General features: G+C 47.4%; 3 protein-coding genes across 4 annotated transcripts; 2 read left to right on the plus strand and 1 right to left on the minus strand.

The window, feature by feature from the left end:
* Window positions 1-3962: 3962 nt before the first annotated feature.
* Window positions 3963-4439, minus strand: LOC136463347 (uncharacterized). Its single transcript, XM_066462351.1, has one exon. The coding sequence runs from the start codon at window positions 4437-4439 to the stop codon at window positions 3963-3965; it is 477 nt and encodes a 158-aa protein (XP_066318448.1).
* Window positions 4440-17189: 12750 nt separating this feature from the next.
* Window positions 17190-24463, plus strand: LOC136541671 (probable trehalase). Its single transcript, XM_066533683.1, has 11 exons — window positions 17190-17813; window positions 18575-18694; window positions 18922-19037; window positions 19129-19229; window positions 19328-19437; window positions 19620-19692; window positions 20011-20178; window positions 20270-20357; window positions 23314-23431; window positions 23539-23749; window positions 23953-24463. The coding sequence occupies exons 1-11, from the start codon at window positions 17224-17226 to the stop codon at window positions 24058-24060; spliced, it is 1803 nt and encodes a 600-aa protein (XP_066389780.1). The 5' UTR covers window positions 17190-17223; the 3' UTR covers window positions 24061-24463.
* A 3317-nt stretch (window positions 24464-27780) lies between these two features.
* On the plus strand, window positions 27781-34800 carry LOC136541682 (rsm22-cox11 tandem protein 2, mitochondrial-like). Of its 2 annotated transcripts, XR_010780433.1 has the most exons (14): window positions 27781-28004; window positions 28085-28362; window positions 28457-28530; window positions 28602-28696; window positions 29072-29169; window positions 29295-29378; window positions 29474-29554; window positions 29647-29751; window positions 30119-30214; window positions 30627-30706; window positions 31053-31141; window positions 31226-31632; window positions 33587-33664; window positions 34255-34800. XR_010780433.1 is itself a non-coding variant. In XM_066533694.1 (12 exons), the coding sequence occupies exons 1-12, from the start codon at window positions 27869-27871 to the stop codon at window positions 31564-31566; spliced, it is 1557 nt and encodes a 518-aa protein (XP_066389791.1). In that variant the 5' UTR covers window positions 27781-27868; the 3' UTR covers window positions 31567-31763. The 2 variants fall into 2 exon arrangements, 1 of the variants encoding a protein (XP_066389791.1); XM_066533694.1 differs by lacking the exons at window positions 33587-33664; window positions 34255-34800 and having other exon boundaries at window positions 31226-31763.
* Window positions 34801-61623: the final 26823 nt, after the last annotated feature.

The following is a 61623-nucleotide window of genomic DNA, read 5'->3' on the forward strand; positions in this document are numbered from 1 at the left end:
AGTCTGCCTCGGCCTCCAGGACCAGTCTGTCTTAAACTGGTCACCCAGGACGCATCTGGACTCCGTTTTGAATGATCTATATATGGATGGAAAGCTAATTTGATAAGGAAGCCAATACAAATGGTTTCACATCAAAAGATATTCGGAATCAATAGGAATCGTGGTCACAAATTAGCATCCAGAATCTACCAGGGTGCTACGACACCGTCTTTTGGTCCGTTGGACCATGCATCATGTTTGGGCCCATTAGGGGCGCATCCAGGGGTCTTGCATGACCCTAGAGTCTTCATAAACAATTGCCGCCCCTCCATTAGGGTTTGGGTTTTGCTTAGATTATTCTGTCAAGAGCTGTTTTATCGTTCATCGGTTTATGAGACCCCAACTTCGTGAGATTAATTATTCATCTGCAATTTGGTTGTGTTCTTTCTTGTTCTTGCTTGTGTTCTTCATTGCATAGGCAGGGATTAGCCTTCTTGGTGAGGTCAACCTGGTCCATGACTTGATTGATAACTAGAGGAGCTGTGGTGCTAAGATTGCAGGGTTCGATCTTTCGATCTCTGAAGCCGGATCGGTGTGTCATTCTCCGCCACAACGATAGTTACCTCTACCTGATGGAAGATTAGGATCCTCGTCCCCATTAGGATAGATATGCTCATATCAGCCCTGAGTGAGGCCTGACCCCCTGCCATTGCTAGGGTCGGGTGTTACTCAAGATCGAGGAGTTGATAGCGAAATTGATAAGAGAAAGCGTGCGTAAATTAAGGGTAAAAGCGACGTAGCTATTCGATGTTCTAGGCATTGATGAAGACTTTGCTGTCGATGGTCCTGAGCTTGTAGGTGCCTGGTCAGAGCACCTCCACAATGATATACGGTCCCTCCCATGGTGGAGAGAGCTTGTGGCGGTTCTTGTTGCTTTGGATGAGGTAGAGCACTAGGTCCTCGAAGTTGAAGGCCCAACCCCACACTCGACGGTTGTGGTATCGGTGCAACGCTTGCTGGTACTTGGCCGAGCAGAGGAGGGCAATGTCGCGTGCTTCATCTAGCTAGTCCATGGCATCCTTGAGGGACACCTCAGCTCCCTATTCGTCATACGCCCTGATCCTTGGTGCTCCATAGTCGAGGTCGGTCGAGAGGACAGCTTCGGAACCGTAGACCATGAAGAATGTCATGTAGCCGATGGCCCGATTGGGGTCATCCTTAGGCTCAAGAGCACCATAGGAAGCTCCACGACCCATTGTCTGCCAAACTTGTTCAACCGATTGAAGATCCTAGGTTTGAGGCCTTGTAGGACCATGCCATTCGCGTGCTTGACCTGCCCATTTGTGCAGGGGTGCGCTACGGCGGCCCAATCGACATGGATGTGGTATTCATCATAGAATAAAGAGGAACTTCTTCCTGGTGAACTATGTGCCGTTGTTCATGATAATGGAGTTTGGGACTCTAAAGCAATGGACGATGTCAAGGAAGAACAGCACGGCTTGCTCAGATTTTATCGCAGAGATCGGTTGAGCCTCTATCCACTTTGTGAACTTATCTATGGCAACAAGCAAGTGCGTGTAGCCCTCGGGCGCCCTCTTTAGAGGACTAACTAGGTCACGCCCCTAGACTATGTATGGCCACATGATGGGGATCGTTTGGAGTGCTTGGGCCGGTAGGTGGGTCTGCTGAGCATAGTATTGACACCCTTCGTAGGTGCGTACAATCTGTTCAGCATCGGCGATTGCGGTCAGCCTGTAGAAGCCTTATCGAAATGTGTTTCTGACTAGGGTCCTATGCGCGGCATGGTGCCTGTAGACCCCACCATGGATATCACTCAGCAATTGTTTCCCTTGTTCGATGGGGATGTAGCGCTATAGGATCCTGGTGTGGCTTCGCCTATAGAGCTCGCCCTTAATAAGGACAAAGGACTTGAAGCGACACGTGAGCCACCAAGCCTATATTTTGTTAGTTGACAGCACATCACAGAGGAGGTAGTCGAGGTAAGGCATCCTCTAGTCGGTCAGAGGGTTAGGCTCTGTCACTGGATCCTCCTCAAGCTCCATGACTTCAGGGTCAGATGGGGCTGGAGGATAGTTAGCCCCCGAGCCCAGGGTGGGTGGCGCATCACCGGTCTATTCTGGCTCCTCATAGCAGACCGAGGGCTTGTACTGATCGCTGGTGAAGGCACCCATTGGCACTGGCTCTCGTTCGGCCGCCGTTTTCACCAGCGCATCGGCCGCCTCATTGAGATGCCTTGGGATGTGATTGAGCCCGAGACCATTGAACTTGTCCTCCAACTGGCAGACTTCTCAGCAATATGTAGCCATCTTGGTGTTATGGCAGCTTGATTCCTTCATGACTTGGTAAATGACTAGCTAGGAGTCACCCCGGACGTCGAGCCATCAGATACCCAACTCGATGGCGATGCGTAGGCCATTGATGAGCGCCTCATACTCGGCCACATTGTTGGAGGAGGGGAAATGGATGCAAACCATGTATCTCATGTGTACCCCAAGGGGTGAAACAAAGACCAGCCCTGTGTCGGTGCCATTCTTCATCAGCAATCCATCGAAGTACATCGTCTAGTACTCTTGGTCGATGACTACTAGCGATATTTGGACCTCGGTCCATTCTACAACAAAATCAGCCAGCACCTAGGACTTGATGGCCGTCCGAGGGGCATATGAAATGCCTTGACCCATCAGCTCAAGTACCCACTTCGTGATTCTTCCTATGGCATCCTGGTTTTGGACGACCTCACTGAGAGGGAAGGACATCATGACTATTACTAGATGTGACTCGAAGTAGTGATGCAACTTCCTCTTGGCGATAAGGACGGCGTATAGGAGTTTCTAGATTTGGGGGTAGCGAGTCTTAGAATCAAACAAGACCTCGCTAATGAAGTACATGGGACGCGGTACTTTGAGGGTGTGTCCCTCTTCTTTTTGCTCTACTACCAGGGTAGCGCTGACCACTTGCATGGTGGCAGCGATGTAGAGCAGAAGTGGTTCCCCAATGGTTGGAGGGACCAAGATTAGGGCCTTCGTTAGGAGCTGCTTGATCGTGTCAAGTGTCTCCTAGGCCTTGAGCGTCCATTTGAAATGGTTGGCCTTCTTTAGAAGCCAATAGAGGGGGGACCTCATTCACCAAGACGCGAGATAAAGCGGCTGAGCACGGCGAGACACCCTGTAACTCGTTGTACCACCTTTATGATCTTCTCCGGGTTGGCTTCGATGCCACGCTCGGAGATGATAAAACCCAGCAGCATACCCCTTGGGACCCCAAAAACACACTTCTTGGGGTTGAGTTTAATGCCGTTTGCTTGGAGTTTCACGAAGGTCTACTCTAGGTCGGCTACGACCTGGTTAGCCCATTTGGACTTGACCACGATGTCATCTATGTAGGCCTCAACGGTCCGCCCGATGAGATCCCTAAAACACTTGAGCATGCAGCGTTGGTAGGTAGCCCCCATGTTTTCAGACCGAATGGTATTGTGATGTAGTAGAATGATCCGAATGGGGTGATGAAAGATGTCACAAGTTGATCAGACTCTTTCGCCATGATTTGATGGTACCTAGAGTACGCATCAAGGAAGCAAAGGGTTTCACACCCTGAGGTCGAGTCGACTACTTGGTCTATGCATGGCAAAGGAAATGGATCCTTTAGACATACCTTGTTGAGACTCATGTTGTCAACACACATTCTCTATTTCCCACTCTTTTTTATACAAGAACGGGATTGGCTAACCACTCAGGGTGGTACACTTCCTTATTGAACCCGACCGCCAAAAGCTTTGCAATCTCTTCATCGATGGCCCTGCGTTTCTCCTCGTTGAAGCAATGTAGGCACTGCTTTATCGGCTTGGAGCCTAGCCTGATCTTCAAGGCATGCTCGGTGACTTCTCTTGGAATGCCTGGCATGTCCGAGGGTCTCCATGCAAAGATGTCTCTATTGGCATGAAGGAAATCGACAAACACGCTTTCCTATTCAGAGGGAAGCGTGGTGCCAATGCGCACCACTTTGCCCTTGGAGCTGCTAGGGTCTATGAGGACCTCCTTGGCGCCCTCTATAGGCTTGAAATACCCCATCGACTGCTTGGGGTTAGGTGTTTCTTCAACGATCTCCTCCCTTATGGCCGCAAGCTCTTTAGAGGTGACAATTGCTGCGACGTGTTCATAGCACTCGACCTCACACTCATAGGCGTGCTGGAAGAAGGTGCCGATAGTGATGACCCGGCATGGACCCGACATCTTTAACTTTAGATAGGTGTAGTTGGGGACGGCCATGAATTTCACATAGCTTGGACGTTCGAGGATGGCGTGGTAGGTTCCGTGGAACACGACCACTTTGAAGGTAAGGATCTCCATCCTATAATTTGTCGAATCCCCAAAGGTGACGGGCAGATCGATCTTCCCAAGTGGCACGGCCTGCTTTCCTGGCACAATGTCGTGGAAAGGCATCCTAGTCGGTCAGATGCATGCTCGGTCGATGCCAATGGTGTCGAGCATTTTAGCATACATGATGTTGAGCCCGCTACCTCCATCCATCAGCACCTTGGTGAGCTGCTTCGTGCCAATGATTGGGTCGACCACGAGTGGATATCTTTCTAGCTATGGGACGCTTTCTAAGTGGTCGGTCTGATCAAAGGTTATGGTGGACTCCAACCATCAAAGGAAGGTAGGCGTAGCTAGCTCAGCCGTATAGACCTTGCAGTGCACAAGCTTCTAGCAGCGCTTGGACTCGTAGGCCACCAACCCTCCAAAGATCATGAGGTAGCCATCTAGCATCGGAAAGCCGTCGTCCTTTCCCTTGGTGTCATCTATGGTCAGCTTGGGCTCCTTCCTATGCTCCCCCTTGTTGGAGGCTCTAGACAAGAACTGCTTCATGAGGATGCAGTCCTTGTATAGGTGCTTGATGGGAAAGCATGGTTCGGGCATGGCCCTTCGAGCAGCTTCTCGAAGTGGTCCGGGGTACCCTCGATGGGCTTCCGACACCCCTTGCGGTTGGCGATGGCCACGAGCAAGCCCTCGTGCTGCTGCTTGTTCTTCTTGTTGTTGGGATGGTTGGAGGCGCCTTCGCCGACGTCCACGTCCTGCTTTGCCTTGCCTTTGAGGCGGTCGAAAATCGCCCCGACCGCCTCTTCGCCCGAGGCATGGCTAGTGACAATGTCGAGGAGCTCCTTAGTGGTTTGCAAGCCCTTACGTCCTAGCTTGTGAACCAAGGACTCATAGGTGGTCCTAGATAGGAAAGCTCCTATGACATCGGCATCGGCGATGTTGGGCAGCTCGTTGCATTGTCGGGAGAAGCACTGGATGTACCAATGAAAAGTTTCTCTAAACTTCTATTAGTAGTTTTTGAGATTCCATGGGTTCCCAGGATGTGCATATGTGCCCTGGAAGGTTCCCATGAAGATCTCTTTTAGGTCTGCCCAACTTTGGATTTAGTTGGGCGGAAGGTGTTCCAACCATGTTCGTGCCGAATTAGTCAGGAACAATGGAAGGTTGCGGATAATGAAATCGTCATTATCAGCTCCACCCGCTTGGCAAGCAAGCTGATAATCCTTGAGCCATAGTCTGGTGTTCATTTTCCATAGTATTTTGGGATGTTGGTCAGCGGTCGGTACCACGGTGGGAAGACGGCGTTGAGGATGTGTCGGCCAAAGGCCTAAGGTCCTAGCAAGTTGGGGCTCAGGCTTCGGTTGTTGCCGCTATCATAGCATTCACCATGATAAGGGTGGTAGCTATGGCTAGCCTCCTTCCTCGCATCACCATGGGTACACCTGCGGGCGTCAAGGGCGTCATGCGCGTCATGGTGGAGGCCGAGATGCTCATGCACCAGGACCATGGCGTGCGACCTATCACCTCACTGCGCCTGGTGGACTAACACATCCCTATTGGGCTGCTTTGTTGCAACGCCGCACGCTCGAGTAGTGTGTGAATCTCATGATGGGCCCAATAATCCTTGGGTATCATGGGCCCCGAAAGCCCCCGGAGCAAGGCCACTGCAGCAGCGATGTTCTGGCTTGCTCGGGTGAAGTACGGGAGGGCTTCATCGTCCTTGATGATCCTCTAGTTCATGTCATGGGCCACGGCACACGCACACCCACTGTCTCTATGGCACTTGATCTCTCGCTCGAGCTCCACATGTTCCTACTTGAGCTAGAGTCATGCTTCCTTGAGCTCTTGGTGTCGAGCCTTTAGCTGCTATACCTCATCGTCGAAGCCATTTATTGGGGTAGTCTCTCCCTCATGGATGCTTTCAATGTATCCCTTGGGGGTACCTACCATGAAACATTCATGAGAGGGGTGATGGCTGCCCTTGCTAGAGTTAGAGTTAGAGGGTGACTCCGATTCTCCTATGAGGAGGTCGTGGAAAGATTCCACGACATATTCGGTCATACCCATGAACTCATCGTTTGTAGGGGATGGGGATGTACGCTGCACCACAAGGTGGCCAACGGTCTCTGCAGCATTGTGCAGACCAAACGGGAGCATTGTTGGGGCACTTCGGATAAGGTATTTCGAGGAGAGTGGCTCTCCTCCAGCAAGCTAGGTCATGATGTTTGTGAACGAGAATGTGAGGCGGCCTAGGTCCTCCTAGGACACCCAGGGTCCTAGGAAGGCGCCAAGCTAGCGCTCTAACCTCTCGTAATTGAAGCCGAGGAGTTGGTCACTCCCAGGGGCGCGAGCCTCTAGCACGTGTAGCTGTAGCTCCTCAAGCGCCTCAGCGATCGCTTCGAGGTCGACGGAGCAGAGAGGTTGGACGGCGATGGGAGCCTGCACCAACTATCCCTCCACCGTGACAATGAAGTCAAGGTTCCCAAAGCACACGTGCACTCCTAGGACCCAGCTGACACCATGACTAGCCATCCAAGGCCTAATGCGGACATCAAGACATGCAAAAAGCCCCTACCTGGTGCGCCAACTATCAGTGTTTTTGGACCACCGATGAGTAATTTTGTATTTGTGCGTCTGGCTCGGATAGTGTGCTCAGAGGACACAATGGTTTATACTAGTTCAGAATGTCCCTATGTCTAGTTTGCTGCTGCTCATGTTATCGGCACTTGGTTTGTAGTAGGGGTTACAAATACGCAAGAGAGGGAAAGGATCCCAAGCCTCTAGTAAAAGCAGTGAATGGGTGCTGAGAGCTTGATCGCTGCTCAGACATGTGCTTGTGTCATGCTCTTATGCTTTTATCTTGTGGTTTGGTCTCGTGCAGATCTGGATCCCCCTTCATGGGGTGCCCTACTTCCCCTTTTATAGGCAAAGGGAAAGCACGGGTTACAATGGAGAAAAAGGAGAAGGACGAGAGAGAGAGAAGAAGGCTTCCAAGATTGTCGAGTCCTTCTTCTTCATGCGGGTCCCACCGATCCTGTAGATGTCAACAGGGACGGCTCCACGTTGTGGCCCTATTTGTCACTAGCGCCATGCGCAGGCGTCATCTACCGATCTTGGCGTTCCATTTCATCCCGGTGGATGTCGTGGTGAACTGACGCGCCTATCAATGTTCATACAAGGGTTAGGAAGAACATCACCGGCATGCCCAATGCTATTCTTGATGTGAACCCTCAAGTATGGCCCATCATGGCCATGGGTTACATCGAGGAGTGCCAGTCTCTTCCCTGGAGTCAGAGTTTTGACCTAGGCACATACGCTTGGACCTAGAGTGGTTGGCGACGGTATGGGTCCCCGTTGGGCGAGACGGAGCCCGTGGCCTTTGGGTCAGGTGAGATGTAGCATGAACCCAATGGGTTGGGTGAGACAGAGCCCATGGCCTTGGGGTCAGGAGAGATGGAGCGTGAACCCAAGGGGTCGGGCGAGATGGAACCCGTGGCCTTGGGGTCGGGTGAGACAGAGCATGAACCTAAGGGATTGGGCAAGATGGAGCCCATGGCCTTGGGGTCAGATGAGATGGAGCCTGCGGCCTTGGGCGAGACCCCCGCGGCCTCGAGGTTGGGCGAGACGGAAACCGCGTCCTTAGGGTCGATCTAGACAAAGCCCGTACCCAAGGGGTCGGGCGAGACAGAGCACGAACCTAAGGGGTTGGGTGAGACCTTTTAATATGTCTTGCTCCATCCAAGGAAGTCAGCGTGGGTGCTAACTTCCTTGCTTTGGGTATCTCTAATATCGATACCTGACAATGTGTTGCTACTCACTAAGAGCTCTCAAACTTACTACACTAAAGAGCTCCACTAGATGAACTTAAGCTACAAAGCAAGTTCTCAATTCTAGCTACATTAAAGAGCTTGCTACAACTAGTTTGTGGGAATGTAAATGAGTGAGTAGGGTGATTATACCGCTATGTAGAGTGAACCAATCACAAGATGAATACCAATTCAATCACTAAGAGAATACCAAAGGGCAAGAGATAATCAATTTTTCTCCCGAGGTTCGCGTGCTTGCCGGCACGCTAGTCCTCGTTGTGTCAACCGACACTTGGTGGTTCAGTGGCTAAGAGGTGTTGCACAAACCTCATCCACACAATTAGACACCGCAAAGCCATACAACATCTAGCAGAACTGCCCGAAATAATGCACTTACAGAGGCGCTTGTCTTCCACAGACACTAAGCACCCCGAGAGTGAGCTATGTCAGGCAGGTTTCATCGAGCACACCCCAAGGGAGAGCCTAAATAATCCACATTTTCCCCAAGGATCTAATAATGAGAACGAGTTATAATACTTAGTCCATTTAATACATCCAGAGTTCTTAGAAATGTATTATTACATTACCAAATTTAGAGTGCGGAATATTAAATAGTGGAATGAAACTACACATCTATCGATAAGAAATAAGGATCCGTCTGTGCCCACTAGAAGAATCATTTACACAATGGCTACTCCTCAAGCATTACCCACAATAGGGGTAAATAAACCCTGAGTATACAATATACTCGCAAGACTTATCTGACTAGTGAGAATACTTTCCCGATTTCAAGGGATATGATAAGCTTTATGGTTTGCTGGGTTTCTTTTTGCAGAAAGCAATGCTAATAGTGAATCCTTATTTATGTTACTATTAGCAGTCATGATTAATTCATTATCTAGCCATTCTATGTAAGCACAAGTCCTACTTTCAAGCAAAGGTTGAGCAATCAGATCCATTTCATCATCTTTCATCTTTTAGTTCTTACTACGGTGCTAGACCATAGACAAGCCATACCAGATTGCCCAGCGATTCGCGAATAAATGTGCCCAGATGGGCACCCCAAAAACACACGCCCCACTTGTACCCCAGGAACAAGCAGGACCAACCCACCACTCTCCTATCATGGGGTCTAGGTCCCCATCCAAACTTGAACTCCAAGCCCCCGCTCCTGAGTCCTAGACTCAGTGCGGTGCTTAGACCTGCACCTTCCCCGCCTCCAATCAGTTGGTCCAGAAAGGGTCGAAACCCACGACAAGAGAGCAACAAGCCCTCCCTACGCCCATACCCAAGTATGTGCTCGGGATAATAAGTCTGTGACTTGTCTAGAACCCAATGCAATGGCCGGTCCTTAACCGACACAAACAGAGAAAAAGTGTAACCAAGCTATGCCCTATTGGCCACAGAACACAACCTCTTACACCCACCAATACCCAAACTGCATCCCTGCCTAGTCTCTATTTTTCCTTTCCACTATTTTATCATGTGTGATCATAATTATCACCTATTGTGAGTAACGACAGGTTACCCACGCTACCGAAATCCTAAGCATAGCAGCTACTCGACCTATACTAGTAGGACTCCTAGGTAAGTATATCTATGCATGTAGTTTTCAAAAAATGCCTGCAACGTAAATGCACATCATATATATATTCAATGATCATTCAAAAATAGGGGTTATGCACCGGGGCTTGCCTTGGGTAGGCGGGGTGTCAACAAAGTCAGCAACAAATGGCTCTAGGGCTTCCTCCTATATGAGAATCTCTTCCTCGTACTCCTCAATGATCTCCTCGAACTCCTATTTGCCCACAGGAACAAACTCTACCAATTCGTTATCTACATGCATTCAATGATGATGCAATACTTGGTAATACGGCAACAGCAACTCTTGAAATAAAATACATCTATTAAGCTATTAAACTAGCTCTACCAACTAAGACACTACGTTACCTATCATTCCCACTAAACAGGTATGAAACATTTCATGTATTAACTTAGCAAAGGAATCCCTATTCTTAATATCGATTTACTCTATCTATGATAAAACAAGGAGTACTAGCTATTCTATTTATCAACCTACTTTAGGGCTACAAAAATTACAGTGACCACATAATAATCTAATGAGCCTACTGTAAAAATTTCATGGCTAAAGCTATCACCAATTTGCCACAAAAAATCCTATAAATATTAAGCTAAATAATACTAAGCTTTCTAAAGTGAATTTATGAATCTATCATTATCATAGCTAACTGTAAACTAACTACACCAACAGATAGATAGCATTTTTGTAAACCTAACAAATTTTGTTTCACTATTTTTGGACACCTACAGAATTTACTATAATTTTACAAAGATCAGCTCAAAACTAAATTGAATAAACATTTATTAATTCACTGGAAAAAGGAAAGCCGAACCCACCCGTTCGGCCCACTGCGCGAGCGGCTCGGCCCACTCCGGCGCCTCACGCGCACGCACACTATGACCCATCAGCGAGGCCTAACACGGACGCGGCCCATCCCCGCGACGACAGCCCGCGACAGGGAGGCCCGCGCGTGCCGATACATTTGCTAAAACGTCATCGCTTTACTACCAAATCCAACCGAGGCCCACAACACTATTCCTTCAGTCAGCTATCTTACAAATACACCCCTCCCCCTTTCCTTCTTTACCATGGCTAGGTCCCTCGGGCACCCATGCGTGCACCGGCACGGCGGTGCTGGCACTGGGCGGTCATGTTGGCCAGACCAGCCCCTCGCCGCCCCCGGTAGCGAGTCGATGCTCACCTAGATGCCAACTCAAAGCGATGGGCGGTGAAGTAGTGAATGGAGATGTTGTCTTGAGTTCCCTCCACGGCAGCGGACCTCTTGCAGTGGTGGCAGTCGTGTTCTCGTGAGACAAGGCACAACCGAAATGATAGGACTAGAGGCTGGGCATCAACAACTCACCCAAAACCTACCCGACGTGATGGCTTGATCGGAGACAGGCCGAGTGAGTCCAGCCATGCATGCACGGCAAACACAGCGACGGCCATGGTGGCGCGACTGCATCAGCGGCGTTGGGCAGGCAGTAGCAGGGCAATTAGGTGCGCATGGGATAGTGGGGAACAAGGCAAAGACACAGTGCCAATGAATTGAATGAAGGTGGACGGTGCGAGGTGAATTGGACGGGCGTTGCCGTGGGTTCTTAAGTTGGCCGACGGCGAAGGAAGCTTCAAATTGGGGCTCGACACCGGCTGGCAGCAGTAGTGGGAGGGCTCAACGCGTAGCTAGGTTCCTACTCAATCCTCTAGCGCACAATTACTTGGATTAGACCGACGCTGTGAGTTGGCCTTGGCGTAGCTCGGTGACGCCGGTGCGGCGCCATTAAACGTAGAGGTGACCAGGGGCGTAGAATGATGCTCGCCATTCAAACAAAATAGGCAAGTGCACACAGGGAAGGTTACACATGCACAAATGAGTCAGCACGGCTCGTGTGGCCGCAGCGCCTTAATTGGCAAGCTGACGACGACACGACCATGTGCTGGTGCAGCGGCTCGGGCGGACACGACGCGAGCGGTGCAGGCGCACGCTGTGTGACGACGCGATGCAGAGAACGTGTGCTTGCTGGCGATGGTGGCTGGGGCCCTAGGATGCCACTGCACCCGAGTGAACGGTGACGATGGTGGTAGAGCAGCCAGGCTGGTCGGCCCCCAGCGTCCCGCCGAGCGTGGCATACACGTGAAGGCGTGCATGAGTTGTGTGCGTGGGTCGCATGCGGTGATGCGGAGCCCGCACGATGGTGCACGTGAGTGCGTGTGTGGACGAGTGGCGATGCCAGGCCGAGGCATGGTGACCGTGCCCAGACACTAAAACCGATGGGTAACGTGTCATGCACGATTTTTAAAGTGCCCCAAAAATCCAACTCGATGCTTCAATTGCTAAACCACCTATTTTATACTTGAGATGGCATGTTGGGCTACTAAAACAAGCCCTAAGACCATACCACTACTTAACCCAATTCTCCTACAAAAATTGCTAAACTTAGCTTCGTCAAAGCGTTTTCCGACAGGAAATTCAACTAAGTCTTGATCGGATTCACGTCGAATTCGATTTCCAAGCTATCCGGTATGCTAGCTAGTGCATTCCTTTCGCAACCTCAAGTATTTCATCGTCACCTACATGACTTGTACTACAAACTTTATTAAAGTTCCTCATATGCATTCTATAGTATTCTTGCTCAATAAAAATTAGTTTAAAACCCTAAGTGATGTAACGCGACATTGAAATGTAACTTTCGTTTCATGTTTTCGTCGATCGTTTTGAGTTATAGGAATTGATTTACACACTATTTTACATACACTATCACATAAACATGATGCCCATGCAGTGTTTTACCAAAAATTTATAGTGTAACACCGAGGGTGTTAGACAGCACGGATACGGATACGTGTATCGGTATCGAAAGGATACGGGTACGTGGATTTGGTAATTTTCTAGAAAACAGGATACGTGGATGTGTTTTACTATTTTTTAATAAATAAATAATAATACAAATTAAAATTGTGAGTCTAAAACTTGTAGGTTTCTGGTTTCACAGGAGATCCTAACCAAAACCCAGAACCCACAGATCCTATGCTAGCATTAGCACTAGCACTCAGCTTGTGCAACAGCAGCACTACCAAATTTGGAGAGGCCATCTACTACATGCAAGCAATGAAGCATGGGCAACACTAATGAAAAGGGGAAGTGGGGAACAAACAAAATTAAGAACTACAGAAGTAGAATAGATCAAGAATGGGGAAGGGGGTGTACATGCAGAAGTAGAGTAGACAGCTTGCTTTGCTATTGAATCAAATCATCCTCTCATCTGCATCCCCTACATCATAGGAGCTGGCCGCCGTCGTGGTGGACTGGTGCGTGCTCCCCTACGTGGCAGCCTATAGGAGGAAGAGAAGTCAATTGATGGCACGAAGGTGGCGGAGGCCCAGCGACGACAGTCGGCAAGTAGTGGTGCATCCCCTGTGCAGGAGGCGGCACACGTGTATGTAGGAGCCTATGCGCGGGGGCAGGGGTGGAGGCTCGTCTCCAGCGAGTGGGACTAGAGGTTCATCGCTGATGGCCTACAAGAGGGGGTGAAGGCTCGTCGCCAGCGACCGGTGAGTAGGGACAACCAGATGAGGCGTCCATGTGCGCATTCGCTGGAGGCGGCGTGACCACGTGAGGTGCGGGCATCGGGGGCTAGGGCATCGGGGACAGAGTGTTTTGTTTGGACTGGGTTGTATCCAATAGACTAATACATATCCAGAAACATACTCAAAATTCATGAAAATAATAAAAAATGGGATGCTTTGCTGATACGTATCGATCGTGTGTCCGCCGGGTATCCATAACGGATACGTATCGGATACGCGATACGCTCCCTCAGCCACATATCCATGTAACATGGACCGCAAGAACCTACCCACAAGTGAGGTAACTCAATGACACGAGCAATCCACTAGAGTTACCTTTCGGCTCTTCACCGGGGAAGGTACAAGACCTTTCACAATCACCGGAGCCGGCCATGAACAATTACCATCTCATGCCAAAGCTCCTCCGCTGCTCCAAGCCGTCTAGGTGGCGGCAACCACCAAGAGAAATAAGAAATCCACAGCCACAATGACCCTCAAGTGCCACTAGATGCAACCACTCAAGCAAATGCACTTGGAATTACTCCCAATCTCACTATGATGATGAATCAATGATGGAGATGAGTGAGAGGTATTTATCTAGGCTCACAAAGATGTTAAGTATGTCAAAGTACCAAAGAAATGCCTTGGAGCTAGCCAAACACTATTTAAAGACGTCCCTAAAAGAATAGAGTTGTTAGGCTTAGCATTAGGCTCACTGCGCACAGACCAGACATGCCGGTCAAGATGACCAAACACTCGCCCCCTACATCCGGTCGTAGGGATGTGTCCACGTGTCCCCACTTTGAATGTCATTCATTGATCTCCAACGGTCAAGTGATCAATCGCCAGCTCAGTTTAGTGACGACCGGACGCCATCGACCTGATGCCGCGCGAAGCCAAGTCCGGTCAACTCTAGTAAGCTCCCAGAGTGGCAAAAAACTGACCGGAGGTGTGAGGTCAACGTCGACTTGACACGCCCCAGTATCTGGTCCTCACACTACTTCTCTGCCTGCGCTCTCGGTGCTGACGTCACAGTACATCACAGCCGACCTGACGCGCGCCCTGCGTGTCCAATTGCGCGTAGCGCCTCCTCTGTAGAAGATGACCGGACACGCAGGTGCAACAAGACCAGCGTCCGATCACTCCTCGGCACACAGGTCGCCTCGACTGCAGCGTCCGGTCATGGACCTTCTTCTCTTTTTATTTTCCTAAGTCCATAACTACTTCATCCTTGCTTCCAACTTGTTAACTACAAAGTGTAGAACTTGCGTGCATATGTGTTAATATTTTTCAAAGCATTTTACAAGGGTCAAAGTTAGCACACTAGGTTCCTAAATGCATATGCAAAAGTCATATCACCTAGTGGCACTCAATAGACTGTTTAGCCAAAGATTTTTTTCTCTTTATAGTACGGCTATCGATCTTATATTACTCACACCCTCTATGGTATCTTGAGTGTAAAACAAAAACCTATCAAATACCTTTGCTTTGATCTTCTCCGTTTTTGTTTTTCTCTTTCTTCTTTTTCAAGTTGAGCTTGATCATCATCAACACATGTCCATCTTCATCTCCATGGACCTCATCTTGCTCAATCACTTGGATTGCACCAACCTAGCTCGTATCATCGCTCATGATAAAGGTTAGTGCTAGGTTTCATCAATTATCCAAAACCAAAGTAGGGCTTTCAACAGGACTAAAGCTGCAATATATCTCATTAGAAGCTCATTAGTCTCTAATTTGGATATCATCAATACACCAAAACCCACGACAGGGGCAAATGCACTTTCAAATTACTTAATTTTAGTATTACTAGTAATGCATTGAAACTATTTAGGGTGCGTTTGCAAGGGTGGCTCAGGCCGGCCTTGCGCTCGTGGGTTGCAGGCTCCCGTGTTTGCGGCCTTGTCCCGCGAGTGAGCCCGGCTCCCAGAAGTCAAATACGCCGCCGTCGCCTGGCCCTGGAGAAACGCCGCTAGGCTTCGTTTCTATGCGGCCAGGCTCGCGCGAGCGCAGCAAGCATGCGGACGGGACATGTCAGTGAGACAGCGGATGCTCGCATGCAGTGAACCAAACGAAATCTCCGAACAGCCAGGCTCTGTGAGTACGATAACCAAACACCGGTCATGTGCATGTGCTCGGCCTAGCAACCTGCAGCCTGGCTGCCCAGGTACACCCTCGCAAACGCACCCTTAATCGTATATCTATAAATAACTTTTAATACTAATTTAATATTATCAATGATACATAAATATTAATTAATTCTAGTATTTTTTATAATTTAGTTTAAACATAATATATTTGTTGTTGCACATTTTTAATACTTTAACTTATTTATTTACTGATGTAAATTATTTTAGATCTTTTATATAATTTATAATGTTATGATCAATATTATATAAATAATGGATTGGTTATTTGCTATACTTCACTATTCGATATTTATTGATAACTATATTTTTATGAGCTATCCTTATTTATGTTATATACTTACTTATTTTACCCACTTGTTTAATAATTTTGTAATTATAAAATCATTTATAAAACAAAATGGCTACTTGTTGCCTACTATTCTTATTTGAATTTCTTTGCTGGACCTATCACTTTTATTAAATATTATTATAATTTAGTTCACTTCGATATTGGAGACTATTGGAAGTGTACTTTGATTTTATTTTACGTTGGTTATCGATGAACTATAGTAGTAAAATTCTATTATGTATATTGAATTTAACAATATGCACTTTGAGTTGAATTGCGTAAATATCCGAATAGAATCTAAATCCGAGACATGTGTTTTGTATTCATATTCGAAATATTTAATTTTACATTTAAATTCGAAATAAAAATATTTTACAGACGACATCCTGATCTAATTCTATATGAATCCGATTATTTTCCATCCATAGATATTAATATAAGGACGTATTCGCCACAAAACCGAGCGGCAATCCAGTTTCACACGCGACAAGACACAAGACACGACGAACCCAGCCGGTCGGCCGGGGCCAGCGCCCGGCGCTGCGAGCCTGTGACTACGGCCTCGTTTACGTGGCGAAATTTTTCTGAGAAATAGTACTATAGTATTTTCGATGTTATTTAGTAATTAATATTTAATCATAGTCTAATTAGATTTAAAAGATTCGTCTTGTGAATTTCGTCTAAACTATATAATTAATTTTATTTTTTATTTATATTTAATATTTTCTATATGCGTCAAAGATTTGATGTGACGAAAAATCTTAAAAAATTTTGCAAAATAAGCGGAACTAAACGGTACCTACAACACCGCGGCCGCCACGGCACTGGCGCACTGCCACGCGGAGCCGAGCCCACGGTTGCCTTGTTTAGATTGTCTCAAAATTTTAAGTTTTTTCACTCTCTTTTTATCACATCAATTTTTGGACGTATATATGGAACATTAAAAGTATGTAAAAAAAATAACTAATTACATAGTTTGATTGTAAATCACAAGACGAATCTTTTGAACCTAGTTAGTTCATGATCGAACAAAGTCTGTCAAATACAAACAAAACGTGCTACAGTATCTGGATTGTAAAAATTTACAATCTAAACAACAAGGCCCAGTTCAAAAAGGCCGCACCGACGATGGTCTGAGCCACTTGTCGAATCGACCGGTCCCCCACCACCTTTCCCACTTTCCCCCCGCTCCCACAGCAGCTAGCCAATCGCGGGAGACGCTCGTCGTCCTCGCCGCCGTAACCGTCTCCGGGCCCGGCCTGCCTCCCCACGCCACGCCCACGCGCTCGTCGTAGCCAGTAGCCAGTAGCCCCACCAACACGTACGGCGAACCCACGTAGCAGCTTGGCCCCGTTCGCTTCCTGATAAAACCATACTGTTTTAACTAATTTGTTTTGATAGAAAAATATGGTTCTAGTTGGAAAAAAAAACTGAAAAAGACGGACCACAGGACAAACTTTTTGGTTCTCGGCGGATGGCTGGGCCTGGGTTCCCGCTGCAACCCCACCACGTCGTCCTCCTAGTACTCGTCCTCCCCTGCCTGCTTCCCTGTCTCCGCGCCACGACCGAGATGGCGCCAGCCGACGACGACGACGAGGGCGCCAGCGCGCTGCTCGGGCTCCTGCAGCGGGTGCAGTCGGAGGCGCTGCGCGCGCTGGGACCTCACGACTTCGACCCCAAGTTCTACGTCGACCTGCCGCTGGCGACCGACGAGCGCGCCGCGGACGCCGCCCTCGCGGCGCTGCCGCGCCCGGCGCCGTCGCGGGCGGAGCTAGATGACTTCCTGTCCCGCTACTTCGGGGACCCCGGGTCCGACCTCGTGCCGGCCGTCCCGCCGGACTTCGAGGCCGAGCCCCGCGGGTTCCTGCCCCGCGTCCACAGCCCCGAGGCGCGGGCGTGGGCGCTGGAGGTGCACGCGCTGTGGAAGCGCCTGGCGCGGCGGGTGGCGCCCGACGTCGCGGCGCGCCCGGACCGGCACACGCTGCTGCCGCTGCCCGGCGGGGTCGTCGTGCCGGGATCCAGGTTCCGGGAGGTATACTACTGGGACTCCTACTGGGTCGTCAGGTACCTCCTCCAACCCGATCCGTCGCCGCTTTGCTCCATTACTGCTACGCTTGGTTTGACCGCCGCCGCTTTGTCCATTACTGCTACGCTTTCCTTGTCGCCTGCTACCATCAAACAATATATACTATATATTACTAAGTAGTACAGCTCTAGATCACGTATAGTACTGTAATCCGCGGTTTTTTTTTCCATTGGGATTTGGGAGAGGCAAAATTGATGAATCCAGGTCCAGACATGGAATTCGATAGTACGTGTTCTTCTCTCGTAGTTATCGCTGCTGCGGTACCACATGTAGGGCAATCTCTCGATTTTCATTTGTGTGTTCCTGCGTTCGTCGTACGCTTTGTCATCACCTTGTCTGTTCTGTTTGTCGTATGCTTCGTCATCGCCATGTCTGACCGTCGTGCGCCTTTTGTCATCACCATGTATAGGAGTAAATACCATTATTATGGATGACATCTTACCCTGTGTCACTGACACATGAGTCACTGACATGGTATTTTTTATACCACTCACATCATAATGATAGTAAATATGTAAATAATCCACTTTTTTATGGGTGGTGGCCGCCGTGCTATGTATGGCCTTGTCATTGGAATTAGTTTTCTGAGACGAGATCATTGACAGAGTCCTTGCTTTTATCTGTTCTAGTTCCTACTGATCTCTTATATGGTGGTTCCAAATAGACACTGGGAACGAACTAACCGTTGTTCTTATTCTTCTTGTTATTGTTTCTTATATAGCGATATGGCTCAATGCAGGGGATTGCTGGTGAGCAAAATGTATGACACGGCAAAGACTATTGTGCTTAACCTTGTATACATGTTGGAAAAATATGGTTTTGTTCCGAATGGTGCAAGATCCTACTACATTAACCGAAGGTGATAATTCTGTCTGCACCAGATTGATCTTTAGTTTGCATCTACAGCCCAAAACATTTAAATTAAAGTTTATGTATAATGTCTGTCTAAAGTTATATACTTAGCTTCATGAGAAAATTAGAGGGCTGATTGAAGACTAGTTGGAGTCCCACTCAGCCCCTACTACATGTATATGCAACATATTGCCAAGAGGTCATCATCATCTGATAGATGCTTTCTCTCTGTAGCCAACCACCACTTTTAAGCTCCATGGTTTTAGAAGTATACAGGGCAACTCGTGACGTAGAGTTTGTTAGGAAAGTATTCCCCTCTCTACTTAAAGAGCATAACTTCTGGATGTCAGGTACCCCATGAAGACAGCAACAGTTCAGATTTATTTGGTATGTTTTGACATGATTGAAAGCAAGTTAACATTACATTGTTTCTATATGCAGAGATTCATAATGTGGCTATAGCTGACAATCACGGTCAGGTCCATAATTTGTCTCGTTATCAGGCTAGGTGGAACAAACCTAGGCCTGAAAGTGCGACAATTGTAAAGTCTTAGCCTTGGATACATTTTTAATTAATTTGCTGGTGACAGTGAAAAGTTTTACCATTAAAGGACCAGCTAATATAGTTTTCTTCTTTAAGGATGAGGAACTGGCTTCGAAGGTTAATTCTATGGCCGCTAAGGAAAAACTATACAGCGAAATTGCTTCAGCGGCAGAATCAGGATGGGATTTTAGCTCTCGATGGATGAGGTTTGGATGTTTGCTATCCTTAAAAAGGAACTAATGAGCTAACAGTTTTGCTGCTTTCGCTACACTGGTTAAAACAAGTACTGCAGTAGAAGACACACCAAGCTCCATCGACCATTGATACGAAATTATTTTTGCACCGTGTACCACAAGTTGTTTCTGAGTGGTTTTACTGTTTTATGTAGGAATTCTTCTGACATGACAACATTGGCAACCACTTACATCATACCTGTGGACTTGAACACATTCATATTTAAGGTAAGATTTGGAGCTTCTCATGGTACTTGCAAAACTGGTTGGTTGAGCCAACACTCTCACGGTGCAACTGGTCAGCACAACACGCCAAAGAAGCGGTTGGTTGAGCCAGCCCGGGTTCGAGTCACGGCACCAACTTCTTAAGATGAAAATCAGGGGGACGTCCCTCCCCTTGGTCAAATCTTTTATGGTACTTGAAATTCGATGTGGAATGATATGTGGGTTTAGCATGACTTGGGTGCATAATATTAAGCACATCTAAATCCAGTCAACAATACTTGCAAACGTGATAAAGTCTAGCTTTGTTTATGCACGACACAGATGGAGCTGGATATTGCTGCCTTGGCTAAACTCGTAGGAGATGATGCAACTTCAGAAAAAAATTTAAAGGCTTCAAGAGCACGTCATATTGCAATTGACTCTATTTTGTGGAACTCTGAGATGGAACAGTGGCTTGACTATTGGCTTCCTGCTGATGCAGACTGCCAGGTGCTCACAACGGATCTTTACAATCTTATCCAGTTTTTATTAGCAATTTAGCACTTCTTGGTGGTGTAACTGATATGCATTATAATTCCAGAGAGTCCACGAATGGAAGTCTAACTCACAGAACCGCAACATATTTGCTTCTAACTTCATTCCGCTGTGGCTAAATGCATACCATTCCGGTGCGTCCTTGACTTGCATGTGTTTGTTTCTAATGCCTGAGTGTGCAATGCTTTATTATTATTTTTGAAACTTTCAACGGGGGGATGCAATCCCCACCTGGTTATATTGCTTTTATTAAAAGAGGCTTGGCCTCGGCGGCCTACATATTGTAAGATTGTTCTTAGGGGAATTTACATTATCGATTACATTGGACAAACATAAAGTCCCAACGAAGTACGTCGGGCTCATTAAGGACATGTACAACAATGTTGTGACTAGTGTTCGAACAAGTGATGGAGACATGGATGACTTCCCGATTAGGATAGGACTACATCAAGGGTCAGCTTCGAGCCCTTATATGTTTGCCTTAGTGATGGATGAGGTCACAAGGGACATACAAGGGGACATCCCTTGATGTATGCCTTTCGCGGACGATGTAGTGCTAGTTAATGAAAACCGGACAGGAGTAAATCAGAAACTGGAGTTATGGCCGGAGACTTTGGAGTCCAAAAGTTTTAGACTCAGTAGAACTAAAACTGAGTATATGAGATGTGACTTCGGCACTACTACTCTGGAGGAGGAAGATATTAGTTTGGAAGGTCAAGTAGTGCGTAGGAAGGATACCTTTCGATATTTAGGATCAATGCTACAGAGAGACGGGGATATTGATGAAGATGTAAGCCATAGAATCAAAGCAGGGTGGATGATGTGGCGCCAAGCATCTGGTGTCCTATGTGACAAAAGGGTACCACAGAAGCTAAAAGGCAAGTTTTATAGGACGGCGATTAGACCTGTTATGTTGTATGGTGCTGTTATGACTGGGTTCAGTACACCTGGAGGAGGGCCATTAGTGGCTAGAGGCGCAGGGAATTACGGGCTTGGCCCAATTTATTATTATTTATTTCCTATTATTAGCAAAGAGGAGAGTTATGTAAGCAGATCTAAGACACTTTGTGATGGGAGGAAAAAGAGCCAACATAATTGCTCGGCTTCCTTTAGGGAGCCGGGGGACCGCCAGTAGCCCTAGTCGCCTCCTTCTCTTCTTCTGCGCGCGACCACGGCGCCCAGAAGCCGTCGAGCGTGCCTCCAGCCTCGCCCTCCCCTCTCTCACTCGTACAACCTACGAACTCGCATTGGTAGGGATCGGATTCCTATCAATCTGGTATTAGAGATCTCTGGTTCGATCATGTCCAGCTCTCTACCGAGTTCTTCCCACCCGCCGCCGCCGCACACCCACCCGCCGCCACCAGTGTCTTCGTCGGCGCTGCTGCCCCACACATCAGGCGCGCTGGCATTGGGCGCGCTGGCGTCCTCAGGGGCGATCGCGCCCTCTGCCCCGGCGCCGTCGTCTCCCGCCGCCCTCGTCCTCACCCCAGAGCAGATGACAGTCGCAATCCTGGAATTAGGGCAGGCCGTGGCGGGCATCAGGGCCTTCCTCGTCGGGCCCTATGCGCCCCAGCCGTAGCCCCAGCTGCCACCTCCTCCGCCGCCACACCAACAGCAGCTACCCCCGCCGCCGCCGCCGCCCTCGACCGCGACCACGGCGCCGGTCATCTCATACCAGTATGGGATGCCCTACGACGGGACTGCGACGACCTCGTTCCCAGCCGCGCCGCCGCTGTCCCAGGGCGTCCCCATCCAGCAAATCAGGTTCCCGTCGTCGCCGTCACCGCTTCCGGCTTGGATCGCCGGTTCGTCGGAACCCATCTACACGGCGATCAGTACCCAGCCGCACCTACCGCCGCTCCCGACCACCGGGGCTATCATGGCGCATGGCGGCGCCCCGGCTCCGGGCGTCCTCTACGGTGGGGTGGACGGTCCCCTGTTCCACGGCGGCAGCCTGATGCTGACGCTCTCCGCTGCGTCGCCCTCGCTGGACAGCACGGGCACGGCGCCCTCGGCCGCCGCACAGGACCCGCCGCCGCCCAAGTTTTACAAGTTGGAGTTCGCCACATACGACGGCTCTGTTGATCCCCTGAATTGGCTCAACCAGTGTGAGCAATTCTTTCGGTATCAGGTGCAGAATGTTGGCCTACGAAAAGACGACACCTTCAACAGATAAGTGTCACGGAAATGCGTATGTTGCGTTGGATTTGCGGTCATACAAGAAGGGATCGAGTTCGGAACGATGATATACGTGATAGATTAGGGGTAGCACCAATTGAAGAAAAGCTTGTCCAACACCGGTTGAGATGGTTTGGACATGTCCAACGGAGAACTCCAGAGGCACCGGTGCGTAGTGGAATCCTAAGCCAGGATAGTAACATGAAGAGAGGCAGAGGAAGACCGAAGTTGACTTGGGTAGAGACAATAAAAGGAGACTTGAAAGGATGGAATATAGCCAAAGACTTAGCCTTAGATAGGAGTGCTTGGAAAACAGCTATCCACGTGCCTGAACCTTGATTGCTTCTGCTGGGTTTCAACTCTAGTCTACCCCAACTTGTTTGGGACTTAAAGGCTTTGTTGTTGTTGTTGTTGTTGTTGTTGATTACATTCTCAGAGTATACAATGCTTTATTATGACAAATTTCTAAGACTATCCCAGCTACATGTTTTGTATGTTAACTAGAATATCCTGTGAACTAAACTGCTCTAACAAAGAACTGGAAAGTAACCATCGGCAACACCTTTTTGACAATTCTTGATGGTATTAGCATGCTCCTTCCATGTTTCCAGGAAGAAGGAATAACCATTCGCTCACATTTTCTGAATGAAAGCAAACTCTTTGCTATTATATTCCTTCTTTGAATGAACGCAGAAGGTACTTTTTTTATGTGAAGGAAGTACCGTTCTAGTACAAGACTGCAACATTACAGACAGCTACATAAATTGAAACCTTTTTTGTCTGTCCTTTTTTTTTTTGTCTGTCTTTGTATTGTAAGAACAATTATTACGCCTGAAATTCTTGCTTTTTTTTGGAAAAAAAATGTTTTACCCTTTATATTTTCACTTACTCCCACTGCCTTCAATTAACTAGGATTGGTACGCTTTGCTGATGAGGCAAAATCGAAGAGAGTCATGGCAAGCCTCAAGGCATCTGGGTTACTTCATGCCGCAGGAATAGCAACTTCCCTGACAAACACAGGCCAACAATGGTTAGTTCCCGCTGGAAACTATGGATGATAAAAACTCCAGGTGAAACTTGTGCCGGAAATATTTATTTCTTCTAATTTCTTTAACCGTTGAGCAAATAATTGAACAGGGATTTCCCAAATGGATGGGCCCCACTGCAGCATCTTATAGCTGAGGGGCTGCTGCATTCTGGATCGGAGGCCAAAATATTAGCTGAGGACATTGCTACGAGGTGGGTGAGGACAAACTATGCCGCTTACAAATCGACGGGCGCGATGCATGAGAAGTACAGTGTTACCGCTTGTGGAGAATCTGGAGGCGGTGGTGAATACAAGCCCCAGGTATGGTGAAAATCCCTTTCATCAGTTGTTCTAAAGACTGATCGGATGATCAGCAGTTTGGGCATTTCTGATGACTGACAACCTCATACAATTTTCTGCCTTAGTATCTTAGTAATTACAGAAGCAGCGGATTACTTTGTTAACCAATAAAGCGAGAGATATAACATCTGTTCTGACTTGAGCTCATGGACATGTTTTGGCAGACTGGTTTTGGCTGGTCCAATGGTGTGGTATTGTCATTCTTGGAAGAATTCGGGTGGTCTGAGGACAAGGAAATAGCCTGCTCAGGCAAAGTGCTAACGAAAGGGTGAATTTGGTCTCGCCGAAGAGCAATCTGGTTAGGCATCCTTCATTACAACCGTCTATAGATGGCTACGCGAGTGGTGCGGCATGCACGTGGCGTGTTCACACTGCAGAGTGCAGACATGCAAGTTTTACATTCCATTCTGCAGTTCGTGTGTTTGTGTTCTATTGTACTCCATGGTTTTCGTTGCGACCAGTAGGCTAGGAGATTCTTCTTGTACTTGCCTATTAGGCCCGTTCGCTGGTTGGTTTCTGGGCTGGTTTGGACTGGCTGGTGCTGGTTTGTTGTGAGAGAAAAACACTGTTGGCTAGTTGGTTTGGGCTGGCTGAAATCAACAAGCGAACAGGCTAAATATGTACTACTGTATCGGCCCCGACTTCTATATTTAAACTGAAATACCCATTATGTCCTATTAACGAAACATGTGCTTGGGCACGTTCTTCGAGGAAAAAAATTACCCATTTTGCTCTCTTGAATACAAAAATCAGCGCATCGCTCTAGATCACTGTATTTGTGCTGATGTGGCGTCTTGGTAGCGTAGTGGTGGAGGGAAAACTAGGTTAGTTGGCAGGAAACGCCTAGGGGCTCCGTTTGATTTGCTGAATCTTGGCTGAAAAACACTGTTCTGGTTGAAAGGTTGTAAAAGAAAAATATTGTTCCGGCTAAAAAAGAAACCGAACAAATCGGATATGGGGTAAACCGAACATAACCACTAACAAGCAAGCGAATCAGGCGGCACCTTTGAAGGGAGAGACTCGTGAACACATACAGGACGGTATGCATAGCGGTGGCAATGATGTTGCAGGTGTTCGGGTTGATCACCAGCAGTTTCCGCAATTGTTGCTGAGTGGGACTCTATTTTGCTGAGTGGGACTCTATTTTGGCGTGCTTGTGGCCACTAGATTGAACCCGGTGAAGCTCACATTAGATCTACGGCTCAATTCCTTGGATCGTTGTGCCTAGTCCGGGTCAGCCAGTTAGGGTTTTTCCAACGCACCACGGTGGCGTGTTGTCTCAACATTCACCTATGCGTCCAGTTCCGTTCCATGTCACGCAAAATAATGATCTACAGACGTTTATAGTAGCTTGCACGCAGAATAAAAGTGAATGTTGAAGGGTGTATCGGTATCGTAGAGAGAAAAGCATTTGAGAGGAGTGACATGGAGAAAAACTGGTACTTGCATTCTCTTTTGGCTCGAAAGAGAGTGACATGACCACAAGTGATTAGATATGTAAGGGTATTGATGAAGTCCCATTTTTTCTTGTATATGTGAATACAATTTTACTCTGGGCCTAACAATTATTTAGGTGTATGTTGCCGTCGCTGTTATAAGGAACACGTGATGTTCTATCGGTGTGCACACCCATGGGAACCAACGATGTTTTTGGTCATGGCCTTGTGGCAGCCTTTTTTTCCTTTGTGTCAATGCCTTGACTCTCTTCTTGTAGCTGTGCCGATGCGATCAAGTTCTTGTTTCCTAAATCCTTGTATTATGTTTTAATGATAAATATAAGTTTTGAGTATTCCCTTTTTTTAAAAACCGGCAGCTCCTAATGTTTTCTAAAGAAAATGAAACATGTGGTTCTAGGCATATCAATTTTCGACCATATCTATTTGTAGCTAAAATGTGCGAAATCCCTATTAGTTAAAGCAAACTAGACAGGCTTTCGTATGTTTGGAACACATGATTTTTTCTTGTTTTCTATGTTTTTGTTGTGAAAATAAACTGATATCTGCGAAATTCCTACATGATCTATGTCAAATTTCTATGTTCCAAACAAATCCTTACACTTCCCTCTGTTTTCCAATACTTCACACCCATGAGACCATGACTAGAGAACGCAAACTAACGTATTGTCTTATTGAAAATTACTATAATGGCCTTTAGCTCTACTAAAAGTTTCTTATAACCAAGCACAAACTATATGTGGCTATCAAAGGGCAAAGTTTGAAAACAGACCTTAGTAACAAGTTTTATTAAAAAAAGACAATGGTGAAAATTGAGGGAAGTTTTACCATATGAGTATATTATAGCGTAAGATTTTTCCATATGGGTAATACTTTTGAAAGTTGATGGTAAAAGCTGTGCCTTTCATTTTAGATGAAGAACCAAAGGGCTTGTTTAGTTCATGATCACAACTTACAATATCATAGGTTAGTCATGTTGTAGTTTTTTAGACAGTTGTTTGGTTCACAACTACAACTATAGCGCAACACACTTTCTTAGCACAATGTCCCATACGTCATAAATACATTTTCTTGCCAAATTTTACCACAAGTATAGCTTTGGTTTTGCTCACCACACCTTTTGTGGCAGTCATAATTTATCTAAGGTTAGACGTGACAAACTACGCCACCCACCAAACATCGCCAAATCTCAGAGCACAACGAGCCAATCCGTCATGAACAGATGAGGTCGCACCATAGGCACCCGGGAACAGAAAGAAACCCTGCAAAACTGTACACAAGGCGGATCACATCATAGGTACGTTCTCCTTGCTATTGAATTTTATATGGGCCGGATGATTTGTATACACGGAGATGTCGTGGGACCATGGAAGTATGCCGCTACACGGAATGGTCAACTACATCGGTCGGAGATGTATTGAAAAAGTTCAATAAGAGAATTCTTCAAAATATCTTCTTGCGGGTTAAAACCATGGAACATACTTATTGCTTTATATAAAAATAGAGTTTACCTCTGTAAAAGAAAAACAGAGTATCTAGAAACATACTCCCTCTGTTCTAAATAACAAGTCGCTTTAACTTTGTCTAGCCTCTCTTTCTGAGTTTTAGGTGGTGTTTGGTTTGGCATTTTAGGTCACAACGCTACCTTTTTTTTTTTGCGTCACTTTGTGTTTGGTTGGGTCGGACTGTAATTATCTGTGGAAAGACAATCCCGCTTCCCTCTGGGTGTTAAGCGAATTCCGTTGCCGCTCCTCTCGGCTCTGTGAAGTACGTTAGCAACCAAACAGAAGTTGTTCTCCTTTACGAACAGTGTGACAGATACCACCGCTTACTGATTGCATTAATGTTGCTCTCGCCAGCACTGAACTAAACAACACGTTAGTGACTTCCAAATACAAATTTATAATAAAAGATGCTAAATGTTTGGACGGGAAACAATGCTACCTCAAATAGTCAAATCCTATGCAATTCCGCTCGGTTTCGCCTTGCTTTCCTGAGCAGCCAGATTAGCTCATCTGGATGCCAATTCTCGATGCTTGCGCTAGCTAGGCGAGGTAAGCATGATCAGGAACAAAGCATGAAAGCAGCCAGAAAATACTACCGTGAGGGCTGGAGCCTCAGTTTTAGGCTCTACTTGGATACAAAGTATTTTTTGGAGTTTTAGAAAAATACTATGATTTTATAAAATACTTTGATTTTAGAGTGTCATGAAATGTTTAGGTGCAGAAACTTTATGTTTTTGAATATCATGCTGTAGTCTTTTGGAATTTTAAAAACTCCACTCTAGACCTTTTTTTTTTAATTACGGTTGTACACATCAATGATTCTAAAATTACAGTTTCTTAATATTATGGTTTCTTAATACTAAAACAAAGCCTTAACTTTGCTGAGGGCTGAGGCCTCAGTTTTAACTTGTAAAACAGGCACAGAAAAGGGGTTCTTATGTAAGAATGCCACCTCTCATGCTCACCTTGATCTTGCGCCGCCCATGTCCGATCGGACGGTTCGCCTACTCGATCCGATCGGACGGTTCGCCTTTGGCAGCCGTCTGCCTGTGTGACTGCGTCCCTTCCTAAACCCTGTGCCACTCACGGGTCATGGTCCTAGCGCCGCCGCGAGACGAGACATGGCGGCCGCGCTCCTGCCGGAGACGGCGCCTCGGCTGCTGACGCCGGAGACGCTCCGCACGGCGGCGAAGCAGTCCCAGGGGATCCACCTCGTCCCCCTCTCCCTCCGCCGCGCCATCAAGCGCTACCTCCGCGGTAACCGATAGACGCGCCCCGCGCACCACCTGCTCGACTGATTGCCTCCCCTGCCAACTAACCCCCTTTCGCTCACGCAGACCAGGACAAGGCGCACATGAACCGCAAGGTGCTGCTGCTCTCGGCGTCCTTCGACCGCGCCAAGGGCACCGGCGCCGAGCTCGCCGCGGCCGCCACCCGCGGCGCGCTCCTCGACGACCCCAACGCGCCGTCGGGCGCCGAGCAGCGGGCGGCGCGCTGGAAGGTGCGGTCGGCCTACGGCGACATCGGCCTCCGGTACCGCGAGGACGAGACAGTTGCCTACGTCGCGTCACGCATGCCAGCCATCTACGCCGCGTGCCACCGCGTACTGCGCGGAGTCGCTACCATCAGACCTCGCTGCTGTTGCCGTCCTTAATGAGCTGAGTTTATTTAATGCAGCACGTTCATGGACCGGTTCGTGGGCTTTGCAGGTTAGACGGAGGTTGCCAGAATTTGTGCCTGCCAAGGTGTTGGATTTTGGTGCCGGGCCAAGCTCAGCGCTCTGGTAAGTATGTCCTGATTTACATCTGTTACTGCTGTTTTGTTTACAGGCTTAATATGTCTATGAGAATGCAGGGCAATGAGGGCAGTGTGGCCAAAATCAATAGAGAGGGTTAACCTGGTCGAGCCTTCCAAGGAAATGCAGAGATCAGGGCAGAGTCTTCTTGACAGTAAGCTTAACTCTCACTTTTGCTTACCTGTTTGGATTCATATTCGATTGTCCAATTGATTGGCTGACTCTCAGGTGACTCAAACTGGTATATGTGTTGATACTTGCAAGCATGGGAATTTTAGGCTTACTGTAAATAATGCAAATGATAACACAGCCACTGACTGTGCGCCATAAAGTTATATAAACCCCACAATGTAAATCTGAGTCTTGCACTTCGATCTGGAAAAGTTCATTATTATTATTTTCTTACATGACCATGGTGCTACTTCAGTGTCATACACTTAAAAATGTTAGTTGCTTTATTCTTTTTTTTTTATTTGTGAACTCTGGAATGAATGCTAATTATTACTGTTTATGTGGCAAATGTTTATAGATTTGAAGGGGTTGCCACTTATTCACAGCTATGACAGCATCCAAGAGTTGAACCGCAAAATAGAAAAACATGAGCGAGGCCACGATCTTGTAGTATCAGTAAGTTATATTTACTGCTTTGTGGAATTACTTCGGATCAACAAGTCATTTTTATCCAGTTTATTTTTGGTTGGTGATTGTAATGTTTCAACCTTTATTGAATACTGTCTTCCTTCAACCTACAGTCTTATGCACTTGGCGAGATTCCTTCTTTGAGTGACCGAATCACAATAGTGCGCCAGCTTTGGGACCTGACAAGTGATGTTTTGGTATAATCAAACCTCCACCCATCTCAATATAGCTGCATATGTGTGGGTGATAATTTTCAGTTACTTGTTCTGAAGAAAATAATGTGTATGTTTAGGTTTTGTTAGAGCCTGGAACACCTCAAGGAGCAAAGATCATAAGCCAAATGCGCTCTTATATCCTTTGGATGGAAAAAAGAGTATGCTCCACTCACTCAGTGTGTCTACACAAATCTTTCACGTGTTCCCTGGTTATGTACCAGTTTATTTACATAAGTTTTGTGTTCTCCAGAAGTGTCGCAAAATTGAAAAATCCTCAAGCCATCCTCCAAGTAGCATGAAGAGCATTGTTGCACAAGAAGCCTCGTTGAAAAATGGTTCTTTTGTGGTTGCCCCTGTAAGTTGGAAGCAGAAATACTCATTTTATTTATTATTTCTCCAATACTACTATTTTCAATTTCGTGAAAGGGCCTGTAGTCTAGTGGTTCTAGTGCCTTAGTAGCACCCCAGTGGCCTGGGTCCGACTCCCCATGGGAGTGAATTTCTGGGGCTGGATTGAGAAAAACACCCTTCGTCCCCTGCTGTTCCAGGGATATACGTAACCTGCAGGCATGTCCTAGCTACTCCTGGACATATTCCCTTTGTAGGCAGGGCCTTCGGGGTGTTTTCTAGGTCCTGCGGCGACAAAGTTTCTTCTTTTATCAATACCTGGGGTTGTCTTCTCCCCAGGGCTGAGTTTTTACTAATTTCAATCTCCATCCCAGTGTCCTCATGATGGTCGATGCCCTTTGGAGAATTCAGACAAGTACTGCCACTTTGTCCAGAGATTGGAGAGGACATCATCTCAACGTGCCTACAAGGTCTTCATCTTTTTCTTGGTTATTTGCTATACTTTGTATGTGAAACAATTTGAATGTCTTACATGATCCGAGTCATTAAAAGGAGTTAAAGACTATCATGGTCCATGCACCACAGATAAAAGATGTTGTACTATTGCTTCGTGCTTGCTTTTCATATAATATAGACGTTCATGCATATGCTTTTATGCTCCAGCGAAGATCACACAGCTTTAAGCAGTATGAGTCGTGGTAGTGTCTGATGCAGGATCCAGAGGGTGTATTAAAATGTGTGCTTTACATTTTTGGGTACAGCATCAAAATACCTTTTTGAATTTAGTGTAGGCATCTGAAAATATTTTGACCTATTAACAAGACTATTGAACTATGTAGCCATTAGTTTTCTTTATCTCCCTTTTCTTTATATTTGCTGCAGAGGTCAAAAGGTGTGCCTTTACGTGGTTTTGAGGATGAAAAATTTTGCTATGTTGCTTTAAGAAGAGGCAAGCGGCCAGAGTAAGAGCTTGAAGTTCATATTTTCCTGATTATTTCTTGATCTAAACATTCATTTGTATTAGTGCATTTTGTTTAAGTTTGCAGGTGATCCTGAACGGAAGGGCGGGCCTGATGCAAGCGGTAGAGTCTTACCGCCTGTGACTGGAAGGTCCTGGGTTTGAGTCGTGGTCTCCTCGCATTGCACAGGCGAGGGTAAGACTTGCCACTGACACCCTTCCTCAGACCCCGCACACCCTTCCCCAGACCCCGCACAGAGCGGGAGCTCTCTGCACTGGGTACGCCCTTTTTGCAGGTGATCCTGCATGCTTATGTTCAACTTTAAGTAAGATTCCCTTATGTATAATAGGGAAGCTTGGCCACTTGATGGCTTGAACTTTGAGACACTTAAAGAACGCCATGCCAAGAGAAAGCCAGAAGATCTTATCATTGACTATGGTAATATTTATTCATGGTTATTCATCGAGTCCTTTGTATTTGTGGTTTCTGAAAATCATGTTTCTGGTTCCTGCTTTTTCTCAGACGATCAATTTCCAAGCGAGGAAGATGAAGAGGTTCCTGTCGATGGTGGGGATAGTCTGGTACCATATGCATCAGATGAACACGAATTAAGTCTGTTCCATGACAGTGAAGAAGCAGAGGACGAGGACCAAACGATCCGTGCTGACCTTGGAGGAGGTTGGGGCCGCATTATATACAGCCCCAGTCGAAGAGGGAGGCAAGTACAAATGGATGTATGCCGTTCCACCAGACGGGACGCATCCGAAGGCGCTTTTGAGCGTGTAGTTGTCACCCGAAGCAAGAACCCTACTCTGCATTTTCAGGCCCGTAGGTCACTTTGGGGCGACCTCTGGCCATTTTAAACTGCAGAATCCTCAAGCTTGGTTAGAGCCATATGGGAGCTCTGAAACTGTTCGGCATTGGACTCGGTAGGTGAAAACCTCGATGCGATTTCAGTGAATGTTGTGCCAGATGTATCTCAGTGTGTTCTCTAGCAGATGTGTATTGCTGGGAAAAAAAATCTCTTCAATCTATGAGTATCACAGTATGAACTATAAAAGGATGTGCCAGAATTCCGACTTCTGAGCTTGGGCAAGCTACTCATGGCACACTCTGTCTCTTTAACTATTAATGAAGAGTTAAATATAGCATTGTATAATATGAGTAATGTGCATCATAATACTCGATCTCTAAATACGATTCATGCATCAAAATCGGGCCAGCGGGTCAGGCCACGTCGCCCGTTAGTCCCTGGCCGTCCGATCAGACGAACTTGCGATGGCATCCGTCCGATGCTGGATTGGTTCGATTCTCTCACCCGTTACCCAAGCCGTCGCGAATGCTCGCGAACCCTACGCCCGCGAGCACCGATCCGGCCGAGACACGAACCGCCGCCGCCGCCGCCCGTGCCTCCGGCCATTGCTCTCTCCACGATCGCCTCCTCTCCGCGCAGCGCTTCCTCGGCCGCGACTTATCAAGCCCCAGCGCGCAGCATATCGCCCCCTCTCCTAGCAACCTCAGAGACCGCCGCCCCCCTCCCACTCCTCGCAGCCGCGGCGATTGCCTACTCGTTCGTCGCAGCCACCACTGCGAAGGCGAGCGGCCGAGCGCAGGCCCCACGGCTATGGGTGTTGGCGATGCGGTGGAGGCCACAACACCAGGCGGCCACCACGAGCACCCCCGCAGCGCGCGGCGCAGTCTCACGCCTCACAGCCATCCCCGTCCTCGGCCGCCCACATCGGCGTAGAAGAGAGGCCCCAACCCCGGTCTCGGCCGCGCCCCTACCCGTCATCGCTCACGCTCACTCTTGACGCTTTCCGGTGCTCCCACGTCACCACCTATCCGTCATCCTCTGCGCCTCATGGAGCTGCGGGCGGTGCTGGGGAGGCCGCGCGCCGGTACGTTTTCTAGGCATAAGAACCTTTGGTGCTTGGCTCCCAGCGTGGGCCGGCTGGATTCAAACCGCATCGGCGCTCCCTGATAGCAGAATTTGTGATTCTTTTTTGCTAGCTGATGATCCTGAGAACACAGGCAAACGCACCTGGTGGACATCCAATTCTATTAGAAGGCGCTGCTGCAGAATTTATAATTAAATAGTTCTATTTTCCGCTGCAGGTTAGTAAGCTAAAGCTTCCCTCTTTGGTTGGATCCTCCAAATAATGGAATTCCCTTTGCACATCTGATTTCAAATTCTCGGCTAAACATTAATCTAATTACGTTGTCTTTACAACCTGAATAGACATGGTTCTTTTCCTTATGTGCCAAATTCAGGCACCCCCCCCCCCCCCCCCCCCCCCACCCCCCCCCCCCCCCCCCCACCCCCCCCTAAAAAAAAAGCAATAGTCACGCAGTTATATATGAAAATACGCAAGTTCACGAACATCAATTGTCTTCCTCTAATCTTACCATGCAGGATTGCATGAATCGAAACAGTAAAGAGAGTGCGTGGAATAGGTTCCCAATGCTACTAATATGCTTACTAAAGTATACTAGGGACAAAGGCAAGGCTTGTTATCTGCAGTTCTGACTTTACTATTACCTTCAAGGTTATTCATTTCCTGATTTATAAGGCTGTGTCTTCAGAACTATAACTGCCAAATTATATGAGTACAAATCTAATTTATAAGGCTGTTATGTTTGAATGTATGTCTTAAATTTTTGCATTTATTTCTCAAAATTCTATAGAGATCTAAATGATTTACACAAATTCCAAGTAAATTACAGAAATTAACTGACATTGCCTGGAACATATGATCCCATTTTGATGAGCTTAGCATCTACTGTGTGCTATAAAAAATAGTCGTTTTCAAATAGATACGAGGTTTTACATCTGCTATTTAATTTCACAAAAAAAAAACACTAATGTTCAACATGTTTGACCAGGTACATCGAGCATGTCCTTCGATCAATTCGTGGTCCACAATTTGAATTCAGAGGCTATATCTTCTGAAAGATATACAGGTGCATATTCCAATCACACTATGTATTTCGAGCTCAACCTGTAATTACCCAAGGATTATTTATGCAAGAATAGTATTGCAAGAAAAATGTATGCTGGTATGCAAGAATAGATACATCTCTGTAGTGCCTTTGTCAACAATCTCCAGCACAAAAAGTGATAGAATGTAGTATTAGCTATATTTATTATGTAGTAAAATGTTGATTGTAGGGAGTTTAGGCATTATTATCTAGGGTAGCATTTTTTTCCTTTTTTTCTAAAAAAATGGATTTATTCAACTCTGAAATTAGCTTTATCAATCTGGACATGTAACATTTGATCTTCCAAAATCTAACGCTTCAGTTATTTATTTCTTTTTCATGGCAGTCACACGTATATATGCTTCAGATATTAACATCAAACATATTCATTCATTTCTATAATCAATAAGTTAACTGTACACAATTATCTCTATAATGCACGGTTATTTCTATCTTACTATCCTCAAACAATATATGTTTTCTTTATTTTCCATTAGTCAGCTTGTTCGCTTGAACTTATCAGCTGACTTATCAGCTAGAATCTACAGTATTTTTCTCTCACAACAAAACAGCTTCAGCCGGCTTTAATACCAGCCGAATAGATCTGCCGGCTATGAGATGTGCTACGCGTGCTGTGCAGAAAGCTTGGTGCCAAGGACGAGGAGAGGCACCGCTAGATATGGACTTCCTGTGGCCTGTGGCTGCTGCCCGAGGCTGACCACGCCGGCGAGGCCTTGAGCTCCTAGCGAACGGGGCAAGCATAGGAGCGATTCCCGGTGGACCAAGCATAGGAGCGATTCCTATCATAGGAGAAAGCCGGCTTGATGGCCGATGGGCGTAGAGAGTTCGCTTTGCGAGCAGCTCCTTCTCGCTTCCTCTCACCGTGTCGCCGCCGCGGTCGCATAGACACTGCATCATCCATTATTGTCCCCTCTGGAATTCCTCACAAATATGCTACATTAAGCAATATTCACTAGCTTTTGATCCTAACAGGAAGATGTGGATGCATGTTTCATCAATGCGATTCTATCTAGAATCCAACAAAGAGCTGGAGGCAAGCACCCATGTGTTCTATTTGTATGCGCCCATGTTTTCTCTGTGATAAACCTTGCTTTTGATTTCGTGAACCCCACAGAATTGCATACTATATATTGTTGTTTTCTAAAACCAGAATAACATACTTTGCATAGCAGGTTGCTTGCAGAGAGACAGTTTTAGATCGTGTTGAGCTAATAATTGAAATACTCGAACAAATTCAGATTGGTATCAAGACTCACGCATGGCAAGATGGCCCAGTAGCGCGGCAACGCGGCGCGTGATTTCTAGTTTAGTACGAATTTTAACCTTCGCCCATAATACCGACTGTATTTCTTTTAACCTTCGCAATAGTCAAGTTTCATGAATAGAGTTGCTCATACAAGGTCGACTCAAGCTTCTTTGATGACTAGTGACGTACATTCTTTTTAGATAACGACTAGTGACGTACATGAGTTTACTCTGAATTAATTTAAAAAAACCACAAGGTCCATCTTCATAGACCCACCTACAAGTAAGTCGAAGTTTTGTGTAGTTTTTTTTAGAATTACGTAGTACAACGTAGACGTCCACAACACGCACGCACACTAATCCCTACGAACGTATGTACATAAACCATAATCCTATGAGTACCTCTGAAAGACTGAGCTAGCATATCTCGAAATTCACGAAGTCACCATTGGTTCCCAGAGTTGTAGTTTCTTCATGGGTCATAGTTTGGTGCAAATTATCGTTATTTAAATAATGTCTATATGTGTAGCTTGGTGATTGACTTTGTAGTTGACATGACATTTCCGTGCATCTCGCTAATGAAATAAAAACCCCTAGCTAATACCTTTGCCTTTAGGCTTATTTTCATCTCCTCTCCAATGTGTGCCTTTGCTTCATATGGCTTGGTCTCCGTCTCCACCGTCTTCTAGCCTTGCTCATCACTTCTCATGTGGATCGTAGCTCAATCATAATTTATTGAAAGCATTAGACCACTAGTTGTTATTTAATTACCAAAATCAAACCTAGCACTTTCAAACTCCCACTACTTTGATAAGAAAATAATTGTTCTAATTGATCGATGTGTTCCAAACTTTAGGCTAGAGTCCTACTTCCTATATTGATGGCACACATAGTCAAAGAAAAAGCATGTATAGCCACGACTAGTATAAAAATCGCAAAAGCTATTACGGGACCGTCGTGATCTCCCTCTCTCTCTCCCACCCGCGTCCACGCCGGAGACGAAGAAGATGACACGGGCGGCTAGGGTTCCGGCGACCTCCATCTCTAATTTCGACAGTCTTAAAAGGGGTTGGCCAGGTGGTGGGGAAGGGCCAAAGGGTCTCTAGCCTAGTGGTTAGAGCACCTGGGTAGCATCCAGCATGCCTGCGTTCGACTCACCGTGGGAGCGAATTGACGCCATGTTCGCTTGAGCTACTTTTCAGCCATGAAAGAGTGTTTTTCTCTCATAATATTTCAGCATAAGCCAAATTTCAGAGGGGTGAAACTCGTATCGAAATACGGTTATCAAAGTGCCACTAGATGCTCTAACTCATTACATATGCATTTAGGATCTAGTGGAGAGCCAACACCCTTGAAAATATTTGTGAAAATATGCTAACACATGTGCACAGGGTGATACACTTGGTGTTTGGCACATTTGAGCAAGGGTGGAGAAGTGGGTGAAGTGAAGGAGGTGATAATCACTGAAAACAGTGACCAGACACCGGTCACGTGGTGATTGGACTCGGGGGAGCAGCGTTCGGTCATTTATAAAATCAGTGGTGTGCTCGGGCTACTCTCGGTCTGAGATCGAACGTAGGTGACTGGACTCTGGCCGAACACTGTTCAGCGTCCGGTCCTGCTAACATGGCAGCACACAGAGAAGAGGAGGAGGAGCGGACGCACCGGCGCGTCCGGTCATGGTGGACCGGACGTGTCCGGTCAAGAAAAACCGGCTCTGGTGCCTTACTAGAAACGACTGGACTCCAGTGGTGAAGCATCCGGTCACTTTGAGCAGTGCGTCCGGTCGCAATTTAACACGTGGCATGAAGCAGACTAGTCGTTGAGATCGGGCGTTCAACATTTGAAGCTAATGACACGTGGCGATCATCAGGCGACCGGATGTAGGGGTCCAGCGTCCGGTCAATCTGATCGGTGCATCCGGTCAGCCCAAATTTCAGAGGACTGAGGAGCCAACGGCTCTATTTCATTGGGGGCTCTATTTAAGGCATATGGCTGGCTCTAGCTCACTCTTTTGGCCATTTGCATTGACATAGCGACCTTGTGAGCTTAGCCAAAGCCCTCCCACCCATCTCCATCTTTGATTCATCATCTATGTGAGATTGGGAGAGAATCCAAGTGCATTGCTTGAGTGTTTGCATCTAGAGGCACTTGGTATTCTTGTTTCGTTGCGGGTTTGGCTTGTTACTCTTGGTGGTTGCCACCACCTAGATGCCTTAGAGCAGCGAGGATCATCGAGCGGAGGTTGGTGATTGTCTCCGGCTCCGATCGTGGTGATTGTGAGGGGCTCTTGACCTTTCTTCGGTGGAGAGCCAAAAGGTACTCTAGTAAATTGCTCATGGCTTGTGTGATCCTCATCTTGTGTTGGTTGTGCAGCACCCTATTGAGGGTTTGGCATGTGATGCCATTAGCTCGTGAACCTCTAAATGAGTGAATCGCCACAACGGGGACTAGCTTGCCGGCAAGCAAGTGAACCTCAGAGGAAAAATCATTGTGTCTTGATTGTCTCCTTGGTATTTATTGGTATTCACTCATTGGTCACTTGCCACGGTGGTATACCTCTCTACCACTCTCTTGTATTTCATTATACATTCACTTGGATAGATCTAGTGGTAGTTAAGACTAGATAGTGTATCATTTAATTGTATTACTGTAACTAGGTTGATCACCTAGGTATATATTAGTGACAGCTTTGTTGTGATATACTAGAGATCATAGAAAATAGAATTGGGTAGGTGGCTTGCAACCCCAAGTATAGTGCTAGCGCAAAATTCGCTTCGCCATCTTATTGACTAATCATTTGTTTTAGTGTTGTTGTAGAAATTTTTAATAGGCTATTCACCCCCTCTAGCCATTAGGACCTTTCACATGCGCATCGATTCCTCCTAGCCCCGTTCGTCATTTCCATCTGCCACCGCGTGCCCGAGCCGCTCGCTGCCGCACGCTCCCCGTGATGGACGTCGCGTGTCGCGCCCAGCTTGCTACCGTGCCACCTTCCTGGGCTCCCTCCCTTCCTTGGCTCCCTCCTTTCCTCCCTCCCCCCCCCCTCAGCGACCTCCCTCCCTCCCTCCCCCTAAGCGACCTCCATTGTGACTCGGCTCCTGCTCCCCCATCGGAGACGAGGACGACGACTGTGTCTCCGACGAGGTAGGTCGGTCTTCTCTGGATCTGAACCCTCCTCCTCCTCCTCCTCCACCTCCTCCTCTGGATCTGAGCACTCCTCCTCCTCCTCTAGATCTGAGCCTCGTCCTCCTCTGGATCCGAGGGACGTGGCGGTGACTAGGGTTTCGGTAAGCTTTGGGTCACTATTCCCTCCTCCCGTGTTGCAATGGGTGTTTTGGGATGTTGCAACAGTTGTTTTTTATTGTTGCAATAGGATTTTTTCGGTCATTGCAACAAATGTTTTTGCGATGTTGCAGTACTACTGCTTGAGATGTTGCAGTACATAATTTTTGTTGTTGCAGCACATAATTTTCGATGTTGCAGTACATATTTTTTCGATGTTGCAGTACATGTTTTTTTATGTTGCAGTACATATTTTTTCGATGTTGTTGTACATATTTTTTATTGTTGCAGTAGATATTTTTTGATGTTGCAGTGCATGTTTTTCAATGTTGAAATACAATTTTTTTCGATGTTGTAGTTTTTACAATCCGATGTTGCACTACATAGTTTTTCATATGTTTCTGCAATGTTGCAGTTGAAGTGTTATATGCTCTTTTGGGACAGGGATGCGGTGGGAGAACGGGGTATGTTGGGGAGCAGGGGATCGAAGCGTGTTGGGGAGATGCTGTCTTATAGGAGGAGGCGGTGGCGTAACAAGACGAGGTGTCACTGGTTCGGGCATTTTTCTTTAGAGTTAAATGCATGGGCAGTCCCTGAACTTATCAAGAGGTGTCAGTTAGGTCCCCGAACTTTAAAAATGTATTTCTGGGTCACTAAACTTGACAAGTAGTGCACCACAGGGCCATATCAGCCACATGGACATTTTATCCAACATGGCATTGCCACTGTGGCACTGACAGTATTTGGCACTTTGCATTTAACCCCTCAAAATTAATTCATCTATCTCACACTCACGCATCCTGCCATATTTCCTCCTCACCCCCTCCTCTCTCTCTAGAGCTGTTTCGAGTTCCAGTGACCCTCACCCACGGCACGAGAGCACTGAATTTTTTACATTTTGGCCCTTTTTTTGAAAGTTTATCACAAATAGACCCTTAGCGGAAAGAATTCAGAAAATAGACCCTTAGCTCGGTGCCATTGGTGCTGGCGTCGAGCTAACACGTCTCGGTGCCAGCGTCTCTGGCGCCGAGCTCCTGGGCACGGTAGATGACATGGCAGTGTGACTGGCGCCGAGCTCACTGCCATTTAACCCCGGCCAACCTTCCTGTCCGAGCGTTCTTCCTCTTGTTTCTCCTCCCTTTCGGGTTTTTTCTCTCCCCACTTCACCCTACCTCACGAATCGGCATATTGGACCTTGGAAACTTTGATTTGATCCATAGATCTTCGAGAGCAAGGTATCCTCGCTCCCCTCCTAATTTTTTTCGCATCGATTCAGTATGTATTAGTCGGATTTTTGAACGTAATAATCGTCATCACTTAGGGTTTCATTGTATCCATCAATATATGTATTATACAACCATAGGATGATGCCAAGGCATGGAAAAGCTAGCAAACCTAGGCGCATGTAGTTATGTTATGGGTTCATTATTGTGCATCAAATGGGAAACCCTAGGTTTATGGTAATGTTAACGGCTTTGGGTTCTTAGAATGAAATAGGTTGTATTGTAGTTATGGTTCTCATTGACATTTATTTGTGATGTTTTGATTTATGTTTGTTAAATTACATCTGTTTTGTTAGATGCAAGAAATGTTTCGGGAGGAGTTTTGGCAAAAACAGGGTCGTCCTCAAGAATTATACCCCGACGCGTCTAGCAAAGATGCCCCCGTCCCTCCCGACCTCCCTGTCCCTAACTATGATTGTGGTTTCTCGGCCCATGTTTTTCAATCGAAACATCCGAACACAGCGGCGCGTTGCTTCTACACATGTAGTCGTTTTAATGTAAGAAATTGTTTTCACTATCCTTTTTCTTTATTTGTGTAAGTATGCTACTAATATTATGTTGGAATCTTGTTGTGGAGGACCATGAGAGGTGCTTTTTCTTTTAGTGGATCGACGGTGCAGACAAGTTTGATCCTAGGTACCTCCTTTTCGATGATTGGTTTAGAGGGAGACATCCACGTGAGCACTTCAAGCGGTGGGTTCCACCCCCCTAACCCTCCACCAATGATGGCTAAGGAGAAGCACCTAGCTGCAGTTAGATGACTCAAGGAACCTCCTCTGTGCGATTGTGGAGATCGAGCTGTGATAAACCCTGAGAATACGTTGGAGTTTGTGTATCCAAACAAGCATGAAGTAAGTGTGTATGTGTTGAAATGTTGAGCTATATGTGTTCATGTACTAATGTCTCCTTATTTAGGTGTTTTCAATGGCGAAGTGTCATTTCAAGGAGTGGTTGTATGGTCCTAAGAACCAATGGCCGGAAGAACCGCCAAAGGTTAAGGAAAAGAAGAAAGAAAGGGTAATTTACAAAGCACCTCTTGTCATGTGCGAATGTGGTGTTAAATCCAACTATGGCCTAGTCCCTTCGGAGCTTGGAATAGGCCATTATTGTGGCCATATGGTTGAGTATGATGAGGTTGGTTATTTTTGTGGTAAACATAAAATCATATTTTGTTTCTTTTGCTAAGACATATGATAGAATTTTTCATTTGAACAAAGCACTAGGAAATACAGGTGGGAATGTTATGATGGTCAAGCTAAGTTCTTGGATGAACTGAAGAAGAGGCAAATAATTGCACGGAAGAAGGGATATGGACCTGACTACGTCAACCTATTCGTTAAACATCACAAAGAAAAGATGCGTGAGTTTGCTAGACAACGCGGTATTTGTAACCCGATCTATGTTGGGCTTAACAAATAGGGATTGGAGAGACGGATGATGTTAGAGGATGAGAGGGAAAGGAATGAGGCAAGGGAGGAGACAATTGTACAGATGCAGGTCTTGAACGAGCATGTTGTTGCATTATGTGGCAGTGGGTGCTTCAAAGTATTTTTTTTCGTTGCATGATTTTAAATGTAATATAACCATGTTGCTAACTTATTGCATTTTATACATGAAGGGATTGGTTGCAGTGAGGAACATGCCGCAGAGCTAGCTCGTGCAAGGTATGAGGAGAAGAAGTTAGATGAGCATAGACCATGAGTTGGTCACACCGTTCAATCACCGATTGTGTTGTCTAATGAGGGGGACGAGGATGAGGACGACATTGGCAGACTCAGTGAGCTCATTGCTCTAGCAGAGGCGGGCTTGCAGGCGTAGGAGGCTGAGGACGATACTGGCAGACTGAGCGAGCTCATCGCTCTAGCAGAGGCAGGGTTGCAGGCGGAGCAGGTAGAGGAAGACACTAGCAGACTGAGTGAGCTCATCGGTCTAGCAGAGGTGGGCTTATAGGCGGAGGAGGATGACGACGCGTTCTTCACTCAGGCCGCAGTGGCCGTAGATGAAGCGAAGGCCGCTTACTACAGGCGATAGGTAGGTCAAAGCAACACAGGTGAGCCTAGCCACGACAACAGGGTTGTAGTAGAGGACTGGTACTCGGATGATGAGTTGCTTACTCAGTACGTTTCAGACTGAGGATTTGGAAGTGCATTTGCCCCTATGTCTACTATCGGCACGTACTTCTAGTATTATTATGTTGTGTAATGTGGCATAGTATTGAACTTTTAATTATGTGGTTGTTTTCATTATTTATGGTCTTAATATTCCGCTTAATGATACGACGTATTGAAATGTGAACACGTGCTGCAAATAAAACCTAACGACGTACAACATTATATAATTCAACACATGAAACAAATGAAATGGCATGTGAGAACATGTACCGAACCTGGGTACAGAGTTTTATTTGACTAAACCTAACATGCCTTAGGTAATTAAACCAAACAACAAGCACATAGATGTGGCATGTGAATAACATAAAGTCGTCCTAGTAGTGTGGCCACATAGCAAATTGTGTTGCACCTTCTCCATAGTAGTCTCCCATTGTTGTTGGTGGTGGTAGGGGGTGACGGGGGAGGCCCCTTGTTCTTGTGGTTAGGGCAGGTGCAATATGGATCATTGCAGAGTGTCTCCTGTGAATCGGCACCATTGTTGCTGTTGTTCTGTCCGTCGTCCTTATAACCGCTGCTAACTTCCCTTTCTAGATCGAAGATATGGTCCTGCAGGTAGTAGATGTACTCCGCATGCGGATAAATAGGTCGAGGATTGACCCACCTACTGAACCCATAGTTGTCTTCGGCCAAGGAAGACTACAATAAGTATGTCGTGTAAGTTATATACAAGAGGAACATATTGAAGAAACTAATAGTAATAGAAATTACCCATGCTCGCGGGCATTTGAAGAAACAATGACCTCCATCTATTCCCTCGGTGAACATCTGCACTAGGCAGTCCTCACCATGCATGCATTTTGGCCACTCTTCTTTCCGTTCATCGTATCCTCTTAGTGGTGCCTCTTTGGTGAAATCACTTTTGCTCTCAACTGGGAACCTCTCATAAAGAGCTTCCTCAAAGAAATCAGGACCAAAAGGACCCTCCCACCTAATGGTAGTTCCCTTCCCCTTTCCTCTTCCTCTGGACGACCCTCCAGGCATTGGTACTGCAATGAAAGAAAATGCTGAGGAGTGTTCTTCTTCCTTGTTGTGTGTGTGAATGAGAGAGAGTGAATGGTTATTTATAGGTTGAGAGGAGGAATGGAGGCCTTTCAATGTGCCATGTCAGCGATCCGTGTGCCTCTTCACCTCGGCCCTTGGATCAAACAGTCATAAGATGGATGGTGGAGATAGAGTGGAGTTGTGCTTCCTTGCATGCCAGTACTATATCAGTGATGTGATAAATCGCTGTTGTCCTTGTATCTAAAAAATCTATTTTTGTTATCTAAAAAGCATAGATTCGTTCACTGTTGCTTGGTAACCCTAGATTCATCTACAAAGCGTATGTACGGTACATTTGGATTATACATGTTCTAATAAAGTTATAGTTAATCTGTGTACTACATTTGTGCCTTTGTAGCAGTGTAGTATGATTAATGTTTCACGGAAAAATTTCATAAGAGTTTCCCTTGTTTTGTGAGCATCCACAGTTACAAACAGAGACATCATTATATATTCCAAACATTTCATCATCCAAGGAGCAAAATGCAACCACAACGAACATCACAACCAACATAATATGTCCTGCACAGTCCAAATAGTTCACAATGTTCATACAGTCCCAAATAGTTATACAAAAGAAAATACAAAATCCATAATAGTGCATACTAACAGGTACCAAATCCCTCACTGCCTCCTACTCTTACCCTTACCCTTGTGACCCAGAGCGCTCATACCTGGAGTGTAAGGATCACGCGGACGGCGTTGCCTAATGCCTAGAGGCGGTGTAGGATGAAAGATCCTAATGGCTAGAGGGGGGGTGAATAGCCTATTAAAAAATTCTACAACAACACTTAACAAACCGGTTAGACAAATATGAGGCAAAGCAAGTGTTGCGCTAGCCTACTAAAGTAGCAAGCCACCTACCACAATTCTAGTTTATATAGTTTCTATCCACACAATAGCTATGTCACTACACTAAGTTAGTGTGCTCTCAAAGGCTAACTAAAGAGCCACACTAACCTAACTAACAAGCTCTCACAACTAGTGTCCGCCTCGCCCGACGGTCGCTCCCTGCTCCTTCCTAATAATAGGCATAGGGTATGATAGGACATTCGAGTCAAACGTAGTACCAGAGACCATGCCCTGCACGCCTGCTGGAAAGTACCATCAGTTTACGATGGGACGGGCGCTTTAGGCCCTTTCCAGCGTAACAATGCCTGAATAGTATTGTAGGCTCTGACTTTTGTCCCACAGTGTAGTAGGCACCGCCTTCAGTCCTCGGGCGTGGATACTGACATAGGCATATGATAGCGACTACGGTCTAAGATAGAAATCACCTCATCTACAGTGACGAGCGTATTGTCACTTCCCCTGTTACTCCCCGAGGGGTCATAGCTCAGCTCTCCGGCATGCCGCACCGTCCACCGGCACAGGATGGGATGCACCCACTTGCTAAAAAAGGCTAGGGTATGGCCTACGAAGATCGGCGAACACACCACCTCTGACACGGTCTGCCGTGTTAAGCAGGGCAGGCATAGGGAAAAAGGAAGACCCGGCTCCCTCAAAGGACCTTCAATACCTTTGATATTTTCCTCTTTCTCTGATCTGTAACCCCTGCTCCCCCCTTGGTCTATAAAAGGGAGGGTAGGGCCTGCCACCAAAGGGACCGATGGCGAACGAATAAGTTCAACACACACAACACTTCACACACGACTATGCAGCGGCCAAGCTCTCAACGACCTTTTCGATCACTCCATCAGAGACTTGGGACTTGTCCCTCTCTCAACCATTTGTACCCCCTACTACAAACCATTTTTAGTACTAATAACACGAGCAGCAGCAGACTAGACTAGACGTAGGGACGTTCAGCCCGAACCAGTATAAACCTCGTGTCCTCTAGTGCACCATCCGGGCCTAACGCGCAACAATCATAAATTTACTAGTCGGTGTTTGTTCGAAACACCGACAGTTGGCACGCTAGGTAGAGGAATTTGCGCATTCCAAATCGGGCCGTGGATGGCTAACCATGCATTCAGCTGGGTTCCGGGCGCACACGTGCGTTTCGGTGACCTGGACTTCATTGTCACACTAGGAGGAGAGTTGACGCTGGCCCTCGCGGTCGTCTAGTCTTTTCCCTCTGTCAACTTCAACAACGGGAGGCTTGAGTGCCAACCTGGCTGCTCCCTTGGACCATAGCCATCTAGGGAGGACCCGCGCCGCCTCACCCTCTCTCCAGAACACTCCGCACGGAGCGCCCCGACCGTGTTTCCGTTCGGTCTCCGCAACGCCACGGCGACCATTAGCCACCTTGTGGCACAACGCACGATCCTGTCCCCCCTCGAACAACGAGTTTGTAGGGATGATCAAAAGTGCTACGGAATCCCTCCACGGCCTCCTCGTAGAGGGGCTAGGGTCGGACTCTGACTCTGACTCCAGTAGGGGAAGCCATCATCCCTCCTGGGAATGTTTTATGGCAGAAACCTCCGAGGGACACATCGAAAGCATCCCCACGGAGGAGACTACCCCAGGAGGCAACCACGGTGGCGTAACCGAGAGAGGGACATCCGCTCCACCTCATGTTGGGGTGGAGCAGCTAAGAGCACAAAAGCGGGGATAGACGAGGCCGGACAACAACTTGTTCAGGAGTATGAGAAGATCGACGAGGAGATCAGGCGCCGCGGAGATGGAGGGCACGCACGCACCGTGGCCCGTGACGTAAACCGAAGGATCATCGCTGATGATGAAACCCTACCCCACTTTGCTCGGGCAAGCCAGAACATCGCCGTCGCAACAGCCTTGCTCCGTGGCCTTCTAGAGGTTGCAACGCCTGAGGATCGCTGGGCCCACCATGAAATCTGCATGCTACTTGAGCGTGCGGCAGCACATCAGGTAGAGAGCTCGTTGTCTCGGCGACGTGAGCCCGACACCAGCCAGCGTACGCCCTCGGTACGTCCCGCCAGGGACACATTCGTCCACCAGGCGCCGCAAGGCGACGGGCAGCGCGCTGCAATCCCGGTGCATCAACGTCTCGGCCACAACTACGATGCATGCAGCACCCTCGACGCCCATAGACGTGCCTACAGCAACCCAAGGGAAGGAGCCTGCCGCGGCTATCATCCTCGACACGGCGGACGCTACGACAGCGGCGAGGACCGGAGCCCGAGCCCCGACCTCCCAGGGCCTCAGGCCTTCAGCCGTCACATCCTCAACGTTGCATTCTTGCCAAGGTATCGACCACCTACTAATATCCCTAAGTACTTTGGGGAGACAAACCCTGGGCTTTGGCTTGAAGACTATCAGCTTGCCTGTCAAGCCGGTGGTGCGGATAATGATGACTTCATTATCCGCAACCTTCCACTGTTCTTGGCCGATTCGGCTCGGGCATGGTTGGAACACTTGCCATCTAACACAATCCAGAGCTAGGCGGATCTAAAGGAGTTCTTCATGGGAAACTTCCAGGGCACGTACAAACGCCCTAGGAACCCATGGGACCTCTAGAACTGTCACTAGAAGGTCGGTGAGACCCTTCGTGGGTACATCCGATGCTTCTCCCGGCAGTGCAACGAGCTTCCCAACATCGCCGACGCCGACATAATAGGAGCCTTCCTGTCCGAAATGACCTGCGAGTCCTTGGTTCATAAGCTGGGACACAAGGGCCCGCGGACCACCAAGGAGCTCTGGGCATCACCACTAGCCACGCCTCAGGAGAAGAGGCGGTCGAAGCGATCTTCGATCGCCTTGAGGGCAAGGCAAGGCGGGACGAGGGTGTCAGCGAAGGCACCTCCAATCGTTCTGCCAAAAGGAAAAACAAGAAGCAACGGCGCAAGGACCCGCTCGTGGCTGCTGCTGACCGCAAGGGTAGTCGGAAGCCCACGGAGGGCGCTCCGAACCACTTCGAGAAAATGCTCGAGGGGCGTGCCCAAACCACGCCTTCCCCATAAAGCATCTGCTCAAGGACTACAGCCTCATGCAGAAGTTCCTGTCTGGAGGCTCCAACAAAGGGGAACATGGTAAGGAACCCACCCCCACTATGAACGACGCCGAGGAGAAGGACGACGGCTTTCCAACGCCAGACGGCTGCCTCGTGATCTTCGGAGGATCAACGGCCTACAACTCCACACGTCGTTAGAAGGTCACACGTCACCAAGTCTACACGGCCTAGCCAGGCCACCGGCTACACACCTTTCTTCATGGTGTATGGGTCTGAGGCTGTCCTCCCAATGGACCTCGACTACGGAGGGCCAAGGATCAGAGCATACGACGAGCAGGGAGCCGAGGCATCCCACAAAGACGCCATGGACCAACTAGACGAAGCTCGCGACATCGCCCTTCTCCATTCAGCCAAGTATCAATAGGCGTTGCGACGGTACCACGGTCGATGGGTGTAGAACTGAGCCTTCAACGTTGGGGACCTTGTCCTCCACCTCGTACAGAGCAACAAAGATCGCCACAAGCTCTCCGCACTCTAGGAGGGGTCGTACATCATCACGGAAGAACTCCAGCCGGGCACCTACAAGTTGAAAACCATCGACGACAAGGTCTTCACCAATGCCTGAAACATTGAACAGCTACGTCATTTTTACCCTTAATAAACGCATACTTTCCCTTATCAAGTTTTCATCTTCAGAGTCCCTGACCTTTAGTGACATCTAACCCCTGCAAATTGCGAGGGGTCGGACCTCACTCGGGGGCTGATATAAGTAATACAAGTATGTTTATCCTACAAACACTGCCTGTGTTACCTTCATAAACATTCTCTAAAAAATTTTCCGTTCTTCTCGTAACAAGTCCTAAGGGCTAGGATTTCGAGAATCAATTCTGAGTACAACTGGTAGGACTACGGGAAACCCACGCCCCAGCGGCTACGACCTCCTTGCTCACCAGCGTGATCAAAATTGATTCACCCGCACTCCTAGTTTTTGCGACCTGGACTATGGGATGAGCTGGAAGGCACCAAAACCTCTTATGCAAAAGAAAAGGGGAAGCTGAAAAACTATTTGCCATAGCGAAAGACGAAAGCTTATTCATTTTTTTGCACAAAATTAATTGCCAAAAAAGTGATCCCATCACAAAAAAAGACTAATGTATTCACAAATACAAAAGACTGTTCACTCGGGGACTCCCCCACAAACTTATTCGATTACAGTCTCTAGCCAGCCCTACTACGAGTACAGCTACGGTCGCCACGCCACGTTCCCCAGCAGCAACGCCCTACCGTTCCGCAGGATCCTCGAAGGCACCAGCCTCTACAAACATCGAACACCACATTGGTGACTGTGGTGCCTTCCGCCGGGGTGCCCAGGGACTACGGCATCATCATCAGCCGTGACCCTGACAACGGCACCCCCGCCAGGGCGTCCAGGGACTACACCATCGTCATCAGCCGTGACCCTAACAATGGCGCCCCCACCAGGGCATCTAGGGACTACGCCATCGTCATCAGCCGTGACCCGGACAACGGCGCCTCCACCAGGGCGCCCAGGGACTACGCCATCGTCATCAGCCATGACCCTAACAACGGTGCCCCGCCAGGCCATCCAGGGACTACACCATCGTCATCAGCCACAACCCTAACAATGGCGTCTTGGTGAGGGCGTCTCCCGCCAAGGAAAGGCTGCAACGGACGATGGCAAGGCCGACGACGCTTGGTACCCTCCAGTGCTCCTCCAACTTCGGCAATAGTGGCCCCTTCTTGGCAAAGGCGGCCTACACCATCTCATCTACGTTGGATGACCCCCATCTCGACATCACGCTCTGGATTCACCAGCGGATCTGTGAGCTTTTCTCTCCCTGGCATTACCCTCTCTCACTTAGGAACCACCGCGACGCACGAACTCATTCGGTGGAAAGGGAGGAGAAGAGATAGTGGTTTTGAAGCAGGCGAAGGAGCAGGGCGAGAACTCCCCTCTCCCTCCCTATTTAAGGGAGAGGCGTAGCAACTAGGAAAAGGTGAAAGGTTGGGACGAAAAACTCTCTGCCTTCCCCTATTCATTATAGGTGGGAGATCAATGCTGATGGGAATCCGAGGGGAAGCGCCTAGACCGACTGGACGCACTCTGACCAACAAGACATTGCCTAGGAGTGGCCCGCCGCTAATGCACAACGGGCATGGGAACCAGGGGACACCCACATGCAAATGACTCTCCGCTTCCCTAGGCAGGACCATGGAATGACCCGATGGGGGAGGTCCCATCGGGCCTCCTGGGTCAATCGAACGGCCCAGGCGAAACGATGAACGAACGGCCATAGAAAGATAAGCACCTATGTTTCCTTGCTTTCCGCATTAGTTTCATTACCGAGTTTCTGACCCCAGCAACGGTAGGGGCACGAACATCATTCGGGGGCTGCCGAGAGTGTCTACTTGTTCAGACATCCTACTCGCCCACCCCTCTTACGTTTAAAACTGGAAGAACGGCGTGTGGGTGTAAAACTTTGAATACAACTGGACAAACTGTCAGACCCTACGCCCCGACGGCTATGGTGTTTTTGTTCACCAGCATAATCAAATTCACTGTTCCCCACACCACAAGCTTCGACTCCCGGCTTCTCGAGAGGGGTTTGGGGGACCCCTCCTGCAGAATCTCCTTCGAGGAGAAACTATTAGGTCACCTAAAAATCAATCGAACGACTCGGATCGCCACCGAGAAACAGAAACGAAAAATGGCAGTGTTTATATAGGTTACGCCGACCTCGTCGCAGACGTCGGACCTGAACCCCGCACGGACAAAATTGGTCAAAGCTTCCCATCGCTCACACCACCAGGGTAATGTTATCAACCCCCCCCCCGCTTTCGTTTCAATTAAATTATACGCTAAATCCATACATCCAAACGTTGCATATGCAAACCCTGCATCCCAACGCTTCGTGTCGCGTCACGAAGCGGTAGCTGCCTCATTCAATATGAGCGGCGACCGACCGAGGTTCGAAGGCCGGCCCACGAAGGGCTTGAGGCTACCTCGCGTCAAACAGAGCCAAGGGAGAAAAAACATAAATGAGCCCCAGTGGCCTTGCCCAACCCCGCTCAGAAGCGGACAGGGACATTTTGACCTTTCTCGTTTGATTCTAACCCCAAGCCAAACCCACAGAATCTCCATCGAGGAGAGGCCAACGGGCCACCTGAGCCTATCGAACGGCTCGAGCATCTGCCGGGAGCGCGGGTTAAGAAGTAGTAAAATGCCACATGAGGGCTCTACGATCCCATCAGCGAATGATGGACCTAGATTTCACACGAACATACCCGTTAGCAAGCTCATTGAGCGCGACACTCGAGCCATCAAGGCAAGTATCGTCAACTTAGCCCCTCCAGTTGCGGAAACTGAGGACGAGGTAACGCGTGAAACACGGCCAGCCCCTATCAGACCCTAAGGGGCTCGGGGGCTCGAGCCGCTTGATCCAAGAGGGATATGCATGGTCATGCAGCGATCGCCAAAGTCCTAAGTAAAGGATACGCGCGAATACAAACATAAGTTCGAGGTCCAGTCTCCAGTAACATCCGACCCCAGCGACCACAGGGGGTCGGATCTCACTCGGGGGCTGATAAAGGTACGAGTACCTCCTTTCTTTTTTCGAAACAAACACATTTAATCAGACCTTTTCCTCGCATCGAGACTGGCAACAAGGTTCGGGGGAACAAATAGGTAAGACTGCAAAAAGCCCATGCCTAGACGGCTACAGTAATTTTGCTCGCCAGCACAATCAAAGTTTCCCCTAAACACCTTGGGTCCTACAATCTTAACAAATGAAGGGGTCGGATCGCGTAAATCTTTCCTCATTTGCAAAAAAGGAAGAAGGTAAGATCAAACAAACGAAACGAAATTGTGAAGTCACGAATCCGTTTTTAGAAGTACCGACACTTGTTCACATATTATAGATAAATGTTTATCAAACTTATTCAACTAACTGCTTCCGCGGAGAGAGAACCGTTTCTTTCAGCCTGTTCTCCAGGTTTCGCGTAAGGGGAGTCACCACCCTCTCAATCTCGTCTAGCTCGGGGTCTTCATAGACAGGCACGAAGCCTTGGCTCATTACCTCCAAGTTGATCTCCCGATCATAATGAGAACGGGCAACAGCGAAGGCTTGGGTGATCCCGGCGTGGAAGGTGTCCTCCTCAAGCTGGCCCACCCGCGCCATGATACCGGCGGTACAAATCGGGAGGGAGTTGATCCCCTCTCCTTGCGCCACCTATAGGTCGTCGCAGACTACCACGACGGCAGCATGCAGAAGATCATGCTCATCACTTTTAGCTCGAAGGATCCCCCGCACCTCAGCGAGTTCCTTGGCCAGTCCGACAGAAACCTCCTCGACCTCCAGTTGTCGAACCAACGTGTCTCCAAGATCCGCCCGGAGGGCCATGGCCTTCCGACATGACTCGCCGCGCTCTCAGATGGCCCAGTCGTGCTCCTCGCGGGCCGTACTATGCTTCGAGCGAAGTCTTTCCTCGGTCCGGTGCAGCTCATCCCGCTCCCCGCACAGCCGGGAGATCACCTCGGCATCCTGGTTCGCCCTCTACTGCAGGGCCACGGACCTTTCTTTGGCCTTCCACCGGAGATCCCTCTCCATCTCTAGCTCAGCTAGGACCTCCATGGCCCGCTGACCGACCTCGGCATCCTTCTAGAGTAGCTCATCTCGCTCCTTTCAGATCCTGGCGGCCACCTCCTCGTCTAGCTTTACCCTCGCCGACAGGTCGTCAAACACCCCATGGATTTCCTTCGCGTCCCAATGCGCCTCAGCCTCCCGCTACTGGGCGGCGGCGAGCTGCGCGCCCACATCTCCCCGTATGTGGGCCTCCTCGGTAAGGTGATCCCTTTTCGCTTTTTGATCACGGAGGAACCAGGATTTGTTCTGGCTACGAGCAACGATACACTAAAAACAGGACCGGTATCAAAAATACGAAAACACAAGAATACACGAAGAAAAGAGAAAACAAGGGAGAAAATGCAGTGGATACCCGGCTAGATGGAACGAGGATTTCGCGCAGGACGCCACTGGCCTGGCTCAAAGCATCCATCATAGCCGAGAACCCAACATCATGATTCTCCCGCTCCATGCTCTCGGCAGCATCGTCAAGCGAGAAAAGGGCCGACATTGGGTCCTCCGTAGCCATCCACTGGAGCGGTGGCTCGCCCCACGTGGGGGAGCGGCTCCCCCCCGAAAACAGGGCTAAAGGCGACCTCCTTCTGATCCTTTCCATCACCACCACGATGCCCCGAGACCCTTTGGTCGTGTCCTCCTCCATCTGGCCCACCTCAGGCGCCGCAGCCTGGGCCACAGGAGGCGCGGATTGCGCCGCCCCCTCGGATGCCACCATGGAAACATCTAGCACCGCCGAGCTTGTCGCGGTCGCGGTCACCTCCGCCTGGGCCTCCGGTGGCACGGACCGCGCCGCTCCCTCGGACACCACAGCAGCCGCGCCTGGCTCATCAGGGTCGAGAGTGATCCGGCCGCATCCTCCTCCATCCGGCCCACGTCCGGCACCGTTGCTTGGGCCACCGAAGGCACGGATTACGCTGCCCCTTCGGACACCACCGGGGCGGTGTCCGGCTGCTCCTGGCTTGGAGCGGTCACAGCCACCACCGCTGGCGACGCTGGACCCTTGGCTGGTGGTGTCGCGCCCACCACGGGGGACGCCGCTTGCTCAGCGACCACCGAGGGCGCCGTTAAATCACCAACGAGGCCGCAGCATCAGCGCCGCTCCTACCCGAAACAGAGGCGACGTCAGGCAGCATCGTCCACCCCACCTGAAGGGCAAGGATCTTGGGCGCCAGCCCTAGAGAGCAACCTCGCCGCAAGAATCTGTAAGAAGGAAAAAGGCATAAGGTCGAAAGAGAAGAATAAAAAGGGGGAAAACAAGGGAATCAGTGGCCTACTCCGATGCCTTGGGGCGGCGGGAACATTTTGGGGACGAACCCCCAGACCCCTGCTCTGACTCATCTAGGTGGGACCGCTTCGAGACTGCTCCCTGCTCCTAGGTAGGGGGGCTGGCCTCCCTTATCTCTGAGGGCGCGGTGATAGAGCCGCCCCTCTCCGTCGACACTTCAGGGGCAGCGGCTGATCCGCCTCCCATCCATCGATCCTCCGGCGGCACCCTAGGTGGGGCGGCAGATTCTCCGACTCCCACCGGCCCCATGGACGGGCCGATGGTTCGGCCCACCTCCACCGATCTCACGGACTCGCTTCCCTCCGCATGGAACAGAAAGGGTCCCTACATGGGTTGGTGGGCGCCTATCAGCATATCCTCATCCGCCAGGACGTCCCAATCCACGCCGACGGCTACCTCGCTGTCATCATCGTCATCATCATCACTACCTGTCTCTTCTCCTCGATCATGCGCTTGCTGCTTCCATAATAGCTTCTTCTTCCTAAGCTCCCTTGACTTTTGTCCCACTCGGCCGTGATACGGTTTGCTTTCACCAGTGTCCGATCCTTCTGCAACGGAGCCAGGCTATCCTTGAAGAATAGACCCCCTAGCTGGTCCCGCCATCCCTAGGGTCAGCTTCAAGGGGTCAGAAATTCAAGCAAAAAATGAGTATGGAGAAGGAAAACTTATGAAGTCAATAAACCCTGGCTTCGGCCACATTAGGGGATGCCTTGGCACCGGGAACACGAAATCGAGGACGACGCCAGCGGAGTCCTTTGAAGGCTCCATCACCTCCTTGATGTGTTGCGCCACCTTGGACGGAGGCAGCGCCTCGTCGACAAGCACCGTCCCTTCGGACGGTGCTTCGAGCACCATCTAGTGTAGGGGAAGCACGTGCGCCATCAGTGGCGCCACCCTCCTCGCATGGTAGGCGTCGATGATCCTTGAACCCTTCACGCCCCTATCCTTCAAAGTCTAGAGGGTAGCGAGAAGGTCGTCGATGTTCTTCTTCTCCTTGATTGGGACACCCCACCTCCATGACCCCGAGGACTCCTTGATGACGCGCCCCGATGAAAGGTCCTAATGGCTAGAGGGGGGGTGAATAGCCTAATAAAAATTTCTATAACAACACTTAACCAAATGGTTAGACAATTATGAGGCGAAGCAAGTGTTGTGCTAGCCTACTCAAAATGCAAGCCACCTACCACAATTCTAGTTTAGATAGTGTCAATTCACACAAGAGCAATGACACTACCCTATGTTAGTGTGCTCTCAAAGGCTAACTAAAGAGCCACACCAACCAAGCAAGCAATCTCTCACAACTAGCTACACTAAAGAGCTTGTTAACTAGTTTGCGATAAAGTAAAGAGAGTGATCAAGATAGTTATACCGCCGTGTAGAGGAGTGAACCAATCAATCACAAGGATGAATAACAATGAAGACCAATCACCTCGGAATCAATGATGAACACAATGATTTTTACCGAGGTTCACTTGCTTGCCGGCAAGCTACTCCTCGTTGTGGCGATTCACTCACTTAGAGGTTCACGCGCTAATTGGCTTCACACGCCAAACCCTCGATAGGGTGCCGCACAACCAACACAAGATGAGGATCACACAAGCCACGAGCAATTCACTAAAGTACCTTTTGGCTCTCCGCTGGGGACAAGGTCAAGAACCCCTCACAATCACCACGATCAGAGCCGGAGACAATCACCACCTCCGCTCGACGATCCTCGCTGCTCCAAGCCATCTAGGTGGCAGCAACCACCAAGAGTAACAAGCGAAATCCACAGCGAAACACGATCACTAAGTGCCTCTAGATGCAATCACTCAAGCAATGCACTTGGATCACTCCCAATCTCACTATGATGATGAATCAATGATGTAGATGAGTGGGAGGACTTTGGCTAGGCTCACAAGGTTGCTATGTCAATGAAAATGGCCAAAGATATGAGCCACAGCCGGCCATGGGGCTTAAATAGAAGCCCCCACGAAATAGAGCCGTTGTACCCCTTCACTGGGTACTCTGGGCTCTGATCAGACGCTCTGGCCCACTTGACCGGACCCTAGACTCAGCGTCCGGTCCACAGATGGACGCTACGTGTCATCGGCTTCAAACACTGTTAGTTAGATTCCAACGGTTATGACGCTGACCGGACGCTCCGGTATAAACTAACCGGACGCTGGAACCTCAGCGTCCGGTCGAGTACAGTAAGGGTCGAAACCTGGTTTTCCTCGACCGGACGCATCCAGTCCACCTCGATCGGACATAGCCCAACGTTCGGTGGTAAACCCTAGCCACTGTACCGACAGTCAACGCGACCGGACGTAGGCAGTCAGCGTCCGGTGCTTCTGGATCCAGCGTCCGGTCACTGGACCGATGCTGGCATCAGCTCTGTTCTCACTTCTATCTTCTCCACCCTTGCTCCAATGTGCTAACCACCAAGAATTTGCATCCGGCGCAATAGAAAATAGGCATTTCATTTTCCCGAAAGCGCCGAATCCTGCCTCGCAAGCTCGGCGGGAGGGAGAGAGGGACCCAAACCCATCTCAACCCTACAAACACCTTGTGCACATGTGTTAGCATATTTTCACAAATATTATCAAGGGTGTTAGCACTCCACTAGATTCTAAATGCATATGCAATGAGTTAGAGCATCTAGTGGCACTTTGATAACCGTATTCCGATATGAGTTTCACCCCTCATAATAGTACGGCTATCAAACCTAAATGTGATCACACTCTCTAAGTGTCTTGATCACCAAAACAAAATAGCTCCTATGGTTTATACCTTTGCCTTGAGCTTTTTGTTTTTCTCTTTCTTCATTTCAAGTTTAAGCCCTTGATCATCACCATTGTCATGCTATGATCTTCATTAGCTTCTTCTACTTAAAGTGTGCTACCTATGTCATGATCACTTGATAAACTAGGTTAGCACTTAGGGTTTCATCAATTCACCAAAACCAAACTAGAGCTTTCAATCTCCCCCTTTTTGGTAATTGATGACAACCCTTATACAGAGATATGAATTGAAATTCAATTGAATCCATGTTGCTTGCCCAAGCATATTTACCATGTGTAAAAGGATATGGACAAGTTTCATGAACCCTAAGTGGTAGCAATTGCTCCCCCTACATATGTGCTAAGAGTTTGGATTGAAGCTTGCACATGTGCTTAGATAGGAAATGTAGGAGTCAATGTCTACCATATGATGCTAAGGTATAAAAGATGGACCTTTGAAGCGTGATACCAATCGGAGTGCACCAATATACCATCCTTAGCATCATGGTTAGCTCAATACCACTTAGAAATATTTGGAAGTGAAATTACTAGATATCCTATACATGCTAGTTTGTATTTCATCATTCAAACCTACAACTAGCATACCTCACACAAGCATGGATATTTTAAATTTGGAACTTACGCCATGCAAGCTAACATATGTAATGCACATACAAATGCATCATACAAGTTCATGAGCTTGCTCCCCCTACTTGTGTGCTCAAAATTTTAGTTGATCCCTTTCCTTTGTTATATCTCTCTCCCTTATCCCCTTTATCTTTGTTTCTCTCCCCCTTTGTCATCAATGACCACAAAGGTTCTAAATAGAATTACTTGTAGGGTCGAGATTATCAATGTCAATCAATGGGGTGAGGGTCATTTTCCCAAAATTGGTTCAATTCTAGATTATTTCCCAAAGATATTTAACTCGGTTTGATCCAAGGACAAGCTTCTTCACACCTCCAAATAAGGGTTATCTTGTACCATGTTGAGTTAAACACCTATAGTTCATTTTCTAGATTAAACACTAGGTTTACAAGCCCATAAACATGTCATATGCCATCACTAGATCAAGTCAAGCATAGAAGCAATAGTGATACCATATAGACATCAAAATCATTTGATTTTCATGAATGAGCTTAATAAGATAGAACCATATGCAAGATCCTACTAAGATTGAAAATATGACTAGATGCACTAAACATGTCCTTAGCAAGGATGTATGTTATGCCAATCAACTTTTACCTTAGATTGCTCGAATGAGAGGCATGTCATATGAGTGGGGTGCATCAACACATATTTGAGAAATACAATATGTTCAACTCATTCCTTAGCTTGCAAAACCTTTTCTCATCCAATGGCTTGGTGAATATATCGGCGAGTTGATCTTCGGTGCCTACACTCTCAATGCAAATGTCCCTTTTTTGTTGGTGATCTCTTATAAAATGATGGTGGACATCAATGTGCTTTATTCTTGCATGTTGCACCGGATTGTTTGTCAACTTGATTGCACTCTCATTGTCACATAGCAATGGCACTTTCTTGAACTTGATTCCAAAATCACTCAAAGTGGCCTTCATCCAAAGTATTTGTGCACAACAACTACCAGCGGATATGTATTCGGCTTCGGCGGTTGATAATGCAACACTATTTTGCTTCTTTGATGACCATGAAACAAGTGATCTTCCCAACAATTGACATGTGCCCGATGTGCTCTTCCTTTGAACCTTGCATCCTGCATAATCCGAGTCGGAGTAACCAACTAGCTCAAACTTTGCTCCTTTGGGATACCACAAACCAACATTTGGTGTATGCTTCAAGTACCTCAATATCCTCTTTGTAGCCTTCAAATGACTTTCTCTTGGTGAGGCTTGAAATCTTGCACACATGCATACACTAAACATGACATCCGGCCTTGATGCGGTCACATAGAGTAGGCTTCCAATCATAGACCGATACAACTTTTGATCCACCATGTTTCCACTTGCATCACTATCCAAGTTGCCATTGGTTCCCATTGGTGTGCTAATGACTTTGCTATCAATCATTCCAAACTTCTTGATCATGTCCTTGATGTACTTGCCTTGACTCACAAATGTACCATTCTTCAATTGCTTGATTTGAAGACCAAGGAAGTAACTCAACTCTTCAATCATGGACATCTCAAACTCATTAGCCATCATCTTTCCAAACTCATCACAAAATTCTTGATTGGTTGATCCAAATATGATATCATCAACATATATTTGCAACACAAATAGATCTTTTCCAATCTTCTTGATGAAAAGAGTGGTGTCAACCTTGCCCATGGTGAACCCTTTAGAGAGTAGGAAGTCCCTCAATCTCTTATACCATGCTCTAGGTGCTTGCTTCAAGCCATACAATGCTTTCTTCAACTTGTACACATGGTTGGGCTTCTTATCATCTTCAAAACCGGGAGGTTGCTCAACATATACTTCTTCATTGATATAACCATTGAGAAATGCACTCTTAACATCCATTTGATAGAGCTTGATGTTGTGGGCACAAGCATAGGCTAGCAAGATTCTAATTGCTTCCAATCTAGCAACTGGGGCATATGTTTCTCCAAAGTCAAGACCTTCAACTTGTGTATAGCCTTGTGCTACCAATCTTGCTTTGTTCCTTACAACTATCCCATCTTGATCTTGTTTTTTTCTAAAGACCCATTTGGTTCCAATCACATTGTGTCCCTTTGGTCTTTCTACCAATTCCCATACTTGATTTCTTGTGAAGTTATTCAATTCTTCATGCATAGCATTCACCCAATCAACATCCTTCAAAGCTTCATCTATCTTCTTTGGTTCAATGGATGACACAAAAGAGAAGTGTTCACAAAATGATGCTAATCTTGATCTTGTTTGTACACCTCTTGAAATATCACCAATGATTGTATCCAAAGGATGATCTTTTGCAATACTTGTTGGTTGGAGCAATGGAACTTGATTGCTTGCACTTGCTAGATCATTGGGTTGAGATGATGTACTAGCCACTTGATCTTGATCAATGTCATGAGAGTTACTTGCACTAGCTTGATTTGTATCATCTTGCACATTTGAGTTGGAGAGCACTTGCACTTAATCATCTTCATCATCAATCACTTGCCTAGGCCTCAATTCACCAACATCCATGTTCTTCATGGCATTTGAAAGTTGAATGCCTCTAACATCTTCCAAGTTCTCATTCTCTACTTGTGAACCCTTGGTTTTATCAAATTCAACATCATGAACTTTCTCAAGAGTACCACTATCCAAATTCCATACTCTATATGCTTTGCTTGTAGTGGAATAACCAAGTAGGAACCCTTCATCACATTTCTTGTCAAACTTGCCCAATCTTGTGCCTTTCTTCAAGATATAGCATTTGCAACCAAAGACCCGAAAATAAGCAATGTTGGGCTTTCTACCATTCAAGAGCTCATATGGTGTCTTTTCTTTCAATCGGTGACAATAGAGATGGTTGCTACAATAGCAAGCCGTGTTGATAGCTTCGGCCCAAAAAGATTGACTCACATTGTACTCACTAAGCATAGACCTTGCCATATCAATGAGTGTTCTATTCTTCCTCTCAACAAGGCCATTTGATTGTGGAGTGTACTTGGCCGAGAATTGATGTCTAATTCCAAATTCATCACATAACTCATCAATTCTAGTGTTCTTGAACTCACTACCATTGTCACTTCTAACTCTCTTGATAGTTGTTTCAAATTCATTGTGAATGCCTTTGACAAATGATTTGAATGTTGCAAATACATCACTTTTGTCCACTAGAAAGAATACTCATGTGTATCTAGTGTAGTCATCCACTATCACAAAGCCATATTTATTTCCATCGATACTAGTGTATTGTGTTGGCCCAAACAAGTCCATGTGCAATAACTCAAATGCTTTACTAGTGCTCATCATGCTTTTCTTAGGATGGGTGTTTCCAACTTGTTTGCCGGCTTGACAAGAGCTACAAAGCTTATCCTTTTCAAACACAACATCTTTCAAGCCTTTAACTAAGTCATGCTTAATCAATCTATTCAATTGTTTTATTCCAACATGACCAAGCCTTCTATGCCATAACCAACCCATGCTAGACTTAGTGAATAAGCATGTAGATAATCTAGTTTCACTAGCATTGAAATCAACCAAGTATAGATTCTCATATCTAAAGCCTTTGAAGATCAAGTTAGAGCCATCTACACTTATGATTTCTACATCATCTACCCCAAATATGCATTTGAATCCAAGATCACACAATTGAGCCACGTATAGCAAATTGAAGTTCAAGCTCTCTACTAGCAACACATTGGATATGCTCAAGTCATTGGATATTGCAATCTTACCAAGCCCTTTGACCTTGCCTTTGCCATTGTCACCAAATGTGATACTATCATAGCCATCATTGCCATTGGTGTTGATTGAGTTGAACATTCTTACATCACCGGTCATGTGTTGAGTGCACCCACTATCAAGAACCCAATGCCTTCCTCTGGCTTTGTAATTGACCTACAGAAGAAGATCAATTCCTTTTAGGTACCCAAACTTGCTTAGGTCCTTGAAGGTTAGTAACCAAGCTCTTTGGTACCCAAATGGCTTTCTTCTTTGAACCCATCCATGGTTTCCAATGAACTTAGCCTTCATACCATTTGTACCCTTAACAAGCATATAGGAAGAATTAAGCTTAATGGAGGATACATTAGCATTTTTGCTTTTGTTGGTGCATTCATGCTCTCTATGACCAACTTGCTTACAACTAGTGCAAAATCGACCATTGTTCTTCACAAAACTAGTCTTGTGAGGAGCAAAGGCCGCTTTGCCTTTCTTGGGGGTATAGCCTAATCCCTCTTTATAGAGAGAAGCTCTTTGGCTACCCAAGGCCATAAGCAAGTGGTCCTCACCACCATAAGCCTTAGCCAGGTTGTGAGTGAGCTTAGTGACCTCCTTCTTGAGGTTTTCATTCTCAACTACTAGTGAGGTATCACAAGTGAGACCATCACTACTAGATGAGGTAGAAGTGGAAGTGCTACAAGAAGGGTTAGTAGTAGCAACAATGATAGGCATATATAGTGATGTATCAATTAAATCACAAGTTACACCTACATCACAAGTTTCAACATGCTTCTTTTTATCTTGTTCATTAAGCAAAGTGGAATGAGCTTTTTCAAGCTTTTTGTGAGCTTTGCCAAGCTTCTCATGGGCATCCTCTTGCCTCTCATGAGATGCATTGAGCTCATCAAATGCTTGCTTAAGGGCTTTTAGTTCCTTTCGCAAGCTTTTGCATTCCCTTCTTGAGATGTCAAAGTGTTCTCTAGCATCTTCTAGCATGTCAATTAATTCATCTTTAGTAGGTTCATCATCATCATTATCACTATCACTATCATGTTCATTTTCACTTCCATCATCACAAGTTTGTACCTTAGTGGCCTTAGCCATGAAGCATGATGGAGAATCAAAGAGAGAAGGCTTCTCATTGATTGCTATACTTGCAAGAACCTTCTTCTTGGTGGTCTTGTGATCATCACTATCATCATCATCATCACTTGAGGAAGCATCACTATCCCAAGTGACCACATATGATCCACCCTTCTTCTTCTTGAAGAATGTCTTGCCCTTCTTCTCCTTAATTTCTTTCTTGTCCTTCTTGTTCTTCTTGTCATCATCATTGTCGCTATTATATGGGCATTGAGCAACAAGATGATCTTTGCTTCCACACTTGAAGCATCTTCTTGACTCATCTTTGTTTTTGGATGAAGACTTCTTTCTTCTTGCACGGTAGCCTTTCTTCACCATGAACTTGCCAAACCTCTTGACAAAGAGAGCCATCTTCTCATCATCACTATCATCCCATGAATCATCATCCTCACTTGATGTTTCTTGCTTTGCTTTGCCCTTGGATGATGTGGCCTTGAATGCCACACTCTTCTTCTTGTCTTCCTTCTTCTCATCTTTCTTCTCCCTCTTTTCTTCCTTTTCATCATCATCTCTATAGGCATCATTGGTCATGATATCTCCCAAGACTTGGTTTGGTGTCATTGTGTTCAAACCGGTCCTCACTAGTAAGGTGACCAACATGCCAAATCTTGCGGGCAAGCATCTCAAGAATTTATTGGAGAAGTCCTTGTCCTCTATCTTCTCACTAAGTGCTTTGAGATCATTGACAATCACTTCCATCCGATGGAACATGTCCGGCACACTCTCATCTTCCTTCATCTTGAAGCTTGCAAACTTCTCTTTGAGAATATATGCCTTTGCACCCTTCACGGCTTGAGTGCCCTCAAATGATTCTTCCAATTTCTTCCAATTTCTTCCAA

Source organism: Miscanthus floridulus, chromosome 1 (genome assembly GCF_019320115.1).
Source record: "Miscanthus floridulus cultivar M001 chromosome 1, ASM1932011v1, whole genome shotgun sequence".
In the NCBI taxonomy this organism is placed as follows: domain Eukaryota; kingdom Viridiplantae; phylum Streptophyta; class Magnoliopsida; order Poales; family Poaceae; genus Miscanthus; species Miscanthus floridulus.

Excerpts from the sequence above, each read along its gene's own strand:
- LOC136463347 (XM_066462351.1), bottom strand. The coding sequence starts at position 4,439 with ATGCCTTTCCACGACATTGTGCCAGGAAAGCAGGCCGTGCCACTTGGG.
- LOC136541671 (XM_066533683.1), top strand. The coding sequence starts at position 17,224 with ATGGCTGGGCCTGGGTTCCCGCTGCAACCCCACCACGTCGTCCTCCTA. Across the intron at positions 19,230-19,327 it reads GGCCTGAAAGTGCGACAATT|GATGAGGAACTGGCTTCGAA; the intron begins GTAAAGTCTTAG and ends TTCTTCTTTAAG. Across the intron at positions 23,432-23,538 it reads ACAAACACAGGCCAACAATG|GGATTTCCCAAATGGATGGG; the intron begins GTTAGTTCCCGC and ends ATAATTGAACAG.
- LOC136541682 (XM_066533694.1), top strand. The coding sequence starts at position 27,869 with ATGGCGGCCGCGCTCCTGCCGGAGACGGCGCCTCGGCTGCTGACGCCG. Across the intron at positions 28,531-28,601 it reads GGGCCAAGCTCAGCGCTCTG|GGCAATGAGGGCAGTGTGGC; the intron begins GTAAGTATGTCC and ends ATGAGAATGCAG. Across the intron at positions 29,555-29,646 it reads TCCTTTGGATGGAAAAAAGA|AAGTGTCGCAAAATTGAAAA; the intron begins GTATGCTCCACT and ends TGTGTTCTCCAG.